The sequence below is a fragment of the Silene latifolia genome, chromosome Y, assembly GCF_048544455.1.
Source record: "Silene latifolia isolate original U9 population chromosome Y, ASM4854445v1, whole genome shotgun sequence".
NCBI lineage: Eukaryota > Viridiplantae > Streptophyta > Magnoliopsida > Caryophyllales > Caryophyllaceae > Silene > Silene latifolia.
Window position 1 is genome coordinate 48,205,234 of NC_133538.1, and position 72,089 is coordinate 48,277,322.

Sequence of the window (72,089 nt, forward strand, 5' to 3'; positions counted from 1 at the left end):
AACGGTTATTTGGAGGAAGAGTTGTACATGGTGCAACCCGAAGGTTTCATAGATCCTAAACATCCTAAGAAGGTATGTAAGCTTAAGCCTTCCATTTATGGACTTAAGTAAGCTTCTCGGAGTTGGAATCATCGTTTGGACCAAGTGATAAAAGAGTATGGTTTCACTCGATCGGTCGAAGAACCATGCTTATATATCAAGTCGAGTGGGAGCAAGATTGTGTTCTTAATATTGTATGTCGATGACATACTCTTGATTGGGAATGACATTCCTCTCCTATCTTTGGTTAAAGAATGGTTGAAGAACCATTTCCAGATGAAAGATCTGGGTGAGGCACAGCGTATTTTGGGAATCCGTATCTACCGAGATAGATCACGACAAACGTTATCACTTAGTCAGGAGTCTTATTTGGATAAGGTTCTTGAGAGGTTCAGCATGACCAACTCCAAGAAGGGGAACCTTCCTATGACGACTGGGATGCAGTTGAGCAAGTCTCAGTCACCCACGACGCCTGAAGGGATTGAGTGCATGAGTCGTGTTCCTTATTCATCTACAATAGGATCGATCATGTATGCCATGATATGCACACGTCCAGACGTGGCATATGCATTGAGTATGACGAGTCGGTAGCAAAAGACTCCAGGTGAAACACACTGGATAGCAGTCAAAAATATCCTCAAGTACCTACGGAGGACTAAGGATTGGGTATTGACTTATGGAGGCGATACTAAGCTATGCGCAACCGGTTATGCAGATGCTAGCTTCCAAACGGATCGAGATGATTCAAAATCTCAGTCCGGGTTCGTCTTCATTCTTAATGGTGCTGCGGTCAGCTGGAAGTGTTCCAAACAGAGTGTTGTAGCAGATTCTACTACTGAATCCGAGTACTATGCCGCTTCGGAGGCAGCAAAGGAAGCGATATGGATGCGTCAATTCTTACAAGGGCTTTCGGTAGTTCCTAGTTCGAATGACCCAATCACCATCTATTATGACAATAGAGGTGCCATCTTCCAGGCTAAGGAGCCAAAGTCTAGCAACAAATCTAGACATGTACTTCGGAAGGCTCACCTGATCCGTGATTACGTGGAGCAAGAAGAGATAGTGATTGACAAGATTGCGACGGATGATAACATCGCGGATCCTCTCACCAAACCGTTGAATTATGATAAACATGTAGGGCATGTTAATTCCATGGGAATTAAACATGTTCCAGAGTCGTAGTACTTGATTATGGATTTGATAAATTATCTTTTTCATATATTATTTATAACATCATCGTTTTATATATCTAATATTTTGTTTTTCATGTGGATTGTACTGACAACATTGAACGCCACAAAGTGAACTGAATTACATTATATTTGTTGTGGTCCGTAATCGCCAATGTGAGCTGATAACTCCGGCTATTATATTGTGCAGTCGATTGATGGTGGGTTCAACGAGCCATAAGTTAAACGGTTGACTAATCGATCACAGATACGAGATTATGACGATACCTCGTAGGACAACTTTTTGTGACAACGTAATGGAGTCCTAAATGTTTAATAAAAGTCGGTGCCAGGTCGTGGATAGGACATCCATTGTGTTCCTAGAGTCGATTCTTTTGACTATCAACTGTCTCTTGAGATTAAGGCAGTTTTTGGGTGACTTTGGTTTCTTTCTCACGGTCTACCGTAACTGGGGCTAAGTAGATTTTTTCTGGGTGACTTACTCTATCCTCACATTTACACTTCCAGTATCTTCACATTTACACTTCTACTTTAGTCAGATTTACACTTTATTTGTTCACATTTACACTTCTCCTATCCTCACATTTACACTTCCAGTATCTTCACATTTACACTTCCAATTTAGTCAGATTTACCCTTTATTTGTTCACATTTACAATTCTCCTACCCTCACATTTACACTTCCATTATCTTCACATTTGCACTAACAGTTTAGACAGATTTTCACTTTATTTGATCACATTTACACTTCTCCTATCCTCACATTTACACTTCCATTATCCTCACATTTACACTTCCACTTTAGTTAGATTTACACTTTATTTGTTCACATTTACACTTCTCCTATCCTCACATTTACACTTCCAGTATCTTCACATTTACACTTCCAATTTAGTCAGATTTACCCTTTATTTATTCACATTTACAATTCTCCTATCCTCACATTTACACTTCCATTATCTTCACATTTGCACTAACAGTTTAGACAGATTTACACTTTATTTGATCACATTTACACTTCCATTATCCTTACATTTACACTTCTCCTATCCTCACATTTACACTTCCAGTATCTTCACATTTACACTTCCAATTTAGTCAGATTTACCCTTTATTTGTTCACATTTACAATTCTCCTACCCTCACATTTACACTTCCATTATCTTCACATTTGCACTAACAGTTTAGACAGATTTACACTTTATTTGATCACATTTACACTTCTCCTATCCTCACATTTACACTTCCATTATCCTCACATTTACACTTCTCCTATCCTCACATTTACACTTCCATTATCTTCACATTTACCCTTATATATATATATATATATATATATATATATATATATATATATATATATATATATATATATATATATATATATATAGAAGAAGGATCAAGTGAGTCCACCTTAAGTCATTAAGTCCATAAGTCCCATTTAGAGCCTGTAGATTGTGAGGATAAATGGCTAAGACTACACCAAAAAGCAACTTATAACATTATAATAATATGTAGACTAATTACCTCTCTCCTTAGGCTATTACACTTACTGTTCATTCTGCATGTATGTTCCTCATCAGTCACTTGCACGTTATTCAACTTCCCCCTACTATCTCATACAACTTCCTCATAATTTCAAAAAACCGTCCTTCCTTATTCCTGTCTTTCATCTCACATTTCTTCATTTCTTTTCTATTCCTTACTGTTCCATTTCTCTTGCTTACCAAATACAACAATTCCTTTTCTTTTCTATATTTTATCGCATTCAAACCCTTGTAGTTCCTATCTTTGTTTCTTTACCTCACTTTGAAGGTAATTCATTGATCATCCTTTATTCTTTTCTTTGTTTAAATTTTTTAATTTTGCAAATTATGCTTGAGTCGTAATTGTTATATTGCGTGTTTCAATTTATGTGATTTTATTGTGTGTTTGAATTTTTAATTAAATTCATAGTGTAAATCTGAATTGATGGGTAGTGTCAATGTATTTGTTAGGGTTTTAATCGAGCCTGTTTTTGGGGATTGTAAATGTGATGTAATTGGGACTCTGAATGTGAGGACAGCCCAAGTGTAAATGTGAACTAAAAAAAGTGTAAATTTGAACAAATAGAAAGTGTAAATGTGAGGATAGGAGAAGTGTAAATGTTATCAAATAAAGTGTAAATCTGACTCAATTGGAAGTGTAAATGTGAAGATATTCAAAGTGTAAATGTGAGGATAAAGTAAGTGTAAACGTGAACACTAAACCTGTAAATCTGACTAAAATGGAACTGTAGATGTGAAGATAATGGAAGTGTAAATGTGAGTTTAGGAGAAGTGTAATGTGAACAAATAAAGGGTAAATGTGAAGATAATGGAAGTGTAAATGTGAGGATAGGAGAAGTGTAAATGTGAGGATAATGGAAGTGTAAATGTGAGGATAGGAGAAGTGTAAATGTGATCAAATAAAGTGTAAATCTGTCTAAACTGTTAGTGCAAATGTGAAGATAATGGAAGTGTAAATGTGAGGGTAGGAGAATTGTAAATGTGAACAAATAAAGGGTAAATCTGACTAAATTGGAAGTGTAAATGTGAAGATACTGGAAGTGTAAATGTGAGGATATGAGAAGTGTAAATGTGAACAAATAAAGTGTAAATCTGACTAAAGTGGAAGTGTAAATGTGAGGATAATGGAAGTGTAAATGTGAGGATAGGAGAAGTGTAAATGTGATCAAATAAAGTGTAAACCTGTCTAAACTGTTAGTGCAAATGTGAAGATAATGGAAGTGTAAATGTGAGGGTAGGAGAATTGTAAATGTGAACAAGTAAAGGGTAAATCTGACTAAATTGGAAGTGTAAATGTGAAGATACTGGAAGTCTAAATGTGAGGATAGGAGAAGTGTAAATGTGAACAAATAAAGTGTAAATCTTTCTAAATTGGAAGTGTAAATGTGAAGATAATGAAAGTGTAAATGTGAGTGTAGGAGAAGTGTAAATGTGAACAAATAAAGGGTAAATCTGACTAAATTGGAAGTGTAAATGTGAAGATACTGGAAGTGTAAATGTGAGGATAGAGTAAGTGTAAATGTGAACAAATAAAGGGTAAATCTGACTAAATTGGAAGTGTAAATGTGAGTGTAGGAGAAGTGTAAATGTGAACAAATAAAGGGTAAATCTGACTAAATTGGAAGTGTAAATGTGAAGATAATGAAAGTGTAAATGTGAGTGTAGGAGAAGTGTAAATGTGAACAAATAAAGGGTAAATCTGACTAAATTGGAAGTGTAAATGTGAAGATACTGGAAGTGTAAATGTGAGGATAGAGTAAGTGTAAATGTAAATGTGTAGACTGTTATAGGTTGACTGATATTGTGCATTTCTTATGTACTTTTTGTTCCCGATTCGAGATGGTATCTCGATGGAGAAGTACCGGAAGTGAAGAACAACCACAAGTTACCCCTCATCAAGCTTCGTTAAGTGTCGCCCCAACCGGCTTCACAAGCTTATTGTTAAGCTTAACATTGCCCAACGAGCCGCTGTACAGAGGATTGGATTTGGGGGGCTGCTTCATCTTAAACTCAGAACTTTCCCGCTTTCACATGGTCCTGAATTTCTTGAGGCTTTCAGCGATGGTTCTCATGTTTTCAGGGCGTTGGAGTTGATGGAGTTTTTGGTTACTAAGTATGATGTCTATGACTGTTTCATGTTACCTGTTAGTGAGAGAGAGATGGAAATAGTACCTACTGGACATATGTCTGGTGCTAAAGATGAAAAATATGTGTGCATAAAACAACTGTGGCGCAAAAATTTCAAAGTGAAATCAAATTCTGATTCTATTCCTTTAGGAGACGTCTTCAATTACCTTGAGTCAGAGCAATTCAAAGATGGAGGTGATGAATTCTGTCGCCTGTTTGTGCTTCTTAGCATTTCATCATTCCTTGCGCCGACATTGAACAACGGCATTGAAATCAAACTTTTGAAAGTGGTTGAAGATGTGAGTGCCATACCGGAGTATGACTGGTGCTCGTATGTATTTGAATGTTTAGCTAATCTCGCAGTAGAGGCTCGCAGCGTGCGATCACATCCGCTTGGTTGTATCCCTTTCCTTATGATTACTTATTTTCAGCGGTATGATTACCGTGGCAAGAGTTCCCCAGATGGCCTTCCACTTATTCAGCATTGGGATCTGAAAACTCTATCGAATAGGTTAAAGGATGAGCTGGACGTGGGGCCACTGGGTCGACTAACTTTGTCGAAGGTGAAGTACCCGCGATGTCAAAACAAGACCCCTGATGAGAAGGACACTGGTAATACGATGTTGGCTATAGCTGGCGCGCCCAAGACGCCATTGGCAAGCCCTACGCCTCTTCTGATTTCAACGTCGGGTACATCCCTCGATAAGAAGTTTATTCAGATTGAACTCCCTCCCGGTGTTGAAGATGACGATGAGTTGAAAGCTAGGGCTGTAGATGTAAGATTTATGTTATGAATGTTTAATTAATCGCATATTTTTTTAATATATATATATATATATATATTGAGCGGGCATATTTTGTATATCTAGACTCTTAAATCTTTTTTTGTTACCAACTGTAGGGTGTACACGAGCTGTACTTTAAGATTCAAAGGAACGTTGTGGCCTTCTATTCCTGGTATACGGATGCAGCTGCAATGCTTAAGAATTTAACAACAGGTGCTTCTTCTTCAACTGATCTTGTTCCGTCACAAGCGACGCAAGCTTTTTTTGAAGGTGCAAAGGTGAAGGAATATGTTGAAGAAGTATAATGATAACGCTCCCTCATTGTCAGATGTTGGCCAAGAAATAAAACAGGCGGCCAAGAAAAAAAACAAAGGCAAGCAAGAAAAGAAAGACCAAGGTTCCTAAGTTCGAGTTTACGCTTACTGTAGAGCCTGTATCACTTGCATAAAATTCTGATTTGGGTGATAAAGCAGGTGATGCGGCGATGTCACAGGTAATGGAGACCGCTGATTTCTACAACACCGCTGAACTTAACGAAGCCTGTCGACGAGAGGAAGAGGAATGCGGGCTAGATTTAACCGACGACTTGACTCAATTAACTGATCGGCAGATTCTAGAGAAAATTTATAGCCCGGATGAAGTTGAAGAAGCTTACACAAAGCCCTCATTGAACGAGGAGCAGGAAAGTTTCGGAGGGGAAGTGCCTGACACTAGTGGTCCCCCTGAGAAAGCTGAACATGTCGTTGAGAAGTGTAAGTCAGAAGCAACGAATAAGGTTGATGCGGATGTGGTAGGTCAGTCAACTGAAGATGGTTCATCTTCAGTTCAACTAAAATTTATTTCGACTGCTGATATTGAGAACGCGCTGCAAGGTTTGACAGAAATTGGTGATGGTGGTGGTGAAGCGGCAGAGGGCTGCGTACAGAGAGGTGAGGATGAGATTGTGCAGGGTATGGATATAGAGCATGCCCAAGAACAGGGGCCTGTTACTAGTGAAGGGGAGGTGTCTTATTCAAAAGTAGCGAACAAGGTGGATGCGGATGTGGTAGCCCCGTCAATTGAAGATGGATCATCTTCATTTCAGTTGAAATTTATAGCGACAGCTGATATTGATAATGCGCTGAAAAAGTTGTCAGACAGCGGTGACGTGAAGTGGCACAGGGTGGTGCACCGAGAGAACATGACGAGGCTGTGCAGGGAATGGATCTGGAGCCGCCTCAAGATCAGGGGACCCGCCGTGGGCCTGAATCAGTGGTGGTTGGACTAGTGACTGGCGTGGATATGGATGTTAGCGGTGCACCGACAGTCCAGGAGGAGGTTGTGCAGGGCATGGACATGGAGCCACCCCAAGACCAAGTGCCCTGCCATGGGCCCGAACCACTCGTGGTTGGACTAGTGCCTGGTGAGCCTGTGGATGTTAGCGGTGCACCGGGAGTGGAACAGCCCGTTGACCGATGCCAAGTTAGTGGTACGAAAGCACCGGGTGGTGAGCCTTGCGTTGTTTCGACCACAGTCCATGAAGATGCATTGCAAGAAGGGTTAGAGATTGGTAGTGGCATGGTCAACAAGCAAGGTTAAGGCCCTACTGCACAACCCGGTTGTCCTGTTTCATTTCAGAATGATGACAAGCCCATGGATGTTGCAGAGGGAGCAGATAAGGTGGTTGTTGAAGCACCCTCTTCTGAGTTTAAGTTGCCGGAATTTCAGTGTACGTTTATATCTACTGTAGAGCTAGATGAGGCATTTAAGGGGGTTCCGGGTGAGGATTTCGGAACGACTGATTTGGCAGGCCCTTCTGAACCAGCCGTTCCCGCGGATGGTCGGGAAATTTATGTCCCCCGGAGTAATATAAATCACCACCCTTTCCTTTTTCATTCACCTGAGCCCTTACAGTGCATGGAAGTGGTCCCTGAGAATCTGACTTGCACCATGGATTGTGGAGAACCTATGCCCGAGCAGGGCTTTGTTACTGTAGACCTGAAGCTGAATAAGAAATTATTTAGGGGTGTTTTTAAGGAAAGGAAATACGTCCTAGACTACGTATTTAACAAATCAGAAGCTTGGTTGAACGGGTGAGTCGATTAATTTCTATGTCAAACATATTAATACTTATATGTTGTCGTAATCATGTTCGCCTTATATAATTTTTTCTTTTTTTTGTAGGGAAGAATTGGCAGTTTTTTCAGACTTCTTCTTTGTGTCACGGGAAGACATGTTAACCCTTGAACCTGGACATGAAGTTATGAATTATGTAATCGATTCTTGGTGCCTACTAATCAATAAGATGATGTATGACCAAACTGCACTAGTTGCATCCTCTCGTTGTTTCTTCGTGCTTAGTCACACCGTACTTGCCCTATCCTCACTCAATGCAATTTTTATAGTTCCAATTTAATTGTAACGTAAGTGTCTAAATTTAATAGCGCTGCCCTTCATTTGAATAGAGCCCTGCACTGGATATTTGGAAAGCCAAGAAGAAAGGAATTGTTCTTGACAAAAAGGACGAAATCTGGGCTGGGTGGGATGCTTGGATTCAATCCTGTTTGTCTCCATTTCAACTTGGATCTGATATGGTAAGTGTAAATGTGACCTATTGTGAAGTGTAAATGTCATCACACCGAAAGTGTATATGTGATTTTCACAGAAAGTGTAAATGCCTGGATGTGATTAAGAAGAAAGTGTAAATGTCATGAAATATGAAGTGTAAATGTGATACATAGTGAAGTGTAAATGTCATGATGTATAGTGTAAATGTGATTATATAGAAAGTGTAAATGTGATGACATAGCGAGTGTAAAGGTTACTAAATAGAAAGTGTAAATGTCAGCACATATAAAGTATAAATGTGAATATATGTAAAGTGTAAATGTCATGACATATGAAGTGTAAACGTGAGACTTAGTGAACTGTAAATGTCGTGAGATATTGTGAAGTGTAAATGTAATGAAATATAAAGTGTAAATGTGATACATAGTGAAGTGTAAATGCCATGATGTATAGTGGAAATGTGATTATATAGAAAGTGTAAATGTGATGACATAGGGAGTGTAAAGGTGACTAAATAGGAAGTGTAAATGTCAGCACATATAAAGTGTAAATGTGAATATATGGAAAGTGTAAATGTCATTACATAGGAAGTGTAAATGTGAGATATAGTGAAGTGTAAAAGTTATGACACATGGAGTGTAAAGGTGACTAAATATGAAGTGTAAATGTCATGACATATATAGTGTAAATGTGAATATATGGAAAGTGTAAATGTCATGACACATGGACTGTAAATGTGACGAATTATTGAAAGTGTAAATCTGAAATTTGTACTGAGTGTATCTTTTATGTCTTTGTTGTCACACCCGCCAGGTCTTCATCCCGATCTTATCTGGCAATAATAATCATTACAGCTGTGCATGCATAAACTTCGTTTCCGAGTAGATAGAGTATTTGGACAACCGTCGATACGACGATGATTTTGAGAAGCTTCCATATTTTGGAATTTCCCGTATTGCGGTAATAATTATAAATAGCATACCTTAATTTGTTCTTTAGTGTTGATGTAGTCTGGAATTGTAAACACTGTTTTTAAATTGACTTTTTTTTTAAATTCCTTTTACAGTGTGATTTAATGGGTGCGTATCTGGAGTCTAAAGGGTTTGTCAGAGGTTCAAAGGTTGCCGGGTTCAAATTTGTAAATGTCGAATTTAAATGGCAAGGTATGGGTTATTCTGCGTTTGATTACGGGGTGTACATGATGATACACATGCTGCTTTTCAATGGGAAGCTATTTGACTACGCCTTAGGTGAGAGGGACGTTCTGAACCTCGTCCGAGCTGAAGTGGTGTCGATTCTTATCCTGAATGACCATAACAAAGTGAGGGAGAGCGTTCGCTCAAGGATAAACCAATTCAGGGAAAAGTATGGTCAAGGTCTGAACCCGGTCTCCAATGTTGCACAGAAGCGGAGCCTCGACGATGAGGAAGAGATTACGTACAGTAAACGCCCCCGTGTTACAGTCCCACCCCCTAAACGCGTAGAAGGAAGCTCTGTGGTCAATCTTGTAGCCATACATGCGGAAAGCAGCCCCGTTGTTGTTCAAGCGTCAGCGCAGTCGTCAGGCAGCCAACCTTTGTCAGCCGTACGGAGCCGTCCCTAGGGCGGGGGGGATGGCTTGACTTGCTCAATTGGCTGTGGGGCTGCTGGTATGCAGACTCTTGTTGTCTCGACCTTCTTAAGGAACAATCAAAGCTTGGTCAGGGGTATTCGATCACGTCGAAAGCATGCGCTGGACTATTGCTTGTTAGACGACTACAACTTTGAAAATTCGTTAGTACCTGCCAGACTCTTATAACAGGGCCAATTAGTTACGATATTTAATTTGTAACTACTTCACAATTTCTTACTATTATACGTGTGTTTTATTGCAGTGAATCAATCTCTTGGTACAAAGAGGCATGCCGCGCATGCGCCGTCCGACATCATGACCATGCTTCCTGAGGTTGTAATGTCGCCTGTTGTCATTGAGTCGTGGGCTGTTTTGCTGAACCATTTGGAGTCTGTTGAACACTTACTTCCTAGGATGGCCTTCTTTGGGATACGTCATATGGTACACCCTTCCCCTCCGTACAAAGCCTAAAAGTTATACATTAGTTCTTACTTTTATTATGTAGTCTCACTCACTCCTCTGAACAGGAATGTATCATGCAGCTTTTGGATATACGTGAAGCGGCTCACAGTCTAATGACATCACCGATCGGGTATCACATTTGGGATACCTTCATCCAGGACTCGTGATAAAACTTTCAACTTTGAATGCCGAGTTTATATTCGTACCTGTCAACATTGGTGGGCACTTTGCATGCGTGTGTATAAATTTTGGACAACAAATCGTTGATCTCCTTGACTACCAACATCATGCCAACCGGGATCGATCAAATGTGCAATGTTACTCGCCAAGTGGCATCACTTTGTTAGCGATTATTTGGACGTCGAACGGACGGGGGGATATGAGATTACTAGGTTTGAGCATCGGCAAATCCCGTTCAGCGCCAAACACCCCTTCCTAACATAACAGAATCGGGATTTTCTGTATGATGTATATGCTGATGTACGAGGGTCAACCTTTTGAGCATCCAGACTTGGAGAGGAAGAGGAATCGACGGTACTTGGTAGTCAAGTTGGTGGCGACGCTTGTTCTAGCTGACATAAATGTCAACAGAGACATTTTTGAAGCAAAGTTGAATGGGTTTATCGCTGGAAAAGAAGATTTATGGGCCAAGTTACAAAAGAAGCGCAAAATTAAGGCTGTGTTGTCGAAAAAGTGAACAATTTGTGGACATATTTTTTTTTAAATGTATTTTGTTTGGCAATCTTGAACTTAGAAAAGAATGTTTTGTCTTTGTGGTTGGCAATGTTTGCAAGTGTAAGCTTTACAAAGAATGAAGTGTAATGGTAAATTACACTAATGAAGTGTAATGGTTGACTATTTTTTGGCATTTATAATCATAGTTTATTCAAAGTGTAAATGTGTCTAAATTGCAAGTGTAACTGTTATCACACTTGTAATTTAGTCACATTTACACTTTAAGTGTAAATGTTAACACACTTAAAGTGTAAATGTTAACACTGTCAGTGTCAACTTTATCATACTGAAAAGTGTGAATGTAAACACACTGAAATTAAATTGAATGCAGTGTAAATGTGGTGACATGGGAAGTGTAAATTTGGTGACAGCCCAAGTGTAAATGTGAACAAAAAAAAGTGTAAATAAGAACAAATAGGAAGTGTAAATTTGAATATAGGAGAAGTGTAAATGTGAACAAATAGGAAGTGTAAAACTGACTAAATTGGAAGTGTAAATGTGAAGATATTCAAAGTGTAAATGTGATGATATAGTATGTGTAAATGTGAAATTACTGGAAGTGTAAATGTGCTGCCATGGGAAGTGTAAATGTTAACACCAGTTGTTTGAAAATAAGTGTAACTGTTACTTGAAATAACATAAGTAATCCAAAATAAGTTCAAGTAACACAATGTTTGGCTATCTAATAAAACAAAGAGATTTTGGTCTTATGACAGTGTAACTCTAACGTTGGTGTTACTAAAAGTTACACCAACTGCAGTTCAAAGTTACGCTGCCATGAGACCAATTCCTTATCGCCCGCTCCATTTATAGCACATCAAAGTTTTAAGTTACACACTCAAAATATATAGAGCAACACTTGTCAGTGATCTGACGTCTATTCTTGTTCTGACTCCAGCTCTTCCTCCTCCTCTCCTTCATCCTCTTCTGGTTCAGACGACCCTTCGCACAATGGCGTGTTTGCTGAGAAGGGGTTAGGGCAGTTTCTCTTGTCGTGATTTGTCATTCTCTTGCAATTCTTACACTTACGTTTGGGTTTCCTAGCCAACACCATTGCTTTTGTTTTGGTGACAAAGAATCTTTTCCGGTGCCCTTGTTTTTCGAATTCATTGGTGGCAATATCGTCACTACCTCACATGCCGTACAATTCAGAAATTTCTCCATTTGTTGATTTTTATTCAACACTTCCCCTAATGGTGACAGGGACTATTTAAATGATCTAATTACAGCGGAAAAGCTGTCAACATCAGCTATTCCTTTGTCTCGAAGGAGCCCTACAGCTTCATGAACTTCTGACCACATTATTGACATTGCAATTTGTTTTTCATCGATGACTTGCATGTTTTCTGTTCCTTCACCATTAGTATTGAAAATCCTTAATCGGAGATACTCTTTCATCCATCTATTCAGAATATAATCTTCTGGTATAGTCTTTATCCCACTTCTTTGAAAAAAATCCATATTATATGGCGGCATAGGATTCTGTTCTTTCAAACATCGTACAACCGACTTGCTTTACGTGTACCTGTGTCATCAGATAAAGCTAGCATGTAAGTGTGAACGTTAAAAATAGTGTCACGGATGTAAAGTGTAAATGTATTGAATTGTAAAGTGTAAATGCTAAGTAATTAGAAGTGTAAATGTAAACTAATAGGAAGTGTAAATGTTAAGGTATTAGAAGTGTAAATGTTAAGTTATAGGGATTTGAATGTGTAAATGTCATGATGTAAAGTGTAAATGTCATGACATGTAGTGTGTAAATGCTAAGTAATTAGAAGTGTAAATGTAAACTAATAGGAAGTGTAAATGTTAAGGTACTAGAAGTGTAAATGTTAAGTTATAGGGGATTTAAATGTGTAAATGTCATATGATGTAAAGTGTAAATGTCATGAAATTTAGTGTAAATGTCAATAAGTGGAAAAGTGTAAATGTTAAGGTATAGGAAGTGTAAATGTTAAGGTATTAGAAGTGTCAATGTTAAGGTATAGGAAGTGTAAATGTCATATGATGTAAAGTGTAAATGTCATCAATTGTAAAGTGTAAATGCGAAGTAATTAGAAGTGTAAATGTAAACTAATAGGAAGTGTAAATGTTAAGGTATTAGAAGTGTAAATGTTAAGTTTAAGGGATTTGAATGTGTAAATGTCATATGATGTAAAGTGTAAATGTCAGGAAATGTAGTGTGTAAATGCTATGTAATTAGAAGTGTAAATGTAAACTAATAGGAAGTGTAAATATTAAGGTATTAGAAGGGTAAATGTTAAGTTATAGGGATTTAAATGTGTAAATGTCATATGATGTAAAGTGTAAATGTCATGAAATGTAGTGTAAATGTCAATAAGTGGAAAAGTGTAAATGTTAAGGTATAGGAAGTGTAAATGTCATATGATGTAAAGTGTAAATGTCATCAATTGTAAAGTGTAAATGTTAAGTTATTAGAAGTGTAAATGCAAACTAATAGGAAGTGTAAATGTAAACTAATAGGAAGTGTAAATGTTACGTTATGAGAAGTGTAAATGTTAAGTTATAGGAATTTAAATGAGATAAAAACAGAAAGTGTAAATGTCATAGGAAGTGTAAACTACCTGGACTGTACGCAACTTCAAAATTCTTCTTTCTGGTTGAATCTTTGACAGTAGTTACCTCTAACTTGCCTCTCTCAGTGAAACCTCCTGTTCTACATGTATCAATTGAGAAGATGGCTTCTTATTTGAATTTATGGAAAGCTGAATAGGTGTACACCTTTGCAGCATGAATCTCTAATGCCAGATTTGTTGACGCCGTTGCGGACGAGTGCTTATCCATGTTGTCAAGCTGCTTCTGTATATGTCTTTGTTGGTCCATAGCGCTCTCGAAACGCATCCAAAACTCAACCAATGTTCCTGACTTGTGCTCAAACCTCTTGAAAAAGCTATTTTCGCTCTCTGGTCTTTGAGTTGTCCTCATAATCGACGCCATCCTCAAGTCTCTGCAATGCGCCATCACCCACTGTCCCCTTATAGCATATGTATCTGCAAACGAATCATTTACGCCAACACCATGATCTTGAATTATTTGCTCCCAGATACCATCAAATTCTGCTGCCTCAAGCTCATCGTCCCATATAATGTCATTAATTTTACAGATGAACTCATTATAATCGCTTCTCGAGACGCCAAACTTACTTGGAATTTTGTTCATTATATGCCACATACAGAACCGATGGCGCGCTGTCTTGAAAACAAGAGGGAGAGATTTGATAATACCTGGGTCCTGATCTGTAATTATGTACTCGGGTTCCTTACCCCCCATTGCTTGTAAAAACCGGATGAAAACGCAATTAAACGACTCATAATCTTCCCTTGCAACTAGAGCCCCACAGAACGTCACAGATCGTTTATGGTGGTCAACACCTGTGAATGGTGTGAATACCATAGAATACTTATTGGTGGAGTAAGTTGGGTCGAATGACACCGCATCACCAAAATTTTTGTAATTATCTCGGGCGGTACCGTCCGCCTATATGGCCCTACTTAGGCTGCCATCATTGTCAAGGTCATAGTCAAAGTAGAAACCTATTCTTGTTTCAGTCATTTCCTTGAAATGGTCAACAAACAACTGACCATCCCGTTCGTGAATGAAACATTTAACATCCCTATGGAAGTTCTTAAAATCATTTAAGCTTGCTCCAATGTTTTTGTATCCATTCACTTGTTCTTTGCAGATTTTGTATGTTTTTGTTGCTCCTATCTTCATCTGCCAATCAATCATTAACAGATACGTCATATAAATATAACATGAATGGAATTATTTATTTAGTATAGAGAGTGATTATGTATTACAAACCCTTGAGTTTAAAACGATTATCATCTTGTGATAATCTGTTATGTTACGCGACAATTTCTGGAACTCTCTGTCCTTAAGTGAGATAAGCTCGTGATTGTGACCTTCGTGGAACCGGTCAATTAATAAAATACCATTCTTTATATATAGTCGTATCCTCGCTTTACACCCCACTCTAGTGACCCTGAATATCCTCTGTGACTTCTCCCCATCCAGTCCGTCATCCTGATCTTCTCTGGGCGTCTTGTGAGCGGAACCTTCTCGATTGCAGACGACGAGCTTTGACTTGATCTCACCGCCACACCATTTTTTTGTTGTGTACCTACGGACATCAAAGCCACAAGAAATGGCGTATATCTTATAAAAAGTCACCGCATCCTTAACCCCCCAAACTTCTGGTCGATGTACGGTGTAAACCTCTTCTCCACCTCCCTACACAGCTCCTGCTTGTCAGGTTGAACCCCATTCTGTTTTACCAAGTCTGTAAATGTGCACAGAGTGTAAGTGTAAATGTAAATGTCCTCAGATATGAAGTGTAAATGTGCTGTTCTGAAAGTGTAAATGTCATCAAAAGTGTAAATGTCAGCAGAAATGCAGTGTAAATGTGATGTTCTGAAAGTGTAAATGTCAGCAAAAGTGTAAATGTCAGCAGAAATGCAGTGTAAATGTGATGCTTTATAAGTGTAAATGTCAACAAAAGTGTAAATGTTCTCATAATGCTAACTCAAATTAAAACTATAATATTAACAATTAAAAGGTGACTATAACAATTAAAAAGTGTAAATGTAAAACTATAGCAAAAAGAGTAAACATCCAAATGTGTAGCAGAAACGAAGTATAAATGTGATTGTCTGAAAGTGTAAATGTCAACAAAAGTGTAAAAGTACACCAAAAGTCTAAATGTGAGCAGGAATGCAGTGTAAATGTGATGCTTTAAAAGTGTAAATGTCAATAAAAATGTAAATGTTGTCAGAATGCTAACTCACATAAAAAATATAACAATAAAAATGCAAAGGTGACTATAAAAATAAAAAAGTGTAAATTTAAAAGTACAGGAAAAGTGTAAACGTGAGCAGTAATGCGTGTAAATGTGAGGCTTTAAAAGTGTAAATGTCAACAAAAGTGTAAATGTTGTCAGAATGCTAACTCACATAAAAAATATAACAATTAAAAAGTGTAAATGTAAAACTATAGCAAAAAGAGTAAACATCCAAATGTGTAGGAGAAAGGAAGTGTAAATGTGATTGTCTGAAAGTGTAATTGTCAACAAAAGTGTAAAAGTACACCAAAAGTTTAAATGTGAGTAGGAATGCAGTGTAAATGTGATGCTTTAAAAGTGTAAATGTCAACAAAAGTGTAAATGTTGTCAGAATGCCAACTCACATAAAAAAATATAACAATAAAAATGCAAAAGTGACTGATGCGTGTCTTTTATATGATGTTTTACATCCCATTTTACACGCATTTCAGAGCTCATGCATGTAGTTTATGCTACATTTCTCCCTATTTCCGTCTACTTCCGTATTTTTGTACGTTATTGCAGAAATGTGAAGAATCCAGCGGAACTCGAGCTAAATCCGTCCCCGAGTATCCTGCATTGCATATGACGTGAAGTATTCACCCGAGGAACGAGCTTGGTGCGCAATTCAAGGCCCCAAAAGACAAGTCCACGAGTTTATAGAAGTCTAGTAGAAGCTTAATCAGTCGATCGACCACCTCCATCAGTCGATCGACCAACCATCGGGGTACAGAAGCTACTGTACACTGCTAAGCAGTCGATCGACCGGCAACTTCAGTCGATCGACCAAGACGCTATTCCAGACGAGAATTAAAAGATCGAGATTTATCAAGCCCACTAGTTACTAGGTTTAGGAATTATGTTACGTATACTCTCTTTATAACGTAACCTAATTCATTCAGTTTTCATCAAGCTTTATTCAGTAGTTTTACATTAAGTTTTACATCAAACAGTTCTTTATTTATTCATTAGGGTTTGGATTATTGTTAAGCATTGGATTTTCGGTTCTTATTAACTAATCTTTCCTCCGCAAATTCGGTATTCATCTGTCCTAATTTCAGTTTATTGCTTTATTTCATCATTAGTGTAGAATTGATAGTTAAATTCCCGCAACCAATTTTATTGTTTATGTTAATTGTTTACTTTATCGTTTCAAGCATGAATTCAGTAATTCTTATCGTCAATGTTATTGTTTTTACCCTTAGCATGAGTAGCTAAATAGTCTGTGCTAGGATGTAGGCGAATTTTAGCATAGGCGGCAAAGTATTGAACATGGACTGATTCGCGTGTCAGTCGATCGACTGGCATTCTCGGTCGATTGACTGACCTCGTGAGGTTACCCTTCGTTTTAATTGATTTTAATGTTGTATTTAACAAATCGAATGCATGCGACCAGTTAGATGCTTAATTTATGACTGACCCATTAGATCGAAAGATAGGGAAAGTTATTTGACCACCAATTAAAGACGACTAAACTGTGCTGAGATCGAAAGATAGGTATAGTTTAGACCATTAGTTACTTTTCAGGACGAGAGTCAGTATTAGTGATATTAGGGACCTATAGCGAGATCGAGAGATGCTATTAGTTAAGAGTGGACCGAGAGGACCTCTTGTTTCCCGCCTCACTTGTGTTCGATTTAGACCTGTTTAGTATGCTGCCGCCGAAGCTTTAATGAACAGACCATCCTAGTACCCCTTCTTTATCTGTTTAAACCATCTTTTTAGTTTATTGTCTTTATTTATTCTTAGCTTTAGACCAATTCCACTCAACCCCCACAATTGTTACCTTAGACTGAATATAAATCGACTAGAATTTACATCTGCCTCCTTGTGGTTCGACCCTGTTACCACTAGCCTAGATTAGTCTTAATAGGAAATTATAAATCTTATTTTTGGTACTCACAACGACGGGTATCAAATTTTGGCGCCGTTGCCGGGGAGGCAATAGTTCTAATTTTAGTTGTTTTATTTTTAGTCTTTCTTAGTTTAAGGGACTTCTGTTCCTTAAACTTTTCTTATACTCTTTTTGTAGTTTCTTCTTATGTGCAGGTCACAGGGTGGTGAACTAGTACCATTTGATCCTGAGATAGAGAAATCTTTGCGCGAGTTGAGACGAACACAAAGGGTATTACCGACAGAGGAAGAGCTGAGTACTCTGTCAAGCTATTACGAGAACGACCTGTTCGAAGAAGACCCACATTCTTCACCCGTTTCCACTTCTTCAGCCGAGACAGTTACCTCCCCAGAAATTCCAGTCATGGCCGAGGAAGCGAGTATAGCTACTCATTCTGAGCCGACAGCTGAAAACTTATATAAGGGGTTCGAATTACCGGGAGATGCCAGGAAGTTCGAACCAAAGCCTTCATACATTAACATGGTTGAGAGAAACCGATTCGGGAGCTGCGAATGAAGATGCAGCTAAGCATATGGAGACCTTTATTGACTACTGCTGTTCCATACCCTCACCAGCTGGCGTGACCCAATACCAGATTAAGGAGACCATGTTTATCTTCTCCCTTCGTGATGCTGCAAGGGAGTGGTATAGAGATCTGGACCGAGCCGTTCATGGGATTACTGATTGGAATTCCTTGGCATTGGCATTCTACAAGAAGTACTTTTCTGCTTCAAAGACGATTGCTATTAGAGCCCAAATCACAAGTTTCAAACAAGGGCCAGATGAGAACTTCCACGAGGCATGGGTCCGATTTAAGAAGCTGGTGCGAACCATACAGCACCATGGGTTCGAAAAATGAAGCTTGTGCAATCATTTGTATAATGGGTTGTACAACGATCAGAGGGCCATTTTGGACGCTGCAGCTAATGGCCGGTTTGCTGAGAACTTGGGAGCAACCAAGGGGTGGAAGATCATTGACGATCTGGCCACCCACAAGGCTGAGTATGGTAATTCCGGGGAACCGGAGGAGAGTCTTTGAATCTTCCTCTGTTGCTGCGCTTGAAGCTCTTACTGCGAGATTTGACAAGTATGAACTAGGAGAAGCTTCTAAAGGTGGGATTTACCAAGTAAATGTTGTGTCAGACGGTCCCTTCGTCTGTGAAAGGTGTGAAGCTGAGGGACACGTTTCGAAAAACTGCCCTAGTCCCTTTGAGTCTTGTGCTGCCTTTCAACACTATAAGCAGACAAACACCTACTATGAGCCGAATACCCATCCAAACTTGAGTTGGAGGAGCCAAAATGTCCTGAACCCAACTCAAGATCCGCCGCAACAGCAACCTTATGTACCTCCTCATCAAAAGCAACAACAATATCAGAAACCTCCCTATGTGCCGCAGCAACAACAATCGCAGAATTCTGAATTTTTCGAGCTTAAGAACTTGTTGCTAAAGGAGTCCCAAGCAAGAGAGGCCGGGATGAAGCTACTAGAGAGCCAAATTGCTCAATTGGCTAGCAAAAGTAACACTCGAGCTCCCGGACACTTGCCGACCCAAACTGACCAAAAGGAGACCTTAAATGCGATCACTTTGAGGAGTGGGTCCACCCTTGAGGGTCCTGCCATGGTCGAGGACGCTGTTGAAAAAGATGAGCCGGAAACAAGTCAAAAGAAAGCTTCAACGAATAAATCAAAGAAACAAAGTTTACCAGGTATATCGGTCGATCGATTGATACACCTCGATCGATGATACATTCTGAGGCTTAAGAGCTTCGAATCAGGCGAACGGCGATCGATCGAGGACAAAGTGGTCGATCGACCAAGGTTATCATTGATAGCGAGGAATTTGGTCCTTCAATGCCCGACAATTTGAGAGACCATTTGTTCCGGGTTCGACATCCCCGAAGACATTAGGACAAGACCCGAGTCTTGATGGGTCAGTCCCGGCCCCAAAGTTCGATCCGACGACGGTTAATGGATCACATTTGAGACGGTCTGAAGAGGGGTCAAGCTTCAACAAGGAGAAGGTGACGGACTTCCAGCCTAAGTCCACGGATGCCGGCATGCGCAACTTAGAGGAGAGGGCTAAGGTACTTCTTACAGCCCCATATCCGGAGAGACTAGTGCCGACAAAGGAACAGGTATCTTTCAGTAAGTTTGAGAAAGTTATTCGTAGCTTGAATGTTCAGGTACCCTTCCTTGAGTTGGTTAACCAAGTGCCTGCATACACTAAGTTTATGAAACAACTCCTGTCTAAGAAAAAGTCACTTGAACATGTGCACACGGTCGCTTTAACCAAAGAGTCTTGCTCTTACCTGTCCCACACTGCACCCCATAAGTTAGAGGACCCGGGCAGCTTTTCTGTTCCATGCAATATAGGTACCTTCTCCATTGAGAAGGCATTATGTGACTTAGGAGCTAGTATAAGCGTCATGCCCTTGAGTCTAGCTAGAAAGCTCAAATTGACTAGGTTCGCAGTGACAGACATGACAGTTCAGATGGCTGATTGCTCCGCGGTCCAACCCATAGGAGTCCTAGAGGACATCCCTGTCCAAATAGGGAAGTTTTTCTTCCCTGTTGACTTTGTTGTCCTTGACATGCCTGAGGATGCTCATATTCCCATTATTTTGGGTAGGCCATTTACGCACACCGCCGGTGCAACATAGATGTCGGTCTAGGTACCTTGACTTTCAAAGTAGGCAAGCATTCTATTGTCTTTGCCCAGCCGGCTAAGAAAAAGGACCCCATGTGGCCTGTAACTTGTAATACGGTTTCTGAAAAGAAATCGTACTTTGTGCTTCCTGAATTGCCTATCTCTATTACTACTTCCGTGTTAACCCCTCCGCCCCAGACTGGGAGCAAATTGGAGGAAGATTTGTCTATTTCTGATAATGCAGGGGCTGGTTTGGGGAAGGAAGTGCCGCAAGTTGCTCCAATTGTAGCAAAGCCTATCATTCAAAGAGGAGGTCTTGGTTGCCTGAGCTATGGAATTGATGAGATAGTTGATGACGAGCCGGTCAAAGCCAGAGAGTCTTATTTGGATTCTGACAAGCCCGAAGAGATCCTTGACTGGGGAGATGATGAGATTGTTGATCCGTTGAGCCATACGGACGTGGAAGCTAAGAAGGGTGCAGCTGCTCAAATAAGCACCGTTGAGGCTACCTCTAGTAGCCGGTGCGACGAAGTGGGTCATACCGTGGTCTTTCTTGATCAACTATTAGTTGATCGAGCTCTTTATAAACTTCAATTTATTTGCTTTTGTTAAGACAATTTTTATTGCTTTTGTGTGCGCGAAACTTCGCATTTTATTTTGTTGTTTAGGATTTTATATGCTTTAGACTTTATTCTGGGTTTTGCGCAATTTTGGGCGCGTGTTATTGTGCACTTGCAGGTTTTTAGACCTCATTAGCTCAAGTTATTGAGCAAATACGAAGAAATAAGGAGTACAAAGAAGATTTTTGATCGATCGTTGCCATCTTGGTCGATCGACGAGTTGCACTTTCCAGGAGCTTCGTTCTGTTCATCCGTCGATCGATCGCCCCTTTTGGTCGATCGACCAAGGACGCTGCTGTCCTTATTCACGACCTCTCCCCTGTTGTGTTTGGTCGATTTGCGGACTTAAGGGAGTTTTCTACTCCACTTTACTTTCCGTCAAATTACTTATTTCTTCTAATTTTCTCATTCGTGCACCATTTTACCGCTTTAAATTTGTTCTCTCGATTTTATGCGTGGGTTTTACTTGTCTTTCAGGTACCTTTTCGTAGCATTGCTGGCTACTGAAACCTCCTAGCTCACGCTGGTTTGGGGAGGTTTCCTTTGATGCGCTTAAAGTCTTGTAAGTTCCCGATTTCCACTTCACGTCATGTTTATTTAATTTTCTCGCAAATTCCCATTTCTCTTTTCTTTCATTACATGATTTTGCACAATGGGGACATTGTGCGATTTGGTTTGGGGAAGGGTTTTGCGTCGCATATCATTTGCTTGCATTCACGTTTAATTTTGTTTTGCATTGTTTATTTCATTTCTCTTATATATACAGAAAACATCAAAAAAATTGAAAAATTTCAAAAATTTCCATAAAATGCACGTTTATTTTAGCATATAGGTCGAGTCGGAACGGTAGTATTTCAAGGATGATATAGCACTTGCACCTATTTTTGCCTGAGCCTTGCTTGATTTACATGTTATTAGTAGAATCATATGCATAATCTACGAGTTTTCGTTAATTATTTGCTGGACTTGAGACTTGACTTTGAAAATTGGCAAGCTACATCATATTTCTGAGTTATTAGAGCCTATAACTGGTGACATCTATGACCGGTTTATTTAGGAATGTGAGTAGTACTCCTTATAAGGAATGTCACATAAATGTGCATAAATATGAACTTATTCTTCTAAATACCTGTACGCATTCGGTCTGTGGTTAGTTGACACATGTGGTAGAGGTTCCCCTTTATTCAATTTGCCCATAAGCTCCACACTGCCAAAAATATCCTTTTTGTCCTATTTACTACATCCTACATTTAGCCTGTCCTTTGTCAAGCTAGTAGTCTATGTTCTTGGGGTTGTGACTCATTTTTGGTAGTAAATGCTCTTATTGAGATTTAGTTGGGAGAATGAAAAGAAAGGAAGGAAAGAAACAAAGTTGAAGAAGAAAAGAAAAGAAGTGAAAAAGAAATGATTCGAAAAAAGAAAAAAAAAAGAAGAGAGTTCTGTATTGTTTAAGCAGTCGATCGACTGCCCTTATAGGTCGATCGACTGAAGGTCCGTGAAGAAAGGAAACCAATTCGCATAATTCAATCCTTTATCTTTTGGCGATTTTTGCTCCCATATTTTATTCATATTTTATGGGGAGTTAGTTGATTACTTTTATCTCTGGAAATTGTGAGATTTGTGCTTGCTATAGCACCGTTCGTTTGATTATGAGCAAGAAGTTGGATGTTGCCGTTTGGTTCCGTTTTGGTACTAGCTTGATCATCTGTACCTCCACTTTTCCATAAATGTTTTGCCTCTTCTTACCCATACCTCACATATCCCATATGTACCTCAACATGTGTCATGGTCATTTTGTTGGTTGGAATGCGTATGTACGGTTGTAGAGATCATTTTCATATTAGATTGCAGGCATGTTCTTATAGGTCGTAGTTAGGTGAGAGTCTTTATAAAATGAATTCTTTCTATTCTCTTATATATTCACCTGTGCTTATGTGTGATATGAGCGACCCGTGAGAGTCCGATTTGACAAGTCTCTATGGTTGACGGTTCAGCAATAGCTTTAACGACTTCATAACTCGTTTGCATGATTCATGTTACTAATTGATTGTCAGTTGAGCATTAAAATGGTTTAGGCTTCACATGTTGCAATTCGCTCTGAGATTGAACTCGTTCCATTAGGTCATTAGATCGAGTCTAGTTCTTGCTTGGGGACAAGCAAGGGTTTGGTTTGGGGAAGTTTGATGCGTGTCTTTTATATGATGTTTTACATCCCATTTCACACGCATTTTAGAGCTCATGCATGTAGTTTATGCTACATTTCTCCCTATTTCCGTCTACTTCCGTATTTTTGTACGTTATTGCAGAAATGTGAAGAATCCAGCGGAAATCGAGATAAATCCGTCCCCGAGTATCCTGTATTGCATATGACGTGAAGTATTCACCCGAGGAACGAGCTTGGTGCACAATTCAAGGCCCCAAAAGATAAGTCCACGAGTTTATAGAAGTCTAGTAGCAGCTTAATCAGTCGATCGACCACCTCCATCAGTCGATCGACCAACCATCGGGGTACAGAAGCTACTGTACACTGCTAAGCAGTCGATCGACCGGCAACTTCAGTCGATCGACCAAGACGCTATTCCAGACGAGAATTAAAAGATCGAGATTTATCAAGCCCACTAGTTACTAGGTTTAGGAATTATGTTACGTATACTCTCTTTATAGCGTAACCTAATTCATTCAGTTTTCGTCAAGCTTTATTCAGTAGTTGTACATTAAGTTTTACATCAAACAATTCTTTATTTATTCATTAGGGTTTGGATTATTGTTAAGCATTGGATTTTCGGTTCTTATTAACTAATCTTTCCTCTGCAAATTCGGTATTCATCTGTCCTAATTTCAGTTTATTGCTTTATTTCATCATTAGTGTAGAATTGATAGTTAGATTCCCGCAACCAATTTTATTGTTTATGTTAATTGTTTACTTTATCGTTTCAAGCATGAATTCAGTAATTCTTATCGTCAATATTATTGTTTTTACCCTTAGCATGAGTAGCTAAATAGTCTGTGCTAGGATGTAGGCGAATTTTAGCATAGGCGGCAAAGTATTGAACACGGACTGATTCGCGTGTCAGTCGATCGACTGGCATTCTCGGTCGATCGACTGACCTCGTGAGGTTACCCTTCGTTTTAATTGATTTTAATGTTGTATTTAACAAATCGAATGCATGCGACCAGTTAGATGCTTAATTTATGACTGACCCATTAGATCGAAAGATAGGGAAAGTTATTTGACCACCAATTAAAGACGACTAAACTGTGCTGAGATCGAAAGATAGGTATAGTTTAGACCATTAGTCACTTTTCAGGACGAGAGTCAGTATTAGTGATATTAGGGACCTATAGCGAGATCGAGAGATGCTATTTGTTAAGAGTGGACCGAGAGGACCTCTTGTTTCCCGCCTCACTTGTGTTCGATTTAGACCTGTTTAGTATGCTGCCGCCGAAGCTTTAATGAACCGACCATCCTAGTACCCCTTCTTTATCTGTTTAAACCATCTTTTTCGTTTATTGTCTTTATTTATTCTTAGCTTTAGAGCAACTCAACTCAACCCCCACAATTGTTACCTTAGACTGAATATAAATCGACTAGAATTTACATCTGCCTCCTTATGGTTCGACCCTGTTACCACTAGCCTAGGTTAGTCTTAATAGGAAATTATAAATCTTATTTTTGGTACTCACGACGACGGGTATCAGTGACTATAACAATAAAAAAGTGTAAATTTAAAAGTACAGGAAAAGTGTCGTGAGCAGTAATGCAGTGTAAATGTGAGGCTTTAAAAGTGTAAATGTCAACAAAAGTGTAAATGTTGTCAGAATGCTAACTCACATAAAAAATATAACAAATAAAAAGTGTAAATGTAAAACTATAGCAAAAATGTTCATGTAAATGTTGTTAGAATGCGTTCATGCTAATCCAAACTCAAATTAATGAAAACCCAGCATGAAGATTTACTTCTAACAATCTTCATTTCAAACCCAATAACAAATAATCAAAACAAGAATGAACAAATTCGATGACATGCAAAACTGTAATGATTACCTTCATCCTTCCTATTCAACTGAAAAATATGAAAATGTGACTGAAAACAATGAATAAAATGAAGAAATACCATTGATGCCATCTATTATTTGCATGTTTACGCTGGTTTGGAGGATTTAGAGAGAACTTTAGCTTCGTTTTGAGATGAAAGCACCCAGTTTTAGAGAGAAGAAAGAAAGAAAAAGGTTGGAATTAAGTGTGTTCAGGAAGGAAGAATGTGGGAAGTGGAAACATAGTACAAATGATATATGCTTTTGTCCGCAGGAAATGATCATTGGTAAGGACAATTGGCAGGAATTGTTGTCCTCTTTCATAGCCAAGCTTTTCCCTTTTTTTTTTGGCCTACATTTTGTAAAAAATCTCCACCATAGATGTTGTCCATCTAAGGATCCTTATAAGGACTTAAGGACTCAAATGAGGTAAGGGACTCATTAGATTTCCTCTCTCTCTCTCTCTCTCTCTATATATATATATATTTTATATATATATATATATATATATATATATATATATATATATATATATATATATATATATATATATATATATATATATATGATCCTCCAGTGAGTCCACCTAAATATTTGTGTTCATGAGTCCATAAAACAATATCACGCACTATACAAAACAATATCACGAATTTTTTTTTAAAAAAAAAAAAAAAATTTCGAAATTTTTTTTTTTCGAAATTTTTTTTTTCGAGATTTTTTTTCTAATTTTTTTTTTCAAAATTTTTTTAAATTAAGCTGTGATATTGTTTAGTATAACGTGTGATATTGTTTAGTATAACGTGTGATATTTTTTTAAATTTTTTTTTTTTAAAATTAAGCTGTGATATTGTTTAGTATAACGTGTGATATTGTATTACAAAACAATATCACGATTTTTTTTTTCAAAAACTTTTTTTTTTCAACTGTTATATTGTTTAGTATAACGTCTAATACTGTAAGCTGTGATATTGTGTAGCATAACGGGTGATATTATAATACAAAACAATATCACGATTTTTTTTTTGGAGTATAAGCTGTGATATTGTTTAATATAACGTGTGATATTGTATCATGGACTCACGGACTCAAAAAGATAGGGTGGACTCATGTGATTCTAATTCTATATATATATATATATATATATATATATATATATATATATATATATAGAGAGAGAGAGAGAGAGAGAGAGAGAGAGAGAGAGAGACACTACTACACACACCTTACTTTGCCCACGCTTTATTGGGCTATTCTCGACGCTTAAAAGTGTCGCCATTTTATTTCTCGACGCTTTTAAAAGCGTGGTTTTTTGGGGCGTCAGGAATTTTTGACGGTTTTTAGCGTCAACCTTGTAGACGCTTTTATGTGCCGAGAGCAGCGACACTTTTAAGCGTCAAAGTTTATCTACACTTCTTTGCGTCGAAATTTCGAATTTCTCTACGCTTTTTTCCGTCACTAGACAAATTCACTAATACTATCTTCGTCAATACGATTTGAATTAAATCATATAAATTACCAGCTAATGACATCTAAATTAAAGTGTGTATAAAAAACATTAATTTGACTAAAACCAAAACAAAATTTTATACCATAAATTAAAATTGCAATTATCAAATTACATGCTTTCAAAATTTAAAAAATAAATAAAATAAATATCGTAATTATTTCATCCGCACAATAGAAATAAGAAATATCCCTACTAATGCTTTTACGCAAAAATAATAAATTGTCTCCAAACGATTAGATTTAAGCCAAAAGGTGCAACTAATCTACTCCAGAAAGTGAATTCAAGATTTGGTCTTTCTACCCGGATGCACCGCCACCATTAGTTGAGTCTGATATCTACATGCAAAGAAATTAAATATCACCAACAAGGCAATCCAGTAGGAAGTTGTGCTACTAATAACGAAAAGAAATCAAAATACTACATACTTAAGAAACCATACATAAAAGAAAAGATGATTAGCATCATTAAAAGCTCAATTGTAACTTTCATATAACAATGTTTTCTACTATATATCTCCACCAAATCAGGTAAAACAACGAGCATTTATAAGGAATTTTCCAACATGAACTTAGAAAAGCATTGGTGCGAAGTTAATGACTCCTCGAAATACACCATTGTAGCAATACGAATAGCAAAATGAGTCACATACATAACAGGCATCACAATGTCATCTTAACAAAGGAAACACGCATCATATAAAGAAGACAAACCATAAAAAAGACAACCAAGTCCATATGATTCTAAATCCTGAAATATGAATATACATTTTTTTTATTAATATAACAGCAAGGCAACCTAGAAAAATTACTGTCGGTTCAAATAATATGATAAAGGGACCATGCACATGTCAAAACCAATAACAGCATGCAGCCATGATATTACATGAAGGCCAATATGCGAGGATCAGCTGATCTGATAATGCAACAATGCAAATCAGTACTCCAATCTTTTTAGCTCACATAACTTCTCTTACAAAAAAAAAAACACAATTCCCTACTCTTACACTCAATCAACCACTAAAAATGTCATCTAGCTCAACCAATAAGGCAAAAAAGTCCATCACTTTCTTATCTAATATATTTCACCCAAACTACATAGAACGATACCCCATTTCCTTCAACTAAAATCCAACAAATTTCAATAATAATGCTTCATTTAATCATTTTGAGTCCGAAACCTACTACTCAAATTAGCCCAAATTCGAAATGACCTGAACTAATTTTGTCTTGCTTGAGATTACCTGACGAAATTATCTAAAAAAAATGATTAATCGAACACAAAATCGTCAAAATTATGAGTTGAATTTACCCCCCACAACCCGACACTTACAAATCCAACACTTGTTCTAGTGGAGACAAAGTAGAGGATGAGAGTATCAATATGAATCGCATAGTATGATTTAAAATGCGGCATTAAGGCTTATGTCTCGAGCATCTTTGAGTTTCACCACAAAAATTTTGTTTATTTTTTTAATACTTTTGACAACAGATTATGAGTAAAATGTCACATTTTGCATTTAATGTATTTCAGAGAGGAGTTTGATGTGGAGAATGAGCCTGATCGTATGGTTCTTATCGGATGGTCATTATCTCCTTCCTTAGAAACAGAGAAAGCTACTTCTCTTGATAATGGTGAGATTAAAATAGAACAAGTCGAGGAAGCTGAAAGCAATTCCATGTCCAAGGAAAGGAAATCAGACGAGGTTTCAGATGCATCCAACTCACTTCCCTCGAGTGAAATTAATGATAAAATAAGTAAGAAAAAAGGTATATTGCTGCAAGATGACAGCGATGACCTTATTGTCCTTGATTGTTTGAATTCGGACACGATCAAGAAGCCTAGACTGGTATAAAACCAATGTGGATATATTGGCTGAAATCATTGCTCTCCAAAACTTAGGCATCAGGTAATGATGCAGGTGTTCATTTTCGGGTACCTAGTATTTGCTTTGTTAGATAGACTCTTAGATTCTAGTGTTTGACTCTTACTTAGGTAGCCATTCGTATGAAATTAATGTCTTCATTTCTTCTTAATTATCAATAACCCAGAAGCAGGATACGAATGTCAAATAGAGGGGTTACTCTAACATCCTCCCTTGCAAGATAAACCAGTACAATATAGGCTATGTTCGCAAGTCATAATTTGCTGAGGGAGAGACAAAATGGCATAACTCTGGATGTACATATCACCTTCATATATACACAAGAGGTAAACTTATAATAAGTTACAAGATTGATCTAAGAGGTAATGGTTGAGTGGGGAGAAGTTGTAGGGCGCCTGCATGCTCTGAGTCAGTGAGTCTTATAAGCCTTAGTATCTGACTAGTGACTATCTTCCTCACATGTTAACAAGCTAAAACCACACATATATACATATATAACCAGCCTAATGGCCAAAAGAAGCTAGTTGGCCACACTACAACACCACACCAGCACACACTCCAGCAAAGAAAATGCTTCTTAACCATCTTTATACACGTCATGCACAAAGCGGGCAACAACTAACCCTAAGGCATATAACCGAGCATCATACCTATAGAACCATTCAGCATAGACAAAACTACCAAATTGCATCATACTACGATTAAGTATATGCATTAAATTTAAAGACAACATAAATATAAAAATACCTTTGAGTTCAAGGATGATTTTGCAAGTTGGGCTATCTCGGGAGACGGCATTCCCGAACTCATACCTTCCAAGATTTTATACAAGATGCTATTCGTCTCATTCAACTTGGTTTGTAGCTCTTCTTTGTCCTTAGTCAAACTTAGAACAGCCTCTTCCATATTTTGCACCTTTTCCACATGCTTGAGTTCCAAAGAACTACTATCTCCAGATTTAAAAGTCTCTTTCCTTAAAATACCGTGCACCCGAAATACATCACTTCCTTTCACGCCGAAACCATAGCCTAACGGGCGTTTAGGGATATCTTCCCCATACATTAGTTTACTGAAAGCTTCATTTTGGATTTGCGCTTTGGGCTTGGTAGGATTAGTCGCAAGTTCAGATTGAACATAAGTATCAGCATCCAACTGCACACATTAAAAAAATGCTTAGTATGTAGCAATTTACAAGAAATTTTAGAGTACATCAAACATTTTTATTATATATGAGTACCACAAATTCTTTCGTTATTGTATCTTTCACATAGGACCCATCTTTCCTCTTATGAGTTTGCTTGAAAACCTCCAATTCAGTTGGTTCCCTTTTGTTTTTTTCTTCCTGTCAGTCATCAGTGAGTAATTAGCTTATACACCTAAGCTTGTATTTAATTCTAAATAAATGTTAAGATGGTGGTAATCATCAATAAAGGATAAAATATTTACAAACTCCGCCCGTATATTAGCATAGCTTATTGACCTGGTTGTGTGAACATGATTTTGTGATGCACGGGCCTCTTTTCCGCATTCAAAAAATTTCTACATTAAATAAAATAGGCATTACATAGAGTGCTGACATAATGAAAAAATAGTGAAGATAATGAAAGCAACTATTTAATTTAGGGCAAATACCTTTCCCTTGTTAGAATACCAATAATCCACTAAATGAATCCAACTATGAAGAGGGACCCCTCCTGGTTTAGTTTGATAGATTTCTTGTTTAGTTTTTTTTGTGGGTTTAAAGAAAGTCTTCTTCAAGTCATGCCTATATTGTCTCACACTATTGCCTACACGCTTCAGAATACCTTTGTCAAAGCCATCACCATCGAGAATAACAAAATGATCCTTCGAAAAAAAAAGGTTATTTTAAACAAAAAAATATGAGTTGACCAAACTAGCACAATTATCCATGTTATGAAGTTAGTAACAACATACCCGAATACAATTGATGATTTCAACTTTGAAAATTTCAGGCACACGGTACCAATTTGTCTCTCCAATAGGACAAAATCTTTCCTTCCGAGCCATATCACCAATGATTTAACGAGGATGTGTCCTCCCTTTTTGAGTGGCTGATGAAATTCATTAAAAGTGACACAATACCTCCCTTTAGTACACCATACATCATGCGGTTGAATTGGATCGCTGACCTTTTCAATATTTCCTTTATTATCTACCGAAACACATAAATACATATGTTCATATCTCAAAACATATTTTTATACTTTTCTAGTGACATAACAATATACAAAATAAATGATAATACCAAAGAGAATGCAGGAGGAACTCAAACATATTTTTATACAGTTAAGGAACTCAAACCTAAGACCGTTAGTTTTTCCGTTAACTATCATCAATATCACTGTAACTGAAAGACTTATTTTAATACACTGTTTGGATTATAAAAAAAATGATGGAGCTGGGGTAGGCTGATCAAATAATATCGGGACATCAACATTGACAAAATCAAAGTTTATTCATAAACTATTTTATATGAAATTAAATATACCTCTGAATCGGATTTGCAGCTCAACTGATGAAAACCAAATAATTAAGTTCAAAAACCATAAGAGAAATTCAAATTGGAAATGTCATTAGAAGAAAACCATTTAATTTGCTAACGTTCAGTGCTTTGTACAGGGAGGGAGGAAAATGAAGATTATAGGGAGAAGAGTGGGGCCCGTACTTGAATTTACCAGCTATTACAAGTTAATACAGAGCTAATTCTATTCAAAGCGGAGGGGTGTATATATTTGAATTTACCAGCTATTACCAACACCAACATTGACAACTCATCTACAAAGGTGATATGATAATAATGGTTGTGTATACGAAACCAGAGATTCTCACATAGACAACAAAAATTAAACGAAAAGAACTCAGAAAGCCAACCATGAGAACAAAAATTAAACAAAGAGAACTTACCCATAAGTAGAACTTCCTCACTTTCGTCAAATTCTACATTATCAGGCCAATCGTGTACCACACTACGCCGTTTCGGTTTGAAAGTTTTTAGACGAGTTACATTAGCATCTTGCTGGTTCAGAACTTCTTCATGCTCGACCGATGACTTCTCAATTGTGTTAGACCTATTACACCGATTGTTGGTCCTGCCAACAAGTTCAGATGGTAGCGGACGACAAGTGGGTTGAGACATTGACAATAATGCAGGCTTTACACTATTACTAGTGGACTTGAGAGTCAAAACTCGGGACGAGTTAGTAGGAAAATTTTTCCACAAGACATCAGATTGTCCTACTTGTGCTTGTTCCCCAAATTTTTGAGATGCATCGGGCTGTTTGGCAGAGAGTTGTGGGGCTTTTCCATTAGCAGAATCATGTAAATTTCGAGTGGCATGGGTCTTTGAATGTAGGTGATTTGTATTAAAAGACCAATCATTCGTAGTAGAAGTTTTCCACAAAGGATCAGGTGGTTTAACTCCTCCTACTTGTGCCTCTTTCCCCGTTTTTTTAGATGCATCAGGTTGTTTGGCAGATAGTTCTTGGGATTTTCTAGCAACAAGATCATAAGAATTTCCGGGGACATGGGTCTTTGAAAGTAAGTGGTTTGTAGTAAAAGATCCGTCAGGTTTCTTAATAAATTTTTTGCAGAACGTACCGGCTGGTTTAACCCCTTCTACTTGTGCTTATTCCCCCCTTTTTTGAGATGCATCAAGTTGCTTGGCAGAGAGTTCTCGGGCTTTTCTAGCAGCAAGATTAGGAGAATTTATGGTGGCGTTGGTCTTTGAAACTAGAGGGGTTGTAGTAAAGGAAGTAGAATTTTTCCACAACGTACCAGTTGGTTTAACTCCTCCTACTTGGGCTTGTTCCCCCGTTTTTTGTGATGCATCAATTTGTTTGGCAGGAAGTTCGCGAGCTTTTCTAGCAGCAAGATCATGAGAATTTGCGGTGGCGTGGGTCTTTGAAAGTAAGGGGTTTGGAGTAAAAGCTCGGTCAGGTTGATCATATTTAGCTCCATGTTCTTGAAAAGTGTGTGAGATTTGGGTTCTTGAATTTGGGTCATTTCGAGTTTTTTCAAAAGTCGGATTGACATGGGTCTTTGAAAAAGAAGCCTTTGCAGCATAAGGCTCATCAATATTTGCATCAGGACGACAATCTGTTAGCGATGGTTGTTGCTGCGGTGCCCTAACAACTGCAACTACTTTGGTTTTTTGAGGGCAAAATGGCCCCCATCTGTCATCAGTAGCACCTGATTCCGTAGTAAGAGATGATGGTGTGGTTAGAGGTGGCATTGGCCCATCAGCTTCCTTAAATTGAGCCCTGGTCCTTTTGCTTCGATAACTCATCCTTGAACGTGATACTCGTTAATAAATCCTAAAATAAACATTAAATCCATTAGTTGTATATAATAGTAAAGGTCAACGAGCATATAATAATATAGTAAAGGGAAAGAGTTGCTCACAACATTTGCATAACCAAAACCAAAAACATTATTTAGATTAATAATTAAAATCATCTAATAACAAAAGTATACAAAAACTAGCTCAACAGAATTTCGCCAGTCTCAATAAGATCCCTAGGTTTTGTACTAATTACATAAGATCATCCTTTTTGCGTCTCATCTTCGACATAAAAAACTTGTTTTGCTTGACACGAGAAAACAAAAGGATCATCGGCTAAATTTCGACCAGTATACATAAGCCTAGAAAAGTTGACACACACACACTCCCATCTTCAAACTTCTTAACACCTCTGTGTATGTCAACCCAAGCACAACTGAACATTACAACTTTGCATTGGCCAAAATAATCTAACTCATAAATATCCTTTAATTTTCCATAATATGTTTCACCATCAGCTTCGACCATAACTCCGGAATTTTGAGTTCTTCGCTTTTCTTCACGATCAACCGTTTGGAATTTATATCCATTGATCATAAATCCCGTCATCCTTTTACCATGATTATTTAAACCACCTGCCAAAGCTTTCCTAAGTTGTCCTTCTGGGATACTAGTATCTAGGTTTTGCACCTATGACAACAGATAACTGTATCAATATGAATAATATAAAACTGATAAGCCACATTTCGAAGTTTTAAAAGGGGTGGACCTGTGCTTGCAACCATTCCGCAAATTCTTTGATAATCCACTCGTTTTCATTATTTTGGGTAACACTGAGATGGACCATCTCCAGCCACTTGTAATTAAGAAATGCACTTTAAAAGAATTGGAAAAAAAAATCATTACCGGATTATATTAAGGATGGGTGCTAAATTATAAAAATTTGAAAGTCGTTTATACTTACTCAAGAACCTCTTTTATCTCATCAGAATGAAGCAAAACATAGCGGTGAGCTTGTTCTAAACTTCTGTCATCTAGGCGTACGTTTTCAATCATACCAACAACTCTACCACCAGAGCGAAACAAATAATCACTCATGTCTGGAATACCATCATCATTCCTCTTCGATCTATTAAAGATAGTCTCAATACCTTCCAAATACCTTGAAAAAAATGTGGTTGTCTCCTCAAGCGTGTACCCTTCAGCAATTGATCCCTCTGGCTGCGCTTTATTACTTACGTATGATTTTAAGTGAGCCAAATACCTTTACAGAGTTCATAAAATCAGTTTAGGAAAAACACTTAAAACATCCACTTAAATAGTCTCTGATAATTACCTTTCAATAGGGTACATCCATCTATACTGGACAGGACCACCAAGTTTCGCCTCCTCGACTAAGTGAATCAATAGGTGAACCATAACTGTGAAAAAGGTAGGCATAAACTCCATTTCCATACGACATAGTATTAGCACAATTTTCGACTGAAGGGCATTTAACTCGTCGTGTTCAAGGGTATGCGAACAAAGAGACTTGAAAAAGCAAGATAATTCCCCAAGTAAGTCAATAACTTTAGTAGCCTTGGATGCCCTTAATGCCATAGGAAGTATATCTTGCATTAAGACATGATTGTCGTGGCTCTTAAGATTAATGAGTTTTCTCTGTTTCATATTCACGCATCTAGAGATGTTTAAGCCATACCCATCAGGAGCTCTAATCTTTTGCAAAACTTTTAGAAATTGCTCTTTCTCCTCGTTAGACATGGTGTATGATGCTGGAGGCATGTATGGTTCTCGATTAGGTCGATCTTGGAGCCATAGATGTTGCTTTATGCCTAGCTTCTTTAGACCTTTTCTCGCATTCACATTGTCTCTACTCTTATCCATATCTAAAAGTGTACCCAATATATTGTCGCACACATTTTTCTCAATGTGCATAACATCTAAAGTATGTCTTAGTGGGTTGTGTTCCCAGTAGGGCAACTCAAAAAATATACTCTTCTTATTCCACAAATTATGATTATTATCTTTACAGTTGCTATCATTAACCATGTTAGTCGAGACACCAACTTCCCTTGCTCTATTTGGCCTTTTCAATCGTTTTGTAGTCTTCCCATACGTATATTCAATCTTTTCTTGTTGTCTTAAGACATCAGAACCACTTATAGATTTTGGAGCGCAACCAGCCGTTATCGTTCCATCAAACAAATTGGCTTCAGAACGATAGTGATGATCTGGAGCCAATCAACCTATGTCCCACATAGCAAATCTTGCCACCAAATCTCCCAGAATTAGTTGAATGGGTACAACGTGGACAAGCATCATAACTAGCAATACTCCATCCAGAAAGCATAGCATATGCCGGAAAATCTTTAATAGTACTATGTAATGCTGCTCGGAGTTTGAAAGTTTCACCCTCAAAGGCGTCAAATGCGTCAACACCGCTCCATAACAACTTCAACTCAGAAATTAGAGGTTGGAGATACACATCAATGTCAATTCCACTGGATTTTCCAGGAATAATAAAAGACAAAATAAATGAAGAGGGTTTCATGCACAACCATGGTGGCAAGTTATAAGGAATCAAAATAACTGGCCATATGTTATACGTGGTATTCATCAAACGATATGGGTTAAACCCGTCACTAGCTAATGCTAACCTAACACTTCGAGGATCAGAGGCAAATAGAGGATACCAAGAATCAAATTGTTCCCACGCTAAAGCGTCTGCTGGATGTCTAAGTTTTCCATCTTTTACACGATCTTTATGATGCCATCTCATATCTTCCGCTGTTTTAGGTGACGCGTAGATCCTCTCTAATCTTGGAATGAGGGGAAAATACCTCATCACTTTAGCTCCTTCACCCTTCTTAGCTAGATTTTTACCTTTTTCACCTATGACTTTTTTCCATCTTGACGTGTGACAAACATTACACTCCTCCTTGTCACTGTTATCCCTCCAAAATAGCATGCAATTGGATGGGCATGCGTGAATCTTTTCATACCCAAGTCCTAAATCATTTATTATCTTCTTACCCTCATAAAAGGATGATAGGAACTCTTTTACTTGAGGAAATGCTTGAAGTAGAAGTTCAAGTAACTTTTTTAAATGACTCAATAGACCAATGAAACATACATTTAATATGGTATAAATGTAAAAGGAATGAGAGCTTTGAGAAAGATTGACAGCCTTCGTAAAGTTCCTCGTTTGCAGCTTCGAATAATCTTTTATAGCTATTGTCTTGTTTATTGTTGAGGTCATCAGTCGTAGCATCGTATGCGTGCTCAAACTCATTATCGGACTCACCAGAAGAACTAAACCCCATTGACACGTCATCAAATTCAGCTTCTTTTTCTATTTCTACGGAGCCAACAAAATTATTATGATCATCAAGATCTTTAGAATGGTTAGGAATCATAGTCCTATAAACTGCATCAAGTAAACCTTTCATATTATCACGACCTACCAAGGGTTCTTCCCTACTTTCTCCATGCAAATGATCAAGAACGTCCCTTTTACCATGCCAAAACCAATCCGTATACTTCTGGTAAAACCCTTTGAACAAAATATGTCCCTCTATTTCGCCCAGCGTGAAGTAATAACGTAACTTACAGCTCTTACATGGGCATTTTGTTTTTCCATCTACAAGAATTTCCTTAGCTAACTCAATAAACTCCCTACATCCATTTATGTAATCGCGATGGTTATTTGGCAAGGTAATCCAGCTAGTATCCATGACTACACATCATAAAGATTGAATCAATATATATATTTTGTATTCTCAGCTTTATTTTTCACATTTTTTTCTATATTATTCTAACCAAAGTTTTTTTGTTTTTCTTTTAGTTTTGACACAATTTTTGAAGGCATTACATATTTAATGAGAGCAACTCGCATAAATCTCAATATCAGATCTCTACCGACGACAATAATTGATAACTGCTTATTTTTTTTATCAATTCTTTAATGGAATATTTCATCCGTTTCAATCAATTGTTTGCCTTCAATTAAGATACCACTTATAAAGAAATTATTAAATCACATAATCAGAACATTGTAGAATAAAAGTATCAATCACATACACGAGAACGAAATTATTACGTGATGTCAAAGTAACAAGGCTTACTTATTGTAGCTAAAGTAAAAAAGACAAAGTTTTAATAATAAATGAAAACTAAAATAGTAATTCGAAATACCCACCGTAAAAACTACTGAAGTAGCGTCACTGTCCAAACTTTGGTCCAAATTCCAATTATCCGGATCTTGCCCTGAAATTAAAGACTATAAACTGATAAATAAATACTACGGAGTACAATATAAAGTACTATAAGACCTGACTATTAAAGAGTCACAGTAACCACTGTTGTTAATCTTAATTAAGGATTATCAAATACTTTCCTGAAATATTTAACTATACCATAAAGGCCAAAATGCACTTTTTAGGCTCACATCGATTGTGAATAGATTAATAAAGAAAAAGGCAAGAAAATCAAAATTATGCTAGTGCTTAATTTTCAAGCATTCAGAGAACATGATTTTCCAAAATTTTATCATGCATATCTATTGAAATTATGATAAACCATTTGCAACAGAAATAATGAACTAATATATATAATAGTCTTGCAATGATAAAAATAATCTGTCAATACGTTTCCAAACAAATCAGTTGGGGATGGAAACGTATATGCAAGCCAAAGGATAACCTGTAGAGGCTCGTAATATTCAAAATTGGATAGCTCGGGAATACTCGGTTACTAGCTGGTATGCGAGTCTGAGAATTAAGAAGGGGAGAGAGAAAAGTAGTAAAAAGAATAAGAAGAAAGGGACCTCGGCCGAGTCTAAACATGAGACTATGAGAGCGAACACAAGAAGGGGTTGAGATCTGTTTTGTGGTTTAAACCAGATTTCTTTTTTGATGACAGGAGAAATTGCTGCCTTGGCTAGATATATTAGCTAACAAACTCGAGACTTTTAGGAGACTAAGGGACCTTCAAGCTAGTAAGCTGCCTCTTGGCACATTTCTTGTTAAGGTATGCAGCGATTTTCTATACTTACGCCTACTACTGCTTTAACTATTTTTCTGATATGCATAGTTTTTATGTTGGAAATTAATGTTCTCAGTATCTCAATTTTATGCGAATTCTCTATACTTACGCCCAATACAAGAAGTAATTGCTCAATATTTATTAATAACTCTAAAAAAAAAAAGATAAGTTTCAGAAATTTGCACAAAATAGTAAGCATAACAAAGAGCGAAATTTTTTCATTGAAAGCGGAATCAAAGGAAATTTCTGAGTTTCTATGGGTCAAATGGATTAGTAGTGTATATAGTAGAGGGCAGAATTGGGAGCAGCATAAGCCTAAAGATGACTCTTCCTGGAACTGGAAAATAATTTGTAAGGCTAAGGAGACGTTAAAAGATGGATTCTACAATGGCAGAGGGAAAAAAACTATGAAACGCAACTGGGACAGACAAGTTTAGAGCACCTGAAATATCCCTAAACATTCAATCATTACTTGGTTGATTATGCATAAGGTAATGAATGTCAAAGAAAAGTTGTTCAGGATTGGTAACTTCTATATTTGTGAACTGGATGAAGAAACCCATGAACACATTTTTTTTTCAATTATACTTACAACATAATTATTCTTTAGATGATTGAGACTTGGTGTAAATTGTAGATTTTCTAAAGTGATGCACTTCAGGGAAGAGGAGTAAAGAAAGGCTCGAAGTTGAGAAGGAAAGCTTACTTTCTTATTGTTACTTTCTGCTATTATGGTATATGGCAGCAGAAGAACAAAAGCAGAATAATGATGCAGGTGGATAGTCCAGGAACAATTGTTAAAGAGATCATCAACTTTGTGCAGACTATACTCAAAGCAAAGTTCAGCATCCAGTTCACAATTCTGATGCTAAATGGTAGAATATTTTGGATAAATAGAGCTGGCTAGTTGGCTCTATTAGTATAGCTATATTTTATGTTTTCAGTCGAATATTAGCTAACATATTGTTTCCTTGTAGAAAAAACAATTTTGTCTTTTGTTGTTTCTAATATATACCTCACATTTCAACCAAAATAAAATGAAATTTCCTCAAAAAAACAAAAAATATGTATCCCTTTTAGACTCAAAATGGGCATATGATTCTATGTTTCATACATTTAATTAGATTTTATCCATCAAATATTCAATCAATTTTGAAATTTGATTGAAACTAATGTGATCAGGTATAGTGAATTGATTAGTTGGAATGTTGGATCAATTTTCCAATCTATACTAGTTCCAAGATCACAATAATGAGGTTAAGCGGCAAAACGAAATGACAGAGGTAAAGTAGTAAAAAACATAACGAAATGAGAGAAGTGTATATGGCAAAACAACAAAATTACATTAGTTAACCAAAATTAAATCGTATGTTATTTTAGCAGCATGACATTCTGGTACTTCCTATTAAAAATTCTACATTTACATGCCCTTAAACTCAATTCCTCTGAAATTCTAACAAATACACCCCCAAATCTATCATCTCTATTTATTACGATTTACGGGTCATCATTTTTATTCAATGTTATATTTATTAGGGAAATCAAGACTTTTTTTATTTTTGCAATGAAACCAGTGAAATTGAGAGTTAACCCAAAGACAAGGACCTGTAGTATTAATTTTTTTCAATTAAGGTCCTCAACTATAAAACTTTACGGTTAAGGGATTCTAACCTAACACGGTTAACTTTGCTGTTAACATTAAAAATGAACATGTTAATTAAGCTGCTTTTCCCTCTATCTCAATCTCCTTCACCGCTTCACTATCAAGCAAACTCCAGTGAGTTCATAAATGGCGGAAGGACTGACTAGTGATTTTGACGCGGGCTCATATTTTAAATATACACAATGAAAAACTAGGGCCGAATATGTACAAGTATACAATGACAGAATTCTCATCACCCGTCACTCCGTCAGTTTCTATTGTAAGGATGATCATGTACAATTATTGTTAAAAGACAGGTAGCGTTTGGGAACTCATATTTCATTTTAAATACTAGATCTCAAATTTAGAAACTGAAATTAAACTTTAGAAATGCAAATACATTGTTTGGGAAAGACAAGAATTTAAAATACTGAATGTAAAACTGCTGTTGATAAAAAAGCAAGTGATGTGCATAACAGTTATCCCACAAATTAATCTCATTTCTTCAAATGATCCCACATATTAATCCTATTTCACCAAATTAGCCCATTGATTAATCTCATTTCTCCAAAATCATCTCCATTGAATAAAGTAGTATTAGATTAGACCTAGTATAAATCGGTGTCGGATTCGAAAATAAAATCCTCAAGTACGCATAAACTCTTTTGCTCTGTATCAATTTGTAAAGCCCTATCAATTAAATCATAATCACCAAATTAGACCTTCTTAGTCTTCAATAAATGCCGAATCTCAGCCAAATTTGCGATAATATGTCAAGCATCAGTAAAGAATGAAGATGAAATTGAGATGAGGATTAAATCAATGAAGGTGAAAGGAATGAGAAGACCATCGAAGAAACATTGAGATGTTGGTAGGGATGATAGTTAAAGGAATGGATTTGTGAATGACAGGGTAAGGGATGGTTTTTGCTTTATACTTATAAGAGTTTGTGTTAAATGATTGTGGATTTTATTTAAATCCAAACCCAAAAATTTTCAGTGTCCCAAACACTAGATTTGGACCAAATTTGGATTTGAGAATCAAATAGTGGTTCCCAAACAAGCTGTGTTCAATTCCTCAGGTTCAGAGTCAATCGTACCAACGATAATCACTTAAAACTCACTACAATTGATTACCAGAATTTCAACATTCCTTCTGCCACCCGCATCTCCGATATCATATATTTTTAGGTATTCTGCTTTTTCGACACCTCTGCCTTGCTTGTATGTTCAATCACTTTGTGCATTCTCAATTTGCCTCTTTAACTTGTATCTTTGCACAATGTCACTCATTAAAGTTGTGATTAACATTGAAGTAAAAACTCCCAACAGAGAGAAATTTGGCAGATTCGTGTTCAAACGAAAGATTCAAAATCAGCTTGCTTATGTCATCTTGTGCAGCAAGAATGATTATACTGGGTATGAACTAGTATCCAAAAAGGCCAAATTGGACATATTTAATGTAAGTTTCATTACATTCTGGTATTTGGCAAGATTTACACGATTTGCCTCAAGTAGTACAGAAAACATGATCTTTCCAAGGACTATTAAAAAAATATCCCATTAAGAGTTCCTTATCAGGCAATTCGTCAAACACCTAACAAATACAGGTAATCCCTAATTTGTGGCTTTCCATCCAAAATCTTTTCTACTTCAACATACCAGGCCAAACAGAAGCATACATTCAATTAGATATTGTCAATCAATTTTGAAATTTTACTCAAACAATTTTCCAATCAAGTTTTTCCCTAAATTTATACTGCAGCAGACCATTGAAATTAATTAGATTATACTCACTGTCCATTAAAATTGGCAGAGGCATGCTTGTTTTTGTTCAAATCATTGTTTCAGCACGATTATATATGCTAAATAAAACAACCCGGCTACTCGAGATCGATGACGATGAAACAACGATTGAACAATATACAAAAACTTGCGATGATGATGGAACAACGATCGAAAGCAAGAAATAAAACACAAGCGTACATTAGGTTTTGATTAATTATATACCTATTTAGCTTATGACGATGATGATCAACGAGTCTCCCAATTCACTGTGATGAGCAATTGTTGGAGATGAATAGTAGGACAATTGAATAGTAATGAATTAGGTTTTGATTAATTAATTACAATTTCTGAGGGAAATTGAGTGAAAGGTATGGGGGCGAAATTGATAGCTGAATAGCAGGCGGTTTGATATTTTGGGGGAAAGTCAAAATATTTGGGAAATGATTAGCGCGAGAATGAAACCCTATGGAGTCAGCGGGATTTTTTAATTAAAAATTATTATTATATTAATAAAATAGTATATGGGGGAAAATTGGGTCGACGCCTTTAAAAGCGTCGACCATAAAGCGTCGGGAAGGTAAGGGGTTTGTAGTAGTGAGAGAGAGAGAGAGAGAGAGAGAGAGAGAGAGAGAGAGAGAGAGAGAGAGAGAGAGAGAGAGAGAGAGAGAGAGAGGATCCTATGAGAACCTACTTCTTATTATAACCGTGAGAACCCTAGGTTCAAAACCTTTATATCAAAGGTTTAGAACTTTTGTACTAAATGTTCAAAACTTTTATACCAAATGTTCAAAAGTTTCTAAGTTAAACAGTACAGACTAAAGAGTAATGATTTAAAAATGTTAAATATGAATAATAGTTGTGATAGATAGAGAATGTAAGTGGTATAGAAATTAAACAATTTTCGGAGTTCAAATTAAACAATTTAGTTGGATAGGACAAGTTGTACGTATGCTTTTCTTATATTGAGGAACTCCTGATTTTGTACGACAACGTCTGTAGTTAATATAAAGCCTCAACGCCATGTAACTCGTCTTACAACAAATTTTTTAGGGATATTCTACATGGTACCCCCAACTTTTTAACTTTCTACGTGGTACTCCTACACTTTTTAAAACATACATGATACCCCTAATTGTTGTCATTATCACTAAGTGCACTCCTAAACTTTTTTTTTTTTTTTTTGTGACGAGGGGTTGAAACCCCCCGGGCACATGCAATACCCTAAACTTTATTTTCAATCAATTAAACTCTTCCAAATATATTTTTCTTAGGATTTAATGGTCTCAGTTTTATACCTTTCTCAAAATATCCTTTTAGATAAACATAAAACATTATGAGACATTCACTTTAATCATCTCTACAAATAAAAAAAATATTTCAATAAATACAATGAAAATTATACTCAATTTGAAGCATTTTTCGCAAGGAACGTAAATATTTTCGTTTTAGAATTTTTATCAAAATAGTTTTTGAATAAATTTAGAATCAAATTACCGTAACTATTTAATGTAATTTTATAATAAAATTTCTTAAACTATAATTAATATTTTGCTGAGATTTATACATAATTTATTATGTTTGTATTTAATGTTGTGTTTTAATTAATACTTGTATTTATGGTTGCGTTGACACGTGGCGCATCCACAGTGCTTCAACCCGGTTTTATATATATACTAGTTATTATCCCGCGCTTCGCGCGGCTTGTTTTAATATTTAATTATTATAATTGAAGAAAAATAACATAATTTATATATGACCTTTAGTATTTTTACGTATAAATAAAAATAAATTAATTTTTCTCAAATTAATTTTTTTTAGGTTTAACTTCAATGTTTTAAAATAAAATACATACAATTTTAATTAAAACTAATAAGTGATCATTAATTACATATGATCAGCGTTTTATAAATTATTTTGTCAAATATCATATTAATTAAAATAAAATTTATTAGAATAATACAACAGTCAACATTGGTTCTCAAATTATACCATTTCACGATACGTTATTTTCCAAATCAATTAATACTTGTTCAAAATGATGTGAATATAACTTTATGTAATTTTTCATTTTTTATGTATAACGTGTGATATTTATGTATCAAATATATAGAGTTCAAACTCAACTTATTCAGCTGTTTTGATTGTGACTTGCACGTGTTATGTGTCAAACCATATCTATAAGAATTGCACATTTTGTATTTTTAAACAATTATATATAAATGATGTTTAAGATTTTACCTTTAAATAAAATAGGTTAAGCTTTCTCAAATAATATTTTTTGAGGTTTAATTTCAATGTATCTAAAAGATAACATGTAAAATATTTAACTAAAAGTAATATTTAGTTAGTCATAATCAATATTTATACTTGACGTATATATATTTTAATTGAAGATATTAAAGAAAAAAGTAACGTTTTTTTCTACTTGTCGTTTATAAAACTATATTATTTAATAAACATTACTTTTGTTTTGATTATTCAAATGTACTCGTGATCACTGTGTACATACATACTCGTACACATACTCGTTATCACACTATTTAAACCTATCAAAATCTCATATGTATTCAATTTCACGCAATATAATGTTTTTTCATTCCCACATAAACACATAAAGTAGTTTTCTTTAAGTTATGTTTTTAAGAAATACAATGACTCATCCAAATATATTTTTCTTAGGATTTGATGGTCTAAGTTTTATAACTTTCTCAAAATGTCTTTTTACGTAAACATAAAACATTATGAGACACACACTTTAATCAACTCTACAAATCAAAAGATTTCAATAAATATAATGAAAATTATACTAAATTTGAAGCATTTTTCGCAATGAATGTAATTATTTACATTTTATTTATCAGAAATAATTTGTTAATAAAAGTAGAATCAAATCACCGTAATTATATAATGTAATTTTATAATAAAATTTATTAAACTATAATTAATATTTTGCTGAGATTTATACAACATTTATTATGTTTATATTTAATGTTCAACTGTAACTAATACTTATATTTAAAGCTGGGTTGACACGTGGCCCATCCACAACGCTTCAACCCATTATATATATATATATATATATATATATATATATATATATATATATATATATATATATATATTTTTATTAGATATTGGTTTTTCTAACCTATGCCCACTGGACATAGGTTAAGAAAGCCAAAAAAGAAAGAATTTAATGATGTCTTTGTGGGAAATTCTAATATACAATTACTTTTACCTTTTTTCCCAAGTAAAACATTTAAATCTTTCTATTTTTGCTTTCTTAACCTATGCCCACTGGGCATAGGATAGAAAACCCGTATAGGGTTTTTTCTTAAATGTGCCCTAAGGGCACATGTTAATAACCTTAATATGGTAAGATTAACAACATATTCTCATGAGATATTCAAATATAAACTCATTGTTACCATAATTAGTAAGAATGTATTATTAATCATACCATATTAAGGTTATTAACATGTGCCTTTAGGGCGCGCACACACACACACACACACACACACACACACACACACACACACACACACACACACACACACACACACACACACACACACACACACACACACATATATATATATATATATATATATATAGAGAGAGAGAGAGAGAGAGAGATGTGATCCTGTGAGAACTCCTAAATATTTGAGGATTGAGGATGGCAATACAATATCACGATAAAATCTGACTTGTCCCAAAAAAAAAAATTTTAAAAAAAAATATTTTTTTTGCTCAACTATTTTTTTCGTGTGATATTGTTTCGAATAACCTGGGATATTGTATTGAATAACCAGTGATATTGTAATGAAATCCTCAATCCTCAAAAAGATGGTGTATCCTCACATGATCCCATTCCTATATATATATATATATATATATATATATATATATATATATATAGAGGAAGGATCAAGTGAGTCCACCAACAAACATTGAGTCCCTAAGTCCTCTTAAGAGCCATTGAAAAGATAGGATGGAGGGTTGAGATTGAAGGGGAAAAGGGAGGGATTAATGCTAAATGGAAGGGATTGAAGCTAATTAATCACTTTCCCTCACTACCTTCACTAATCAACCATTAATTTTACTATATAACATATTTTTTCCACTCACTTCTCTCTCATCCCACATAATTACCATTACTTTCATCTCTCTAAAAAACAAAAAACCCCAAAAATAAATCACCCCTCTCATCCTCACCAACCACCACCCCACCCCGACCAACCGGCCCCCCCTCCTGTACAGCCACGCCGCCTCTGCCACCACCACACCCTCACCTCCCTCCTCACTCCACCACCACCACACACACCTATGCCGAAACCACCACCACCACAAATCAACCACCTATGCCGAAACCACCACCACCTCCTTTTACCCTCTCCCTCACGCCACCAACCACCAACAACCAAAAAACACCACCACCCCCACGTCCTCTCGACACCAACACCACCCCTGCCCCTTCCGACAGGCACGACCACCGCGCAACAAACACCACACCAGATCTGCCGTCACTAGTAGCAGCACCACCGTCTCCTTTTTTTTCAGATCTGGGAAGAATGGCGTTGGTTTGTCTTGAATAGCGACAACAACCAGACACCCACACCGGCGACATCAACTCGACCACGCACCGTCAAACAGCCGTCCAACCCGTCCACTGATTTCTGATTTCGTTTTTTTTTTTGTTTTTAAAATTTTGGTTTGTTTCGTGTTGTTCTTTGTTACTGAGATCTGAGTTTTTGTTTTTAAATTTTTTTTCCTTTCTTCTTCCTTCTCTCCTGTTCTTTGTTTTATAAAAAAGTCATTCGTGTTGTTCTCTGGGAAGAATGGCGTTGGTTTTTTTAAATCTGTGTTTTTTATAAATCTGTGTTTTTTTATAAACATAACACTTTGTTTTATAAAAAAGTTACAAATCTGTGTTTTTTTAAACACAAGCGAGAGGAGGTGACTTTTTTATAAAACAAATGAGGAGATTATGTTTTTGTAAAGACGGTTACCATATTTTATTCTTAGATCTAGTAAATGTTATGTGTTTGTTGCCGTTGTTTTTTTTTTTTTCAACAATAAAGTGTTATGTTTATTATTATTGTTATTATTATTAGATTTAATGTTATATTTTTGTTAGATGTTTTTTTTTCAATCTCTCTTTATTAGATCTAGTGTTGTTGATGTTGTTTTATCATGAGTTTTATTCTAGATCTAATAAATATATTAATTATACTCATATTTTTTTACATTTACACTCATATGTCTTTACAATTACACTCGTATTTCTTTACATTTACACTCATAATTTTTACATTTACACTTGTATTTCCTCACATTTACACTCGTTTTTATTTAAATTTAAACTTGTATTTCCTCACATTTACACTTGTATCTTCTCACATTTACACTCGTATTTCTATAAATTTACATTCATATTTCTTAACATTTACAGTCGTATTTCTTAACATTTACACTCGTATTTGTTTACATTTACACTTGTATTTCTTTACATTTACACTCGTTAAAATTATATAAATTTGCACTCATATTTTTTGTGGATATGAGTTGGTGGGGAAGGACGATGATGGTGGCGTTTTTTGGTAGTCGGACTAAAGTTTTACTCGTAAAGGACAAAGTTGACGGTGGCGTTTTTTGGTAGTTGGACTAATGTTTTACTCGTAAAGGACAAATTTACACTTATAAAGGACCAAATTCACACTCAAAGGACAAAATTTACACTCTAAAACCTTCAAATTGACTAAAAAATCAAATTTACACTGTTAAAATGTTACATTTACACTCGTAAAACCTCACATTTACACTTGTAAAATGTTAAAATTATATAAATTCAAAATTTCCGTCACAAAAAAAATCAAATTTACACTCTTAAAATGTTACATTTACACTCGTAAAACCTCACATTTACACTTGTAAAATGTTAAAATTATATAAATTCAAAATTTCCGTCACAAAAAAATCAAATTTACACTCTTAAAATGTTACATTTACACTCGTAAAACATCACATTTACACTTATAAAATGTTAAAATTATATAAATTCAAAATTTCCGTCACAAAAAAAATCAAATTTACACTCTTAAAATGTTACATTTACACTCGTAAAACATCACATTTACACTTGTAAAATGTTAAAATTATATAAATTCAAAATTTCCGTCACAAAAAATCAAATTTACACTCTTAAAAATGTTACATTTACACTCGTAAAACTTCACATTTACACTTGTAAAATGTTAAAATTCTATAATTTCAAAATTTCCGTCACAAAAAATCAAATTTACACTCTTAAAAATGTTACATTTACACTCGTAAAACATCACATTTACACTTGTAAAATGTTAAAATTCTATAAATTCAAACTTTCCGTCACAAAAAATCAAATTTACACTCTTAAAATGTTACATTTACACTCGTAAAACTTCACATTTACACTTGTAAAATGTTAAAATTATATAAATTCAAAATTTCCGTCACAAAAAATCAAATTTACACTCTTAAAAATGTTACATTTACACTCGTAAAACCTCACATTTACACTTGTAAAATGTTAAAATTATATTTCCGTCACATTTACACTTGTAAAACTCATACAACATTACATTTACACTTCTGAAATCTAAAACTCAAAACTGATTAATTAGGGGCTAGAGAGAGAAAGAAAAATTAATTAGTGTGTAGAAATTTGATTAGTGGTAATTTTTTTTGGTAATTTTCAATCTCAACCATCCATCTCAATCCAACCATCCACATTTTTTTCCTTTTCTTTTTAATGGCCTTTAATCAAATTCATCTCAACCTTCCATTTAGTCCATCCAATGGCCCTTAGAGGGACTTATGGACTCAATGGAAGTGGTGGACTCATTAGATCTTACCTCTATATATATATATATATATATATATATATATATATATATATATATATATATATATATATATATATATATATATATAGAGAGAGAGAGAGAGAGAGAGAGAGAGAGAGGGGGGGGAGTTCTTATGAGTCATCCTCTTCCATCGAGTCCCTAAGTCCCTGTGACAGCCATTAGATAGGCTAATGGGATGGTTAAGATGGATGTAGGGAGAATTTATTAAAGACTACCCAAAAGAAAAGGAAAAAAATGTGGATGGTTGGATTGAAATGGATGGTTGAGATTGAAAAAAAAAAAACTTTTATCACTAATCAATTTTTTACACGCTAATTAAATTGTATTTCTCTCTCTAGCCCCTAATTAATCACTTTTGAGTTTTAAATTTTATGAGTGTAAATCTAATGTTGTATGAGTTTTATGAATATAACTTTGATTTTTTTTTGTAACGGAAATTTTGATTTCTTTTGTGAAAGATTTTATGGCGGTTTTATATGCAAAAAAATTGAATTTATACAATTTTAACATTTTACGAGTGTAACTTTGATGCTTTACGAGTGTAACTTGGATTTTTTTGTGACGGAAATTTTGAATTTATATAATTTTAACATTTTACAAATGTAACTTTGATGTTTTACGAGAGTAAATATAATATTTTAAGAGTGTAAATTTTATTTTTTAGGCAATTTTCTATATAGAAATTTGAATTTATATAATCTTAACATGTCACGAGTGTAAATTTGATGCTTACGAGTGTAATGTAGTATTTTAAGTGTTAATTTGAAGGTCTACGAGTGTAAATTTGAAGGTTTACAAGTGTAACTTTAATGCTTTACAAGTGTGACTTTGGTCCTTTAAGTGTAACTTTTGTCCTTTACGAGTGTAACTTTGGTGCTTTACGAGTGAAACTTTAGTCCAACCACCGACAAACACCACCACCGTTGTCCTCCACCACCAACTCATACCCACAAAAAGATCTATAATAGATCTGGAAAAAAAACGAGATATTTCACGAGTGTAACTGTAAAGAAATATGAATGTAACTGTAAAGAAATACGAGTGTAATTGTAAAGAAATATAAGTGTAAATTTAAAGAAATATGAGTGTAAATTTAAAGAAATACGAGTGTAACTTTAGAAAATCAGATCTGAAAACACCACATTTACACTTCATAATATGAGTGTAACTTTGATGGAGTAGAAGTGTAACTTTAAGAGAAAGAAACTTATGACGGCATAGAGAGATACAACGATTTTGCCCTAGATTTTCGTGCCATGGCTAGGAAATCTAGCTTGCAAAGGCAACGGGAGTTGACACTACGAGGACGGAATATCATAGCTAATTCGCCTGAGAAGACACCGGATGTTAAAAGTGGAGAAATAGTGGATACGAAGTAATGTGAAAATGGTTTGGAACGTCCAGTTGGTCCAACTGGGGAGGAAGGAGGAAAAACTAAGAATATTAATGAAATGGTAGGAATTCCTGAACTTATTGTTGAGACAGAAAGCGAGGAGGAGTCAGAGAATGAAGAGGAGGATGCTAGTGAGAATGGTGCACAAGAGCAGCAAACCCTGGAGGAAGGTGATACGAAAACAGAGTATGATGATTCTGAGAATGAAGAGGAGGAAGAGCAGATTTCAATGGTGCAAGAGACTCCGGAACAACAGACACAGGAGGAAGATGATAGTAAAACAGAGCATGCTGAAATGTTGCAATTGCTACCAGAGGATGTGGAGGAGGAGATCGAATATTGGAAACAGGCGGTGTACTGTTTCATTCTAGGAGCCAATCCACCCTGGGAGGTGATTGAGGGGTTCATAAGACGCATCTGGACAAAGTATAATATTGATAAGATTTCATTTATGCCAAATGGAGTCTTTCTTGTAAGATTCAAGTCTATGGAGATGAGGGATAAGGTTTTACAGGCTGGACATTTCTTATTCGACAATAAGCCAATGATTGTAAGACCTTGGAGTAAAGATTTGGAATTGACAAAGGAGGATGTGAAAAAGGTCCCAGCATGGATACGACTACATAGCTTGCCTTTAAAATTTTGGGGCAAGGGCTTACCAAAAATTGCTAAATTAATAGGAGAATATGTGAAATGTGATTTGGCAACTGAGGAGAGGACGAGATTGGGATTTGCGAGGGTGATGGTAGAAATGGAGGTGGATCAACAGCTTCCAAATAACATCTCCTTCAAAGATGAAAATGGAAATGTTGTACAAGTGGAGGTGGAATATGAATGGAGGCCTATAAAGTGCACAAAATGTTAAGGAATGGGGCATGACCAGCAGCATTGTAAGAGGAGTGAGATCAATAAGAAGAGTACTATTGTGGTTAAGAAAATCTGGAGGCCAATAGTTCAAAAGACAGTTGTGGAGACTGAACCTATGCAAAAACCTCAACCAGAGCAGTCTGGTACAGCTCCTATCAGGCATGGGTCAGTATCCAGAACTCCTGTAAAGAGGTTCTCTATCTTGACCAAGCAGAGGGATAAAGATGAAGGCCATCACATAGAAGAATTTGGAACACACTCGTACAAGGAGGTATTGTCTTCTCCTTCTAGAAGGAAGACTGTAACTCATGGTAATGTTATTCCCCCCCTGAGGTTAAATGGATAGTTTGGGTTTTTGGAATATAAGAGGAATGAATAGAGTAGGAAAACAAAAAAGTATTAATCATTTTTTACAGAATAAAGGAGTTGGTTTATTTGGTTTATTGGAAATAAAAATAAAAAGCAAGGCTTATGCTAGGGCTGTAAATAGCTTCAATAATGGTTGGTGCATTTCAACCAATAACGGGTATCATAGTGGTGGGAGGATATGGGTGATTTGGCAGCTTAAGATTTTCAGAATTCAGTTTATTGAGTACAATGCTCAATTCATCCACATGAAAGTCGAATCTTTGCTGAATAAGAATGTCTTTTTTCTGACTATGGGCTATGCATTCAATGGAATAATGGAGAGGGATCCTCTTTGGGATTCCTTGAGAAAAATTGCTGCACAGGTCCAAGGTCCTTGGGCTATAGCAGGGGAATTTAATTGTGTTCTTTCATCCAGTGAAAGGGTTGGTGGCAGTACAAGTGCAGCTGAAATTGAACCTTTTAGGAAATGCATTGAGGAATGTGAGGTGTTGGATATAACTGCAGTAGGCTCCTTGTATACTTGGAACAATAAACAAAGACCTGAAGAGAAAATTTACAGTAGACTGGATCGATTCCTTGTTAATTGGGCATGGTGTGATCATTATCCTGATTTGTATGCTTATTTCTTGCCTGAGGGACTATATGATCACTCTCCATGTTTAATCAGAAGTAGTACCAGTGTTCAGAGTCGTAGCAGCTTCAAATACTTTAACATGTGGGGATGTTCTAAGGATTTCCTGCCTACTATAAGACGTTATTGGGATAGAGGAGTTACTGGTACTCCACTTTTCAGGGTAGTCAAAAATTTAAAGCAGCTCAAACCTGGCCTGAAGCAGCTGAATAGAGAGGGGTTCAGTGATATTGAGAAGGCTGCTGATATCTTGCAGAAGAAGGTAGAGGAATTGCAAAAGCAGTTGGGGGTTGATCCTACTAATCAACATCTGGTCCAACAGGAGTTTGATGCTATCCAGGAGTTCAAGCTTAAGAGTTTGGCTAAGGAAAGTTTCCTCCATCAAAAGGCAAAAAGTGTTTGGATTAAGGAAGGGGACTCAAATAGTGCTTATTTTCATAACACCATTAAGAAAAGAAGGAACCAAAACCGAGTTATTATGATTGAGGATATGAATGGGAAGCTGTGTGATAATGTTGATCAAGTTAAGGGTGCTTTTCTTAGCTACTACCAGCACTTGTTGGGATCCAGTAAGGAAACAACCAGGATACACAAGCGTATTATTGATCAAGGGCCACACTGTACTGCAGCACACACTGATGTTCTACTCAGACCTGTTTCCCCAGCTGAAATTAAAGAAGTTTTGTTTGCTATTCCTGATAATAAATCCCCAGGACCTGATGGTTACACTAGTAAATTTTTCAAGGATGCCTGGGGAGAAATAGGGCCTGATATCATATCTGCTATCATGGATTTTTTCACTAATGGGAGGCTCCTAAAACAGTTGAATGCAACTAATTTAACTCTAATTCCTAAGTGTGAAAGACCCCAGACAGTGATGCAGTTTAGGCCTATAGCTTGTTGCAATGTCCTTTACAAGATTATTTCCAAATTGCTTTGTGCTAGACTGGCAGGGGTGCTACCTCAGATTGTTGATCAGAATCAACGGGCTTTTATTCAACAGAGAAGTATTCAGGAAAATATCCTGATTTGCCAGGACCTCATTAGACTATATGAAAGACCCTCAACATCCCCTAGATGTATGCTCAAGATAGACTTGCAAAAAGCGTATGATACTGTGGAATGGGAGTTTGTGGATAAGTTGCTGATTAAGCTGAAGTTCCCTGCTAAATTCAGAAGTATGGTGATGCAATGTATCACCACTGCTTCTTTCTCCTTATCCATTAATGGAGAGATGTTTGGGTACTTTCCTGGAAAGAGGGGTTTGAGACAAGGAGACCCCCTCTCACCCCTTATCTTCACTCTGTGTATGGAGTATCTAACTAGGACCCTCAAGTATGCTGCAGCAAAGTATGATTTTGGGTATCACCCCATGTGCAAACAAATGAGGCTTACAAATCTAATGTTTGCTGATGATGTTTTAATGTTCAGCAGAGGGGATGCATCTTCAATGATGTTGCTTTTGAAGTCGTTTGCCACTTTTTCCAAAGCCACGGGATTGAAGTCAGTGCAAGTAAATCCAATGCTTACTTCAGTGGAGTGTCTGAATCACTCAAACAGGATATACTGAGTGTCTCAGGCTTCAGTGAAGGGGATTTGCCCTTCAGATATCTAGGTATGCCAATTCAGACCACAAGGCTAAGGAAAAAGGATTGTGATTGTTTAGTGGAAAAGATTTGTAGTAGAATCCATAACTATGGTGCTAGAAATTTCTCTTATGCTGGCAGATTGACACTGGTACAGTCAGTGCTTACTTATGTCTGTTCCTATTGGGCTTCCCTTTTCATTCTTCCAAAAGGGGTCATTAACAAGATTGAAGCCGTATGTAGGAATTTCCTAGGGGATGGTAGTGCTGAGTTTAGGAAATCACCTTTAGTAGCTTGGGATAAGGTGTGTAGACCAAAGGAGGAAGGAGGCCTTGGCCTTAGAGACCTGGAAACTTGGAACAAAGCTTTGATTGGCAGGTTAGTGGACTGGGTGTTTGAAGAGAGGGATACCATATGGGTTCATTGGGTGAAATCGAATTATCTGAAGGGGAAGAGTTGGTTAGATTACAATCCTAGTATAAATTCTAGTTGGGTTTGGAGGCGCATATGTGGAGTGAAGAATGAGATTGCTGCAGGATACTCTAATGGGAATTGGCAACATAGACCTGAGGGATATACTCCCTAGAGCTGCTACAAATGGTTGAGGGGGGCTAAACTAGAGGTCAGATGGAGGAAGATAGTGTGGAACATTTGGGGTATCCCTAAGCATAACTTTGTGGGTTGGCTTTGGGCACATGAGGCACTTCATACTAATGCTAGACTTATCATGTTTGGGGTGGATATAGAGGATAGATGCTGGCTCGTTTGGGCGGCTCTTTGGCACAAAGATCACTTATTTTTTGCTTGTGTTTACAGTAGCAAGATTATTCAGGCCATAAATCAGTGCACTGGGAGCTGCTTTCCTGTCACTGATGTCATGGACTGGTGCATCCAGAGAAATGGGACTAAACTACAGAGGGGAGTGTAGATAGCTTTGGTGATGGGGGATGTGTATCAGGTATGGATGCAGAGGAATAGGAGCAGAATGGAGAAGACCATGCTTTTACCAGAGAAGGTGGCGAAACTGATCATGAATGATATAAAGACGCGATTAAACAGCAAGGATAGATTACACATGAAGATCATGGAAATTACTTGGTTAGAAAAGAAAAATCTTATGTAATTATCTTATATGGACTTTGTATTTTTATACCTCTTTTTTAATATACTTACATTTCACCAAAAAAAAGAAGTGTAACTTTAAAGAAATACGAGTGTAAATTTAAAGAAATACGAGTGTAAATCTGGAAAATAAAAGGATCTCGAAAAAGAACTAAAAAACCCAAAAAAATTAAATAGGAACCCAACAAAACCAGATCTGAAACATAAATCTAAAAAAAAATATATAACAAGACGATTTTTTAAAATATGAGATTTGAAAAATTATAAAAGAAGACGATATTTGAAAAAAATACGAGATTTGTGAAAAAATAAAATTAACCAACTCCAATATGAAAAAAAAATGAAATATAAAAAAAAAACACAAAATCGGAGATAAATAAATCCAAATCAGAAAATAACTAATGCATAAAACAAAATACGAAACTAAAAAAAAAAAATGGCGAGAGAGAAGAGGGAGGGAGACGAGACCGTGGCCACCAACCACCACCGCTAGCCCCCTTGTTCGCCTCTTTCTTTCTTCTTTCACCGGATCTGGACTGCCGAGGCCGAGGGTGATTGTGGGTGTGGGTTGTTGTGGGTGTGGTACGGAGTCTCAGATCTGGAAAAATAAGAAAATGAGGGAGATGGTGGGGATGGTGGAGGTCGGGATTGTGGAGACGAGGGAATGATTGCTGTTGTTGGTGGTGGTGGTTGGCGTGGAGCAGCAGGTAGTGCTGGTGTGCGTGAGGGAGAGTGGTGGTGGTAGTCGGGGTGGTGGTGTTGTGTGTAGGGAGGTGGTGTCGGGTTGTGAGAATGGTGGACAAGTCATGGGTGGTGGAGAGGATAGGCCGTGGTGGTGTCGGTAATGGACAGGAGAGGCCGTTGGTGGTAGTAAGAGACAGCTGGTGGTGGCCGGGTGGTTATTGTGTGTGCCGGGGAGGTGGTTGTGTGGGTGGTGGTGGTGGTGGTGGTGGGTGAGTGAGGATGAGAGGAGTGATTTATTTATTTGGTTTTTAGAGAGATGTGAGGAATGATAATTGTATGAGATGAGAGAGAAGTGAGTGGAAAATAAATAATATATAGTGAATTAGTGTTTGATTAGTGAAGGTAGAGAGGAAAATTGTTTAATTAGCATGAATCCCCTACCTGTGATATTGTATTGAAGAACCTTTAATATTATAACGAAATCCTCAATCATAAAAAAGATAGTGTATCCTCACATGATCCCATTCCTATAGACACACACACACACACACACACACACACACACACACACACACACACACACACACACACACACACACACACACACACACACACACACACACACACACACACACACACACACACACACACACACACATATATATAAATTGAATCTCGTGAGGCACCCTTGTAAGGGTGAGGTAGCTGAACCCTTTCTTAACTATTAGATCTAAAAACTGTAGACTCGTCAGATTATGACACTGGTCCCTATATTATCTAACACATGCACACTTTACATCTCATTTATTCAAGTCATTTACTGCGTCCTCCTTCTCTCTCTTCAACTCATCTTCAGCTTTGCTTCATCTTCATCTCGTCACTCGCCATTAACACTGAGCTTCCGACCGCCATTACTAGTGAGGTTTTCATCTGCCATTATCCTCCTCAACTTAGGTACTTTCGATTCAATAGTTTTTATTTTAATTCATCCTTAATTTTCATTCCGTCTTCTCCGATTCATCTCGTTTTCGCCATTATCATTCTACTTTCATTACTTGTTAATTTGTTTTATTGCGGGTTTTAATCGTTATTGATCATAGTTGAGCATAGTATGAACGCATAAAATAAATTGAAGTCGATTTTTCCGCTCTTTGTAAGGTCCTTCACCTTTTTTACCTTAATAAATCACTTTATTCACTGAGTATTTCTCTTGTTTCATCTTTCTCTTCCTTTGACTTAATGCTAGTCATCTTTTCATTAAACCTTTATGTTTCCCCTGCTTTTGTGAATACTCAGACGTTAATTTGTGAAACAAGAATCTGACATTGTCAAACTTGGACTGACTTCTTGAGGTTGTTTTGTTATCAGTTTTTATTTCTACTTCTCTGGAATGTGATTTTATAAAACATGAACTTGTATGCTTTTGTTAACCCTATTGCTTCTATTGTGAACCTAGATAAAAATATTGTACAATTAGAAAGTGATATCTTGAAACGTAGATGGAATACTTGTACTCAATGCTTCTAATCTTTTGCTTCTAAGTTTCTATTTCTGCTTGTGTGAATTCTAGAGCTTAGTTTTTGATGCTTGGAGGTCATTGTGTGGTTTCTACCTTTGGTACATGTCATTTGTCTGGTCAATTACATATACATCGACACCTATGAAAAATTAGTGCAATGGGTGGGTGTCAGACTTGTTATAGTAAAATTTGATATTTTGAAAATACGGAATGGTTATAATTTTTTTCTTAAGAATTTCAATTTCTGCTTTTCTTAATTATAGAGTTTAATTTGTGATTCTTTGAGGTCATTGTGTGGTTTCTACCTTAGGTACCTGTCATTTTTCTTGTCAATTACTTATACATAGGCACTTATGGAACATTGGTGCAACAGGTGGGTGGTCAATATTCAAACTGAAGATAAAGCACTTTTTGTCGAGAATTATGTAACAGCAAAGACTTGCGTTTGTCAATTGATCCCTAATGAACTTTAACCTCTGACTTGGTTAATAATAAGGTTTTTCTCAGTAGTAGGAAGTAAACTACTATGAAGCGACTTGTTGTCCTTTGAGCCTAGTATCCGTCAAATAAGGGAAATAGTTAGGGTTAGATTAGGTGGATCCACAGTAGCGGTCTGCCTAATCCAACTAAAAACCCTTTTCCCGTCCCATTTTAGGATACCCGACCCCTAGTTTAAATCCCGTCCCCAAAAAAGGGTTCACTCGGCCACTCCAGGGTGTCTTTTGGTCTTACGGCCATTCGAATGAGAAGTAAGGGAAAGAGTTTAGGGCTAGATTAGATGGATCCGCGGTAGCGGACCGCCTAATCCAATCCTAAACCCTTTCCCGTCCAGTTTTACGTTACCCGACCCCTAGTTTAAATCTCGTCATACAAAAAGGGTTCACTCGGCCCCTCTAGGGTGTCTTTTGGTCTTGAGAACGTTCGAATGAGAATCAACGGAAAGGGTTTAGGGTTGGATTAGAGTTTAGGGCTGGATTAGATGGATCCGCGGTAACAGTCCGTCTAATCCAACCCTAAACCCATTCCCGTCCCATTTTAGGATACCCGGCCCCTAGTTTAAATCCCGTCCCCAAAAATGGGTTCACTCAGCCCCTCTAGGGTGTCTTTTGGTCTTACGGCCATTCGAATGAGAAGTAAGGGAAAAGGTTTAGGGTTGTATTAGACGGATCCGCGGTAGCGGTCCGCCTAATCCAACCCTAAACCCTTTTCCGTCCCGTTTTAAAATACCCGGCCCCCGAGTTTAAATCCCGTCATCCAAAAAGGGTTCACTCGGCCCCTCTAGGGTGTCTTTTAGTCTTGTGGACGTTCGAATGAGAATCAAGGGAAAGGGTTTAGGGTGATACTAGGCGGATCGTGGTAACGGTCCACCTAATCTAACCCTAAACCCTTTCCCATCCCGTTTTAGGATACCCGACCCCCTAGTTTTAATCTCGTCCCCAAAAAAGGGTTCACTTAGCCTATCTAGGGTGTCTTTTGGTCTTGAGGCCGTTCGAATGAAAAGTAAGGGAAAAGTTTTAGGGTTGGATTAGACGGATCCGCAGTAGGGGTCCGCCTAATCCAACCCTAAACCCTTTCTCGTCCCGTTTTAGGATACCCGCCCCCTAGTTTTAATCCCGTCCCCAAAAAAGGGTTCACTTGGCCCCTCTAGTTTCACTCGGCCCCTTTAGGGTTATCTTTCTTAAATGGGAACCTTAGACCTTATATTGTGCAACTAGATTGCGATATTGTGAAACTAAATTGTGATCCTTGGACTAAATGCTAGTACTTTGTCTTAATAATTTGTCTTCCTGATTTTCTAAATCCTAGAACTTCTTTAGTGAATCTGGTGGGTCATCTTGTGAAACTAACTTGTGATCCTTGTACTCAATGCTAGTACTCTTTCTCTTAATAATTTCTCTTCCTGCATTTGTGAATCCTAAAACCTCTTTTGTGAAGCTGGGAGCCGATATTGTGAATCTAGACGCTTTATACTTTTAAATTTGGCCTGAATGCTTAGCCTTGTTTTCTTACGAGTATTTAATTATGCTTCTGTGATTTCTTAGAGCTTCTATTGTGAAGTTGGCACGTAATACTATGAAACTTAGTTATGTATGCAACATGAAACTGGAATGTGCTTTTATATAACATGAACGTCGATGTCTGAAATTGTTTAATTCTGATGTTTTTCCCTACCTTGGTGAATAAAGGTGTTCACTTGACTATGCTACCTCTAGTATGAAGTGAGCTAGTATGAAGCGACAACGGCCTATTAACAAGGAGGATGGTAGTGAGGGTTCTGCACCTGTTGAACCAGCTACCACTTCAGAACCAGCAAACGATCCTTCTGAGACGGATCTTGAGGTGTTCAACAGCCGAGTCCATTCAACCGTCTAGTTATGGACATACTTTTTCAGTCTCTTGAATCAGCAGGCTTTTCCTGAGATGAATAGAAATGGTGAAATTCGGCCATCTGACCTTGTTTGTTTATAATGGTACCATGAATTGATTAGTTTTGTATACGTCCCTTCTTACACTGATCTCGTGTAATGCTCTTTGAAGAGTTGTGTATAAAAGTAGCCGAGAATGTAATGCTCTTAATCTTACACTGATCTCGTTTAAAATAAAATCTTGGTTGTTTTGTCTTTAGATGAATACCCTTGACCAACATGTTTCATATTTGAAGTAATGGTCTTAGTTTTGCAAGATTTATTGCATTGTTCGTTTATTTCACAATATCATCTTCTAGTTTCACAATATAAGCTCTATGACTCACAAAATAAGGAAAAAAAAAAACTTCATAAGTAAAACATATCACCAATACCAAGTTTCACAATATCGCCTTCCAGTTTCACAAAATAAGCTATATGATTCACAAAATCTTACAAGATAAGCTATAAGAAATTAAAAACTCTTTAAACAATTTCAACCATTCAGGACCAAGTTTCACAATATCACCTTCAAGATTCACAAAATAAGTTCTAGGATTCACAAAATAAGTAAAAGAAACATAATAAGTAAAGATCAACTATTCATGACAAAGTTTCACAATTTCATGTTCCAGTTCACAAATTAAGCAATACGAGTCACACCATCAGAAAAAGAAACTTCAAAAATCAAAATATCAACCATTCATGTCCATGTCACAAATTCACCTTCAAGGTTCACACAATAAGGTCTAGGAATCACAAATTTACCAAGTAAAAGTGTAATACCACGGTTTTCTGGGTCTTGTTACTCGGCTAGAAAGGGAATAGACCCTGCACCAGGCGGCCACATGAGGCGCGAGCCTTTTGGCGGTGCAAGGGGGTCTCCCCTGGTTTTGAAAATAAGAAAGAAAAGGCAGGTTTAGGCGCGGGTCAGTCAACGGTTATATGCCGTACTCTGACCATTTGAAAAACGTTTATGAAACGTGTTGAAAAGTGGGTATTTATACCTGTTTTATTTTGAAAGGGTCGTTTAGACCGTATTTGTTGATTTGAGGAACGAGACTCGAATAATCATCATTATTTTGATGATATTCGGTGTCGGGTTCGACTTGAGATGGATAGTTTTGAGAATGATCATGAACTAATTGTTTTAAGTTCATTTGAGTATAAATAGTCGATACACATCATCGTACCCGGGTTAAAATCCGGCCTGGTATGTGGAACCAAGGATGACTTTGTGTTGGTGACTAATATGTTTATTTTGGAAATGTAAAGAAATGATGAAAGGCTTTAAAATACCCCCCAAAATGTAAAGAAATGAAATAAAAGGCTTTGAAATACCTTTTAAATGTTATTAACCAAATATTATCACCGGAACACGGATTAAACCGTCATGGTATTAAGAACCAAGGGTGAAAAATGTTTTATGGTTAAAATTTGTAAAAATAAATAAAAGGGTTTGAAAACATTCGAAATGGTAAAAACCGATTAAAAATATGAAAATAGATTAATGAGGAAGGACGAGAACAAACACGGTTGAGTTCTGAACTGGGCACCCCATTGAGGCGCGAGCCTCTGTGCAGAACAAGGGGCTTCTACCTCAGGCCAAAACTCAGTTTTGGCTCGTCTATCCTATGTTTTAGATCGTGTTATGCATGTTTTAGCATGTTATGGTCATAAAACAAGCAAAGACATGATAAAAGAAGGATTTTTACACCCTCATACTTACATATTTGGTTATGGCGAGAAACCGACGTAAGTGTAACAACTTGTTTGGTCGGAAAAGACTCGGTTTAAAACCGTTTTGGTAAGTAAAAAGTGTGTTTTATTAAAATTAGTGACGGTATAGTGGTCGAAATGGTCGGTCATGTGATTTAATGCACGATGATGGTACCAAACAATGTGTAAGGCTTGTATTTACGATCGGTAGGTCGTAAATACGCGTCGGATTGTGACTTAAGATGTCGAGTCGAGAATTTTAAGGGAGAAAAGAGGGGGCGGACACTCGCGTAAGTTCTCAAATGGGGGCATTTGAGGGGTATTTATAGGAAAATGAGTGGTTGTGTGAGTTTTGAGCGACGTGGCCACCTGGGCTGCTCAAAGAGGCGCGAGCCACGTCGCGGGTCTTCGTGTTGTCCTGTCACTTTCACACAAGTGCAATCATTTTTTGTTCTATCCTAGGATTTGTTGTCACATGTTTGGTACTTGACCATTCATGAATCCGGGAAATATTAGTATAGAAGTTTTGAAATGGTTTGTTTATTGTGGTTGACTCAGTTTGACTCGTTGTTGGAGTCGAGATTTGAATTTTTGAGTCGGTTTTTGGTCCGTTGTCGGTTTTGACTCTAGTTAGTGTCATTCGACCCCGTCGTCGTGCATTAAACACTCCAAGTACTTTTGAAATTTTTTGAAATGTTTTAGTTTTGAAATCGTTTTAACTTTTCCGACGTAAAGTTGTACACAAATTGTCGATCAAACGCCGCGATTCCAAAACATGTTGTAGTCCGATAATCATCGGGTGTTTGTTGGAGTCTCAGCAGATACTGTGTATCTACAGAGCCCCCACTTTGACTGAGGCTTGGACAGAGCGAAAGTCAAAGTAGAGCCTCCAGATCAATAGAAGATTACAACCTGGAGACCCAAACGACGTCGAGGCGGCTCGAAAGGATTCGGGCCAAGAACCTGCCGTCGGAAAGGGCGACGCCAAGGCGACTCAAGGGTACGAGCCAAGGAACTGTCGTCGGGAACAGTTTAGAGTCTGTCGACTGTCCGTGCGGGTCGTTTAAAGTCAGTTAGACTACGTACAAAGGCTCGCCAGCCATAAGAAGGAGTCATACCTAAGGCATCTTCGGATACGTCCTTGCGGACAAAGGCTCGCCAGCTGTGGTGCGTACATGAGGAGGGATCGCCAGCCGCGATGCGTAGTAAGGCTCGCCAGCCATGGTGCGTATATGAGGAGGGCTCGCCAGCCGCGATGCATAGTAAGGCTCGCCAGCCATGGCGCGTATATAGGGAGGGATCGCCAGCCGCGATGCGTAGTACGGCTCGCCAGACATGGGGCATATATGAGGAGCGCTCGCCAGCCATGATACGTAGTAAGGCTCGCCAGCCAGGGTGCGGTCGGTTGATCGACCGTGAGAATAGCTGCGTCGGATGGGCTTGTTTTGAAAGTAGCGGACTCATGATGCCGACGTGGAAATGGTGAATTTTGAATTTCACTATCAATGTTGTTGAAATGAGCGAGTCCCGCGAGGAAGCCCCCCTGTTGACATTTTGAAGGAATAGTGAATTTTGAATCTTCACTACTCGTTTTTTGAATTTGAAGTGGCGGTTTTAATCGCCGTTTGTTTGAATTTTTTGAAGGAAATAGCCAATTTTAAATTTCGCTATTACGTCTGAAGTGACGGTTTATGTGCCGCCGTTGACATGTGAAGGAAATAGTGAATTTGGAATCTTCACTATTACGTTTGAAGTGACGGTTTATGTGCCGCCGTTGACATGTGTGGTGAAAATAGAGGAATTTAATTTCCAACTATTATTTTGAAAATGACGGTTTTAATTGCCGTCGTTTGAAATTTGACGAAATAGTGAATTTGAATTTTCACTATTATTTTGAAAATTGACGGTTTTAATTGCCGTCGTTGAAATTTGAAGGAAAATGGTGAATTTAATTTTTCACTATTATTTTGAAAATTGACGGTTTAAATTGCCGTCGTTGAAATTTGACGAAATAGTGAATTTGAATTTTCACTATTATTTTGAAAATTGACGGTTTTAATTGCCGTCGTTGAAATTTGAAGGAAAATAGTGAATTTGAATTTTCACTATTATTTTGAAAATTGACGGTTTTAATTGCCGTCGTTGAAATTTGACGAAATAGTGAATTTGAATTTTCACTATTATTTTGAAAATTGACGGTTTTAATTGCCGTCGTTGAAATTTGACGAAATAGTGAATTTGAATTTTCACTATTATTTTGAAAATCGACGGTTTTAATTGCCGTCGTTGAAATTTGAAGGAAAATAGTGAATTTGAATTTTCACTATTTGCTTTTGTATTTGAAAAATAAAGGTTTTAATTGCCGTTTGTTTGGACTTTTTAAGGAAAATAGTGAATTTTGATTTCACTATTTGTCGTTGTATTTGAAAAACGACGGTCCTTAATGTTGTCATTGAAAATTTGAAGTTTGTAATGGGAAATTGGGCCAAAGCCCAAAATTTCGCTGAAAGAGCAGGGAGTACCTCATTGAGGCGCAAGCAACCTGGCGAGTCAAGGGAGCTTCCCTATTTTTGATTGAGCCCATTTTGAGTGAAATTGATGATTGTATTAGGTTAGAAACCTGTATAGGAGTATAAGGGTGATTTTAGTTTGCATTTTGGTCCCCGTTCCCGCTCCCTATGCTCGAAAAACGTGAGTGAGGTGGAGAAACCGTCTCATCTCACAATGCCAAGTTTATTTGCTCGGGTAGTGGGCCCCACTAGGTTGTATTGTAGTCGGGAAAGACCGTATTTGCCATTGTGGACCTTTGGTGGGTATTGCGGGCAAAATTGGAATTTTTGCCTTTTCTGACGGTCTTATGTCTGACGGAAGAAGCGCCTGTTTGAGCTTGAATTGAGTCAGTTTGCCTTGAAATGGACCTTATTGGTAGTTTAGGTCGCTTTGAGGCGTGATAAAATCACGTTGTCTCGTCGTGGTCATATTTTGAATTTTTGACAGGTTTGCGCTCAAATTAGCGTAGAAATTGCCTTTTTGAGCCTGTAGAAAAATACCCCATTGTATCGGAAATGTAATTTAATTTATTAGCGAACTTTGTATGGATCTTGGGGTGCCGTTTTATTTGTTGTGGTTGTTTTGACTCGTCTTTTGCTTGAAAAGAAGAGCGAGTCGTTTTTTTTTTGCGTTTTTGTTTTTTGTAAATTGTTTTTGTTTGGCTGGGCCTAGGCGGCATTTCCCTTGTTTTGCTTTGCAGGTTTTTTTTGGATTTATCCATTTTACACCGTCGTAATGCCGAAATTTTTGCTGACGTTCTTTGTTTGCAGGAGAGTGTTTGGGATAGGCTGGGTCCCCTGCTGCGACCTTTGAGGAGCTGTTTGGGACGGGGCCGGTTAGCACTCCGGTTAGTGCACCCGCCGCGGTAGTGGAGGACATTTCCGAGGAGGAGGGGCCTCCTGAGGAGACTGTTGGGGCCGAGAGGGCCGTTAAGGAGCGTGAGGAGCCCGTTATTGGGGCTACTGGTGTTGAGAGAGCTCAGAGTGGGTCTGAGGCTGGTACCTCTGGGAGGAGGGTTTCTACGAAGAGGCAGACTACTCGGCCGACCAGACGCACATTACGGAATGTCGCTAGGGTCGTTGAGATGCCTTCCATCCGTCACGTTGAGTCTCGTGGTCAGAAGAGAAGGAGGGCGGAGACGGTTAAGGATGATACAGACGTCGCGAGTTGGGAGGCTAGACGGGTTACAGCCCTGCGGGGGCTGAACCAGCGGGCGGCGCCTGCATGGGCCGAGGGTGTTGACGGTAGCCAGTTGCTGCTTTGACTGGACAGGCACATCTCCTACCGTGCTCACGAAGGCTTGGTGAGTTGTGTCACCTGATTGAACTTTCGTCACTTTTAAAGTATCAGACCTGGATAGGTGTTTTGACGTTGTTTGTATTGTGTTTTGCACGGTACCGCGGATCCGGCGAAGCTTGCTCGGGTCCGTGCTGAGTTGGATACAGCCACGTCGACGATCGAGGCCCAGGGGTTGGGGATCACCCGTCGAGACCAGGAGCTGAGGCGTCGTGAGGACGAGTTACGGAGCCGAGACGCGGAGATTGCTTCTCTCAGGGCTCAGTTGGCTGCAGCGGAGGAGCTTCATATCGAGATGGAGCGCGAGACGTTGGAGAGATCTCCGGATAGGGAGTCTGAGCAGGTGGTAGTGTCTACGTTGGCGGCGACTCCTCGCGAGACCGGGATTGGTCCGACGGGAGGCGCTGATTAGTTGTAGTAGTTTGGCCGTGTGTTGGACTATTGTCTGTACATATTTACATTTTGCGTGAGGCGGTTTGTATATATGTGTTTTTGGATTGTGGTTCATTTTGTGATTTTTTGGCTTTTTTGTGTTGTGTTTTAGAGGATCGCTGTCGGCTGTCAATTCCGATCCCCTTTTGCTTTGCATCAATTCCTGCATCGTTATGTAGAAAACAAGCAACAGGTAGCACGTATACATAAACGTAAACACGTAAAAAGCATTTGATTGAAAACAATGATTAACCACGATGCTACGAAGTTAAAAATTGAAATTTGAAATGAATTTTGAAAATTCCGCGACAAGTCGTCACGTTTGGACGCCGAATGGAATTGATTTGAAAATTTGAGCGATTAACTCGTGTCGTGAATTAAATTGCATCGAAATTATTGAAATTGATTTGTGACTCGAAAAATTCAAACTCAAACCGTCATGGAAGAATTTTAGAAAAAAAATTTACGAGTATTCTTGATTTGGTTTTTGTGAGGTCAAGACTCGAACTTGTGAGCGCTTGAATTTTGAGGAAAATTGAAGTCGTGTTGTCAATTCTCGATTTTTTTTTTGCTGCAAAATTACGAAAAAGCGAAAAATTTTCGGAATTTCGACTGACATGGAAACGACCCGTCGCGGATCGGGGCAACTAGCCCTTCCCCCCTTAAAAAAAGAAAGAAAAATCCGTATGTTTAAAGCTGCATCATGGAAACCGTGTCGAATTTCGTAAAACGCGAAAACAAGGAAATGTGAGTGTGAGGAAACACAAAAATGTCGTGCATCATCCCAAAGAGGCGCGAGCGTTCTGGCGGGAGGTTTGAGGTGTCAGGAGAAAACTCATCTTGAAAGAGACAAGTCAAAGCGGGAATCCTGGGAGAAGGCCTAAAGAGGCGCGAGCGGCCTGGCGATGGGAGCCAGCTCTCCCCTTTTTCTGAAAAACGCGCTGATTGTTTTTTGTATAAATAGTGATGTTTGTGCTTCATTGTTTCATCATCCGAAACACAAAAACATCTCTATAAAACCTCCTCTTCTTCTTCCACAAAAATATTTCATGGATGCCTTTGAGAATGCGTTGCGACAATGGTGCCGGGATTTGTCGCCTCCCGAAAAGTATCAACTTATTTGCAAGGGAGTTAGTCAATTGTTGGTGCTCCATCAAGTCAAGGTGCAATTCTCATTTCTCGAAGCATGTTCTCGGTTTTGGGATTCAAAACACCATGTTTTCGTTTTCCCGAAAGGTGAAATTTCTCCTCCTGCCGAAGAAGTTGGACCATTGGTGGGTGGCCGGGTTGTGTTCTGGTGCTACCTCCGACCCGGTTGTGCTACAAGGAGAAATTATGTTTAATGTTGGGCTTGTCGACAAGTCAAGTCAACTTCCTTCTTGCTCTGCATGGTGTGGACATGTTGGCTCTTATCAACATCTTTTCAAACCGATTAGACGCCAATGTTTCGGAGGTGGCTAGGAGAAGGGCTCTTGCCTTTTACCTTATCAATGTGTACCTCTTTGTTGATGCTTTGAAGAAGGAGGGGCTGAAATGCTATGTTAGCATGACCCTTGTTCATGTGGTTGAAAAAATGGAGCATGGTAGAGATCCATCATGGTTGGTGCTTGGCGAGATCATCCAAGCTTTGGACAAGGAAGGCTCTTGTGGAGAGGCTCCTTTATTTGGGTCCCCAAGGATCCTCCAAGTGTGGCTATTGTAGAGGCTAAGGTATGTAGAGCCTCCGATTGATTCTTCTTCTTAGTCCTTCCGTCACCTTACTATGAGGAAGAAGTTGTACCCGGATAGCATTGCTTCCACCGAGGCTTATTGGGTCGCAAGATTGGCGGAGGAGGGTGGTCCTCACATCCGTTGGGTGGTGCCATGGTGTCACTTGAGGTCCTTCACGGGGTTTCCCGCTTTGGGTGCTAGTCCTCGTTCTTTGATGGTGGTGGGTTTGAAGGTTGCTTCCTTTATCTATCCCGAAAGGCTCATGAGGCAAATGGGGCGTCAACAAAAGGTGCCCGCTCAAGATACCCTTGTCCAAGATAATGTTTTCCGGAACTCCGAGCTTGTGGAGGTCTTTGAAAAATGGTGGGCCACTCGGCCGCTTTGGGAGGTACCAGACCCCGTTGCCACGACATGGGTGACTCCCGCTTATGTCAAGTGGTCAAGAGCTTCGTCCTTGGAAGAGAGGTCCAAATTCCGTAAGGACGAGGCTGTCAACTTGAAGTATCGAGAGGTTGGCAAGGCTAACTGTGCCTTCTTTGAGGATTATGTTGATAGAGCTAGCCCCGATGTGATGAGACCACCAAAGAGGAGAAGCTCGGGTCCCAAAAATGTGGTGGGCCGTGCATCGGCTCGTTTTGGGCCGAACATGGGGTCTTGCACTAGACCGGAGGCCGTTGCCGTTGTGGATCTGTTGAGGAACCATTCTGAAGTGGAAATCCATGCTAGGCGGACCAACAAGAAGAACAAGGGGAAGATGTACCTTGAGGGAAAAGGTAAGGGTAAAATGAAAGAGTGAAGACCTCCATTACCCACTTTATTATTATGTTGTTTTATTGTTGTGAGTTTTTATTATGTTGTACTAGCTATGTTTTTTGTGTTTTGTGCTAGTTTTTTTATGTGAGGTGTTTTAGTCGACAACTTAGCTTTGACAAGTTGCAGACTCGTCGAGCTTTATTTGTTGTTGGAATTGTAATCCCTTCCATTATTAATTAAATAAGAGGATTGCTTGTGTCAAAAATTGTGAACGCTTGTTTCTTCCATCCATTTTGTAAAAGCAATTCGATTTGAATCGTCCTAAACTTTTACACTTGGGAAAGTGGGATTTTTGGGAGGAAGGGAGAAAGGGAGAAAGGCTTATTTTTGGTAGTTTTTGTGGGGAAAGGGAATGTTGTTCCCTTTTCTTTTCTTTTTTTGATGGGGATGTTTTTTTGTATGTGGGTTTTTTTTATTATGGGGATGGTTGTATCCTTCCTGTGTAGGAAAGGATTGCCTACGTATCCACTTGGAGAGGTGAAATCAAACCATGATCGTAGTTCAAAATGTTCTGTAAACTTGATTGGGTTTTGTGGTTGTATCCCTCGTGCATAAGAGGGACTGCCAACATATCCAGGGTGTTTTTGTGAATTTGTTTTAGTGCAAATGGATGTTGCCTTTGACAGATTAAAGGACATTCGAAACGGGCAAGGTGCCGCAACTTAGACTCGGTAAAACATGCAATTTCAGATCAGAACGCGTTGAGGAACTTGACTTGAAAAGGGTTGATGTGGTTGCTAGTTGTATAACTAGGTTGAGGTCGTTGGTTGCTATGGTTCAAGGATAGTATTTCTTGAGTTGGTCGAGTTTGTGAAATCCTTTCCGTCTAGGTCACTCAGTCTCACTGCGCCCTCGAAAGTATTTTCTTGACCAGGTATGGCCCGGCCCAGTTCGGTTTAAATTTTCCCCTCGGATCGACGGGTAGCGGTGCTCGGACCGACTTGAGGACCAAGTCGCCCTCCTTAATTTTCCTGGGTTTGACCTTCTTGTTGAATGCCTGTTGTATACGTCGTTTCTATAGCTAGACGTTGTGCAAGGCGTTGAGTAGCCGCTCGTCTAGAAGAGTGAGTTGCTCGTACCTTTGACGGGTCCATTCCGCTTCAGGAACTTGACTCTCTAACAAGATACATATAGAAGGGACCTCTAACTCTACCGGTTGAACCGCCTCCATGCCGTATGCTAGGTAGAAGGGCGTGGCGCCTGTCGGTGTTCGAATTGAGGTTCGGTATCCCCAGAGTGCGAATGGGAGTTTGCTCGGCCAATCGCGGTAGTTGTCTTGCATTTTCTTGATAATGGTGATAAGAGTTTTGTTAGCTGTCTCCACCGCTCCGTTATTTTGGGGACGGTAAGGGGATGATCGATGTCGTTTGATCTTGTATTTCTCCAGCAAGGCCTGAGTTTCCGCCCGGAAGTAAGAGCCTTGATCGCTGATGATTTCATGGGGTACCCCATATCTGCAGATGATGTTGTTTTGGATGAACTTTGTCACTTGTTTGGCGGTCAGGACTGCATATGACTGCGCTTCTATCCATTTGGTGAAATAGTTGATGGCGACGAGGACTAAACAATGCCCCTTGGTGCCTACCGGGTTAACTTTCCCGATAATGTCGATGCCCCAGGTCGAGAAAGGCCAGGGTGATGTCATGGTGTATAAAAGGGATGGTGGTATGTGCTGTATGTTGGCGAAAATTTGGCAATTGTTGCAATGTTTGACGTAGTTACGGTAATCGGCTTCCATGGTGGTCCAGTAGTAACCTAGCCGCATGATTTTTCGGTTAAGCATCATTGCGCTCATGTGAGGGCCACATTCTCCGTCGTGGACCTATCCCATGACTTTTTTGGCTTTGTGATGGTCAATGCAAAGGAGGAGAATCCCTTGGGGTGTTATTTTGTATAATTGATTTTGGTTTATCACGAATTGTGATGCAAGTAAACGAATGGCTCTTTGTCCTCTTGGGCCAGAGTTAGGAGGGAATTCGTTTTTAGTTTTGTAGTTGAGGATGGCTTGGTTCCAAGGTTCGACATGGCTTTCCTCATCGTTGTTGATGGCATAAATGTGAGCAGACTCGCTCCTTCTCTCGACACATAGAGGCATCGATGTCATGTCGTCAAATATGTTGACGAGCGCGCCAAGTTTTACCAGGGCATCAGCAAATTGAATTTTCTTAGCGGCAAATAGAAGTAGTCGACTTGGTCGAAGAACTCGGCCTCTTGATTGATCTTTGCTCGGCAGGGAGCTAAGCTGTCACTTCGGATTGTCCATGATCCGGACACCTGATTGTTGATGAGCGAGGAATCGTCATGGACCCTCAGTCTCTTGATGCCAAGTGTGATGGCTGCTTGTAGGCCGATGAGGCATGCTTCATATTCAGCGGCATTGTTGGTGACGACGAAGTCTAGCTTGACTGACATCGGAACATGTTATCCCTCTGGTGATATTAGAAGGATTCCTACCTCGAAGCCTCTCAGATTAGATACACCGTCGAAGTATAGGTCCCATGTGTCGTAGTCGGCACAAAGGATGTCTTCGTCAGGAAGTGACCATGTGTCGGTCATTGGATTCTCGTTGAAGGGATTTTCTGCCAGGAAATCGGCGAATACCCTTCCCTTGATAACCTTGAGGGGTACAAACTTGAGATCAAACTCGGACAACATGAGTGTCCACCTAGACAGCTTTCCGTTTAGTACGGGTTTCTCGAAGATGTATTTGATTGGGTCTATCTTGGAGTAGATGTGGACCGTGTAGCTGAGCATGTAATGCTGCAGCTTCTTTGTTGACCATACTAGGACAAGGCATGTCTTTTCCAGTTGGGTGTAGCTTGTCTCGTACTCAATGAACTTTTTGCTGATGTAGTAGATGGCTCGTTCTTCGCCGTCGACTGTTTGTGCTAGCATTGCTCCCATGGCTGTGTCGGTAACAGTCAGGTATAGGGATAAAGGAATCCCCGGTTGAGGTGGCGTGAGGACAGGAGGCTTGGATAAGATTTCCTTTATCATGTCAAAGGCTTTTTCACAGTCGTCGTCCCAATCGGTGTGATCGGAGGCGCGAAGCTTCTTGATTATTGATTCACAAATCATGGTGAGCTTGGCAATGAAGTGGCTGATGTATTGGACCTGACCGAGAAATCCCCGAATCTCCTTCTCGTTCTTAAGCCGTGGAATTTGTTGGAGGGCTTTGATTTTGGTTGGATGAATCTCAATGCCTCTTTTGATGACGACATCTCCCAAAAGTTTTTCGGAGGTGACCCCGAATGCACACTTCTGGGGATTTAGTCTCATGTTATATTTCCGCAGACGAGCGAAGAATTTCTGAAGGGCACCGATATGGCCGTCCCATTCTCTTGACTTGACGATCATGTCATCGACATATACCTCTACCTCCTTGTGCATCATATCATGTAAGAGAGTGGTAGAGGTTCTTTGATACGTTGCTCCGGCGTTGATGAGACCGAAAGGCATGACCATGTAGCAATATGTGCCCCACTGCGTAGTGAATGCAGTCTTGTGCATGTCTTCCTCAGCAATTTTAATCTGGTCGTACCCAGCATACCCATCCATGAAGGATAGGAGGGCATGCTAGGCAGTATTGTCCACCAGAATGTCAACATGTGGCAAAGGGAAGTCGTCCTTTGGACTCGCCTTGTTCAGATCCCTGAAGTCGACACAAACCCAAATTCTTCCGTCTTTCTTCGGTACAGGCACAATGTTGGCCACCCAGTCAGAGTATTCAGACACTTTGATGAAACCAGCCTTGAACTGTTTAGCCACTTCTTCCGTGATTTTTAGGGCCCATTCAGGACGCATTCGACGCAACTTCTGCTTCACAGGTTTAGCTCCGGGCTTAATGGGTATCCGGTGCTCCGCAATTTCCCTGTCAATCCCAGGCATATCTCTGTAGGACCAGGCGAATACGTCCTTGTATTCGTGGAGGAGGTCAATGAACTGTTGTCTTTCCGAGGGGTCCAGGGTTGTCCCTATCCTAAGTTCTTGAGGTGTGTTGTCGGTTCCTACGTTAGTAGGTTCGGTCTCCTCAATGACAGGGGTTCTGGTTTCCCGTTTGTCAAGTTCTTTGGCTAGGTGAGGTGGGTAGTCACTCAAGTCAAATTCCTCATAGTCATTCAGAATCGCATTGTAGTTAAATTGAGACGAGTCATAAGCAAAATTAGCGTTCATTAAGTTGACACGAGCGAAAAGCTCGGAGAGGACATACATCTCATAGTTGATTAGAGGCAACACAACAGAGGAGGTGGCCCCTGGAACAGGCTCCAGGTTGTCACCTTTCATGGGAGTGGGGGTGACCCTAGTAGACTCAACCTCTGAATCAGACACGACTTTGTGATAAAACAGCGGGAAGAGGACTTTGACTGGGACACCAGGAGTGTTAGGAGCTATGACAGACTCTGACTCCGACTCAGACTCAGATTCAGATTCAGATTCTTCTTCACTTCCCTCTTTGAACATAGGGCCTTCTCTAGTTGTGATCTTGAGAATACGGCCTCAGCGATCAGTCCACCTGACGGTCTTCCTCCAGCCTTGTGCAGCTTTCTCCAGGTCAGTTTCGGAGATCAAGGCGGTTGGGTCAAACTGGTTGTCCTTCAGGGCGATGTTGATGATGTCCTCATAGTAGAGGTGCTTGATTTTATCCTCTCCAAAGAGGAGGGTGATAGCTTGTCCATCGAGGCATGACGACGGCTTAGACTCGGTTGATGCAACTTCGGTGTTGTCTAGGATGAAGTAGTAGTCCTGGAAGACTTCCACACCTGGGTACCTGGTCTTGGCCACAAAGTCATAGATCGGCTCCGGAAACTCATGTTAGAGCTCAGACTCTCCCTCGGGGACAAAGTAT

At 38.1% G+C, this 72,089-nt stretch overlaps 2 protein-coding genes across 2 annotated transcripts; both read right to left on the minus strand.

The window, feature by feature from the left end:
• Positions 1 to 13,750: 13,750 nt before the first annotated feature.
• Positions 13,751 to 14,458, minus strand: LOC141627996 (protein FAR-RED IMPAIRED RESPONSE 1-like). The gene has a single exon (XM_074441191.1). The coding sequence runs from the start codon at positions 14,456 to 14,458 to the stop codon at positions 13,751 to 13,753; it is 708 nt and encodes a 235-aa protein (XP_074297292.1).
• Positions 14,459 to 33,106: 18,648 nt separating this feature from the next.
• On the minus strand, positions 33,107 to 36,504 carry LOC141627997 (uncharacterized). Its single transcript, XM_074441192.1, has 6 exons — positions 35,955 to 36,504; positions 35,105 to 35,845; positions 34,107 to 35,001; positions 33,735 to 34,034; positions 33,540 to 33,645; positions 33,107 to 33,460 (listed from the first exon to the last, which is right to left on the minus strand). Exons 1-6 carry the CDS (start codon positions 36,502 to 36,504, stop codon positions 33,107 to 33,109), a joined length of 2,946 nt encoding a protein of 981 aa, XP_074297293.1.
• Positions 36,505 to 72,089: the final 35,585 nt, after the last annotated feature.

What these genes read in the sequence shown, in the direction of transcription:
- LOC141627997 (XM_074441192.1), bottom strand. Translation starts at nt 36,504, where the DNA reads ATGGATACTAGCTGGATTACCTTGCCAAATAACCATCGCGATTACATA. An exon ending in TGCTATGCTTTCTGGATGGA is followed by an intron (nt 35,002 to 35,104) that starts GTATTGCTAGTT and finishes GATTGGCTCCAG; the next exon opens with ATCATCACTATCGTTCTGAA. An exon ending in TGGATGTACCCTATTGAAAG is followed by an intron (nt 34,035 to 34,106) that starts GTAATTATCAGA and finishes AACTCTGTAAAG; the next exon opens with GTATTTGGCTCACTTAAAAT.
- LOC141627996 (XM_074441191.1), bottom strand. Translation starts at nt 14,458, where the DNA reads ATGGTATTCACACCATTCACAGGTGTTGACCACCATAAACGATCTGTG.